Genomic DNA, 72089 nt, shown 5'->3' with positions numbered 1-72089 from the left:
GGAGGAAGACAGTCCAGCTTACCCACCCTGCCTAACACAGCACTTGAAGTTCTCACCAGCAAGGATGTACTAGTGGTAGTTATGCTTACATACACAGCTTCTCCCTCCTAGTCAGTGAGGGCTGGGGGGGGGGGGCAGTCTCTGCAACATGTGTGGCACCGGCGGTCTATGTGACATGTGTGGCAGTCTCTGTGACCTGGGGCAATCTCTGCATTGGGGGGTAGTCATGAATTCTCTGGGGCAGTTTGTGTGGGAGCACTGGTGTCTCTGTCAGGTAGTCTCTATGGGAGCACACTGGCAATCCCTGTGGGAGCCACAGTCTCTGTCAGGCAATCACTATCACTGGGAGCAGTGGAACACTGACAGCCTCTGTGGGAGGAACTTCCCAACAGAGATTGTTGCCTCCACATAAAATGCCAATGTACACCAACAGAGATTAGCAGTGCTCCCAGAGACATTTTCCAGAGTGTGATGGAGCTGGGAGGGGAAGGACCAGCAGCCTGAGCCTTGCCTGCATGGAAGTAGAATTGGAATTTTGTTTCCATTAAAAGGCCCACCAAAATCCTCATCACCAGGCCCACAATTCTCCTAATCCGGCCTTGTCCAGGGTGACTTTCATAACAGAGATGAACAGCTAGAGGGATCCAAATCCCAGGGCCACTCCACTGGATCAAGAATACTCTGATAGCAATTAGGGAGGTGTTCCCTACATTAACGGGGTCTTCAGGAGAAGCTGAATGCTATTAGGCTCTGATGATGGAGGAATGCCCACTTGGTTGCAGAGCACCCCTTCCTTATCAGGTGTGGCCTCTCTAAGCTGTTGTACTAGAGAAACATACCTTTCCTAGTCATGTCCAGAAACCGAGGAAGTTGTGGGAAAAGGAGTTAAAGGGGTCTGCCCCTGCACTTGAGCATGGTGAGTAAATAAGCACTCTGCTACAATGTAATCCTGTACTGTGCTAGGCAAAGTAACAGGATATCTTTAAAAGTAGAGATTGTACTTGCCTTTCCCTGTGCTCCTATGCTGCCCTGACTCCTGTGCACCAGAAAGCCTAACATTCTTCTGTTAGTTCTTTGCCTAGAGATATACATGGCTCCTCTGTGTGATGTGACAATGCCCAGATCTGGCAATTCGCTGCTCCAGTGACAAGCACTCCATTGTGGGAATACAGGGGCAATCGTCACGTGTTTTCCTTACTTATATGTATCAAATAATTCTCAAGTAGTTTAGTAGTGTATAAAAGTGATGCCAAGTTCAAGGTGCAGAAACTCCCTTTACTGAACCAAGGGCAGCATAAAATGGATTTTGATTTGCTGCTCCTACATTTTACACTTGATTTGCACCTTAGCCCTTGTACACACGGTCTGAGATTCCGACGGAATGTGTCCGATCGGACCGTATTGTCGGATAATCCGACTGTGTGTGGTCTCCATCGGACTGTTTCCGTCGGAATATCCGACAGACCAAGTTTTCCAACTTGTCTATAAAATTTTCCGACAACATGCTCCGATCGGACATACTCCGATCATGTGTAGCCTACTCCGACGGACAAAGTGCCACGCATGCTCAGATCAAATTCCTAGACCAAAGCTATTGGCTACTAGCCTGAACGTAGTCCCTTTGTAACGAAATAACGTCATCACGTTATGGACAATCGGATTTTGCGACAACTTTGTCCGACCGTGTGTATGCAACAGTTTTGGACAAAATCCGTCAGACAAAATCCAACGGATTTGTTTGTCAGAATGTCTGACCGTGTGTACAAGGGCTTACACAGCTTGGTTGAGCCTTCAAGAATCAGTTTCACAATGAAACAGCAAAGGACCCCTAAAAAGACTCAACATTATGTGTCGATGTATTAAAAATGAATGATAAAGGCTGGGGACCTCAAAATATATTTGTAAAGTAAAGATTCTTCTTGCACAGAACTTTTAACAACATTATGTACCCTGGTGATAGCTACATATGGAACTAGTGGCAGAAAAATAGAAGCCAACTGACTAAAAACAGCTATTTTTGTTATCAATAGACTGGCTTGTTGTTAAACTCACAGCAACCAAGGTTATATACTACAGCACATCAGCCCCTATTGTTTAAATTGCCATATGTTATAACAGCAATGAATAAAATGGCACAAGGAATACTAGTAGAAATGACAGGCATAACTATCTGTAACATTACCTCTTAACACTCAGCAGCATCCCACACACATGCTTTATGTTAGTGGCAACTCGGTGAAACCTCCGGCACTCTGTCTGCATAGATAAATTAATTAAAGTTAGATGGGATTAGAGCATAATGAGCATGAGGAAATAGTAATAGTTACCTTATTATTAACATGCTGAATGTCAGTCATACTTCTTGCCTGATCACCTCCCTGGGACAACACTGAGTTGCTAGCAAAGCACAATAGAGGAGGAGACATATCTCCCTACTTCACCGAGCGTATGGTATGTGTAGCCTGGGTGACACTGGTGACTTACATGAGAACTGTGTCCATTCATGCAGTATTTATTCAAATACAAATGAGCAAAAATAAAGAAGCTGTAGCTCATTACAATCAATTTGATCCCATGTTTAAAGAAACACTCCAGTCTAAGATGAGTGGTATTTGCTGAAACAAATTCAGGGAACACAATTTACCTCTTCATTCATCTTTATCAGCTGGATCTCCCACTACCTGAATTATTATTATTTATGGTATTTACACAGCGCTTTACATGACTGCTGAGAAGCATAGGCTCATTTATGACAAACTAGCTACCCTTTTTACTGATAGGCGAGAGTGCTACCCTCTACACCACTGTGCCGCCTGACGTCATTGGCACATGCACACTGAAGCAAACTGAAGCAATGCCATGTCCATGCCGTTGCTTCAGTTAGACTGTGCCATTACTGGCGACTCCCACGCGCATTCAACTACAGGAGATGACCAGACTGTGGATGCGTCTACATGAGATCACAAGAGACTGCGGATGCAACTACAGGAGATGACCAGACTGCAGATGCGACTACAGGAGATGATTAAGTAGCCATTTTTAAAATGCTAACTTTCAGCAATGCACAGCTATACACGGGAGTATACAACATTGTCAGGGAGGGTTTAGCGTAACAATCAGTCTACAGGCAGTGTATATTGCCAGAAAGACCTACCTGGCCAGCCAGGCTCACCTAAGTGGCTCGGGGTGGAGCTTTTGGCAGTAGGGGGTGGGGCTTTCGGAAGTAGGGGTGGGGTTTTCGCGGTCCAGTGCGGGGCTCTCAGAAGTCCAGGAGAGGCAATCTCAGTGCTCCCATTCTGCTCTGAGCACATAGACTACATGGGGTGGGGTGGAGCAGGGCAGGGTCAGAGCATCAGTGGAGCTCCCGGCCCTGCATCTCCCTGCTGACAGAGCCTCCCTCAGCCTAAGCCGAGCCCAACAGCCCAGGCCAGGTAGTGGCTATCTGACAGAACACCGGTGCCGCACTCCAGCAGGCTGGTCGCAGTGGCGGGGGCTTTATTAGTCAGCCGCAGGAGGATGGGTGGGGTTTTTTTGTGTGGAGGCAGCTTTTTTGCTGTCCCCCCAATGGCACCCATGGCACTTGCCATACCTTACATACGGCACTGCAACTTTATGCATTTACAATGCAGCATGAGAGGTAGGTTACATGGTGAAGAAGCATGTGAAAATGGGCTCCTTGTATTTCCATTAAGAAGAAACTATGTGAGAGGCTTGCTGAATGTGGCTTCCAGGTGTGATATAAAATTAAAGGCCCATTCACATAGCTCCCAACTGTCCCTGATTTTGAGGGACTGTCCCTGATTTGGAAAGTCCCTCCGTCCCTCTTTTGCCTCATTTATCCCTCATTTTGATCTATATAGTTGTATATAATGCACTATTTATCTTTCAAAAAGTGTTTCACAGTGCTAAACCTTTCATGCCTGGAGTTTGCATGTTCTCCCTGTGCCTGCATGAGTTTCCTCCGGGTACTCCAGTTTCCTCTCACACTCCAAAGACATGCTGGTAGGTTAATCAGATCTTGTGTACAAAATTGACCCTAGTATGTGTATATGTGTATATGTTTCTAAGCTCGTCGGGACCCTGCAGGGTAAAGGACCACGCTATACCAAGATGCAACTCAACTCAACTCAGTTGCATGATACTCCACTTGCCATTGAGGCTCTTGACAGGAGACCTCTACAGCCTGCCCATGTGACTCCTGAGACTGTTCCGTTGTCCATGTTCATTGCTTCTGGCTCCAGATCCTGCTTGCTGTTCTACTACGCTCATCTCTGGCTTCCTGACATTTTGGCTTGTCTGACTATCCATTCCGGGTTTCTGAAATCTGGCTATATTTTGACTACGTTTACTCTGTTTACCTTTTTTATTATTATTAAACAAGTGAGATTTAACTGTACTTCTGTCTCAGTCTGATTAATGGTTTCTGACACATCTCTTGTGCGTTGGAATGCACGCTGCGTCCTGGAGTGACAACGAGCATATTAACTTAAAGCGGAGTTCCACCCACATTTTTCACTTCTCACCATGCAGCACTAATGTGCATCCTTAAAATGAATTGCCATTTTTTTTTCTGTTCACTTACCTGATTTATGCCTATATCTAATTTCACTTCCTCCTCTAGGGGGCTGCAGCCACAGATGTAATTTCCAGTTTTGCATTGGCTCCTTGGAGATTTTGGTCAGCTTGGCATGGTGTCTATGCAAATTCATGGCCAGCTTGACATGGCATGGTTCCAGTAACATTTAACATTGGCGTCTATGGAAAATTTTGTCAGCTTGGTATGGCTTTGACATGCCAAGCTCACCAAAATTGCAATGCACTGCACATGTGTGGGATCGGCAGGTGCATGCTGGGTAGCCAACATGCACGGAATCCAGGAAGAAGGACACTGTGGCTTCTGATGACCACTGTGCAGAACCATCACAAAGTAAGAAAACAATGCTGCGCAGAAGAATGGGCATAGTTACAGCATACATGTTTTACATTGCACAAGGCATGAGTATTCTAGGGGTATGTTTATCTTAAAAGTCATATTTCGGTCAGAACTCCACTTTGAGCTGTACATGTTGGTGCTGACTTACAGCGCTCCTAAATGTAAGTGTAGCACCCTGATGTTTAGGCAGAGTTGCTCCTAAATTTAAAAAAAGTTATACATAACGTTGCGCTGCCCCAGGAGGATGTAAGTTTTTACGAAACATGTCGAGCTGTTTGTGCTGATACCACCACGCTTAGAATATTCCCTAGCATGGGTGTATATTTATTCTTAATTTTAACCGTTTTTTTATGCATATTTTTTATTTGTTTGAATCTGACCTTTTCGGTCATACCTTTGGTCGTTGTGTACTTATTTTACTTTAATAAATCTGTGGACTGCTTAACGGTACGTTCACGATCGGAGACTTTTGTTTTTCCCCTTTCCCTTGCTCGTGGCCGGGAGGCCTGAGCATTTTGTGTTTCACTGCAGGTTTGTGTATTGAAAAACCTTGGTATCTGACGATTCATTGGAGAGCTCTCGATAACTCCAGGAATTCAGAGTGATCGGATGGCCACCTTGCCTTTCTCTACGGTGACCGAGAGGAGAAGCAGGACGTACGACGGGTCCTGGAACTTTTCGATCTAGGCTGGTAACCTTCGAATGATCCGCATGTACTCACGCCCTCAGTAGTGTGTCAGAATGGAATACACACAAAAGAACCCTGCAGAGGGCTGTCTCCGTTGGTTTGGAGTCCACCCATTGCGGTAAGAGTCAAACCTTTTCAGATCTTGACGCGATAGTGGCAAAGTCAGGAAGGTCTCATCGAATTTGCGAAAAGGACTGATTTCCCTGTTCGTTATTTTTTAGTTGGAACTAGAAACTAGGATTTCTTAATTACAAGGACTCCCGTTTTCTTGATTGAATTTCTTACATGGTGCTTTTTTGATTCATTTGTTTTTTCTATATAATTTGTACTGAGTTTTATTGCTCTTTTCACTTTAGCTTTCACGTATATTCAGCGCAACTTTATGTATAACTTTTTTTTATTTGATCCATAGTTTGATATTTGATGGTTTTTAGTTGCAGCTCTTAGGTTTGCCCCAAGCGCGATATTTTTGTTTGTTGCTCCTAAATTTACCTGTCAGGTGTAGTTACCTTGGTTCATTGTTAGGGATCAATTGATTTCACCCTAAGTCTACAATTGCTGCACTTCTCTCTTCTGCCGCTAGGTGGCCGGGTATCTGGTGGCATTAGATAAGACAAGGGAAAAGCAAGGACAGATTATGTGTATATGGGGTATCTCAGTCATTGGGCAGGGGTTTTCTTAAATGCCTTGGCCTGCTGGGACAACCTATACAGTATATTTGGGTTGAGTCAGGTGACTCACTGGACGGCTCTGAGTGGATGTGTGTTATATAGCCAGGCTGCTAGGGCGGAGTTTGGGCTTATCGCCGGTTGCTAGGCTGTCTGAGGGCCTATCCAGAAGCAAGAGAGCAGCTTAGGGTTGGGACTGCGGCTTGCAGTCCAACCAGAAGTGGCGGTTCTGCCAGCTGGAGAACCTGTCATGGTTGGAGGTAGAAGGGAAGCTGTCACCACTAAGGGACCAATCACCTTATTACCATTGACCACAGTGAGTAGCTGAAGCAAGTACTGGAGCAGTATTCTCACCAACCATGGATGGTGAAAAATTAAGAAACTTCAGCAGGTGTCAAGCCAGGGACCCAGCCAACGGAGGTGACGCTTGCAGGGCAGCTTTGTGTGTGAAGCCAGGGACCGAGCAGGCCAGTGGGGGGAAGCTTGAGAAGTATCTGGAGTCGCAAGCTCGGGATCCAGCAGAGAAGTGGGGGTGACACTTGGGAAGGATACTAAAGTGAAGATTGGAAGAGCTCAAGGGATTTGGTGGTAGTGAATCAGCAAGTCTAGTAAGAGAGACTGGGAGCTCAGTGGGTTGAGAGCCTACAAGAAGTAACTGTAGAGAAAGTAAAAGAGTTTGTTACAACTCTTGTTAGGGACTGTTCTAAGACTGTTGCCATAGGAGACAGCATTCCTACACATGCAGATGTGGTGTCTTGCTGGATGCCTTTCCCTGCATTGCTTTCTACCTGTAGAAGTCTCGGAGTCTGCCAAATAACATTGCAACTACCTTAAAAGTGTCCTAGCCCTAAACCCTTTCTCCCACAGTTCTGTTCAAGAGAAATAAAATCTCTTTGCATTCAAGAAGTGTCTGGCTCCCATGAATCTACCTTAAACTACACCCACTATGCCTTACAACCCACTCTATACGGAAGAATATCAGCAGCTCTTGGCTCTGGAGGTTCTCATTAGACTAAAGGAGGCCCGACACCTTGCTACATTTGGTGCCTAACGTGGGGCAAAGGCATTATCCTTGCAGCAGTCACCCATAGCCACTGGCTACAGCTCCATCGGGATTTCGCTTGGCTCCATGGGAAGATGGCAAGTGACATCTGTACTTTTCATAGACTGTGTCATTGTGCATTCTGGCAATATGGGGAAGAACCAACAAGTCTCATTGCTCATGGGAGAGGATCAACCTGGTCTTTTGACACTTCCCGCTAGTGCTGTGAGGGTTAAAACAGACTCCATCCTGCAAGAGTGCTTTGAATCAACTGATTGGAATGTATTTGCACAAGATGCAGACTTAGAGGAATATGCTTCATCTGTTTTAGCTTATATTCGCTTTTGTATGTGTAGCACCCTCTACCTAAAAGTAGGTGCTAAAGTAGTATTTTTCTAGCTGCAGGGCCCAGGTGCAGGTAAATTGTGTGTTATTTTAGGCCTAGTTGTTTTGATCTGGGAGTGGGAGTGTCTAGTGTAGTGGGGAGTGTGGCTGCCTGTACTTTGGCTCAGAGTGTCTTCTCTGCTTCCAGAAGGATTGTTCTGGAAGAGAGGTGGGACTTGAGACCTGAGTGGCAGGCAGCTCATGTGGGGAGCCCTGACCAATTATCTTTCTGTATTGGCAGGGGGCAGGCCTCTCATATAAGCTGGGGTCCAGGGAGGAGTTCATGGAGCAGAAAGACAGCATGGAGTAGTGAGGTGCTGTCCTGGGCATCCCCACGTGGGGGGGAGGAACCGTGGGGAAGGAGCTAAAGTTAAGGATCTTTATCTCTATGGAGTACATCAATCTGCTGTGACAGGGGAACACAGGACTTGTATGTAAAGAGGATCAAGTAGCGTAAGTAGCAGTCAAGCAGAGTTAGAGTAGCATTCTGTGACTGGGGACACAGAACTGTTCTGGAGGAGAAGGTCAGTGCAACATGAGAAGAAAAACTGGTCAGAGCAGTGTAGAATGCTGTGTGGCCAGGGAACACAGAATTGTTAAGTATGGACTGGCTGAAAGTAGAAGTCCGTTTATTGCCATGTGTCAGGTCAATGGGGAGAGATGCTGTATCGTCTCTGGCCTGGTTAACACATTGGTAATAACTTCCAAAGACTGAGTGACTGTCCGATTCATAGAAGCTGGAGAAGGAAACAGTGTGCATCTCTGGTTCTTTGACTCGTAAGACAACATCGTTCCGGTTTATCAATGGGAATTATTCAGAGTAGTTCCTTTTTTTCTTTTGGAAGTCAGTAATTATGCAGTAAAGGATTTGTACAAAGGAAAGAAGCAACAGTCAGTAAGGAAGTTAATGCACAGAAATATAAAGATACAAGGCCAAGGCCACCAGTAATTTTAAGAATGTGCTGTATTAGGGGCATCATATTTCCCTTTTCTCCTATCCAAGTTATACCATACAATAAAAGCAACAAAACAGAGCAGAATGTCTGTTGTCTTTATCATGGTGAATGGGAGGTTGATAGCGTGTTGATTGGCGGATTGCTATAACCAACTCAGCAGCCCTTACGAGGGTACCGCTACATATGGGGATGTTCCTAGTTACAAAAACTATTAAGGTATTTCCAAACCAAAAGCTTTGGTTCGATGGTAAAGTAAGGGCTCAGCTTAGAGCAAGGGATGTGCCCTTAGATCGGGTGACCCTATGGCCTATAGGAAAGCCTATAGGAAAGCTCAGCATGAATTAAAGAAAGGCATTAAGGAGGCTAACCGTAGCTATAAACAGCGCATTGAATCGTATTTTGAAAATTAAAATTCTTGTAGCATGTGGAAGGGGATTAAAACAATGTTAGATTTTAAATCTAGGAATACACAGGTTTGTAAAGTGCTCCCTGACACCTTAAGCCAATTGTTTGCTCACTTTGAGGGTCAAAATATGAGATGTGAAATCCATAGTAAAGAACTAGTGGAGGACGACCATTTATTGGTATTAAAAATACATGAGGTCAGATCAAATTTCAGGAAGATTGACATCAGAAAGGCAGCAGGACCAGACGGGGTGTCAGGCCATATACTGAGCGGATGTCCAGAGTCCAGACCAGTAAGCAGGTGTTTTTACTGATATTTTTAATTTGTCATTGAAGCAGGCTGCAGTACCTTTTTGTTTTAAATCTACTACTATTGCACTCGAGAGCATCCGTGACCGCCGGGTCCACAGGACCCGGCGCATCACGGATCACGGTAAAAGGCCGCTCATCGCGGTCGTCTACCACGTGATCACTCCGTCAAATGATGGAGTGATCACTTGTAAACAAACCGGCGTCATGTTATGACGCCGGTTCCTCCCTCCCCCTCTCTGTACCGATCGGTACAGCGGAGGGGGAAGAGATCGGTGTCAGCAGCGCTGTGGGCTGCATCTGCAGTGCCCACATCGCTGCTCACCGAAATTTAACCCCTCAAATCCCTGCCATTACTCTGCATTACCCTGCAATACTCTGCATTACCCTGCATTACCCTGCAATACTCTGCAATACTCTGCAATACTCTACAATACCCTGCAATACTCTGCAATACCCTGCAATACTCTGCAATACCCTGCAATACTCTGCAATACTCTGCAATACCCTGCAACGCTCTGCATTGCTCTGCAACACCCGCCAATACCCTGCAACACTCTGCAACACCCGCCAATACCCTGCAACACTCTGCAATACCCTGCAATGCTCTGCAACACCCGCCAATACCCTGCAACACTCTGCAATCCTTTGCAACACCCACCAATACTCTGCAACACCCGCCAATACCCTGCAACACTCTGCAATGCTCTGCAACACCCGCCAATACCCTGCAACACTCTGCAATGCTCTGCAACACCCGCCAATACCCTGCAACACTCTGCAATGCTCTGCAACACCCGCCAATACCCTGCAACACTCTGCAACACCCGCCAATACCCTGCAACACTCTGCAATGCTCTGCAACACCCGCAAATACCCTGCAACACTCTGCAACACCCGCCAATACCCTGCAACACTCTGCAATGCTCTGCAACACTCTGCAGTGCTCTGCAACACCCGTCAATATCCTGCAATGCTCTGCAACGCAATACTCTGCAATGCCATACTCTGAGATGCTCAGCCATACTCGGAGATACCCAGCCATACCCAGCCATAGTCGGTGATACCCTGCAATACCCAGCCATAGACATCCCCCCCCCCCCGCCACCCTCCGGTGCTTCTACCGACTCGCCAATACGATCAAAGCCAGAATCTTTTTTTTTTTTTTTCAGGCTTCCCAGCTTAGAGGTGAGATGCGGGGTCTTATTGACCCCATATCTCACTGTAAAGAGGACCTGTCATGCCATATTCCTATTACAAAGGATGTTTACATTCCTTGTAATAGGAATAAAAGTGATCAAAAAATTTATTTTTGGGGAAAAAAATGTCAAACTAAAATAAATAAAGTAAAATGAACAATAAAATTTTTTTTTTTTTTAAAGCGCCCCTGTCCCCATGTGCTCGCATGCAGAAGCGAACGCATACGTAAGTCCCGCCCACATATGAAAACAGTGTTCAAACCACACATGTGAGGTATCGCTGTAAACGTTAGAGCGAGAGCAATAATTCTAGCCTTAGACCTCCTCTGTAACTCAAAACATATAACCAGTAAAAAAAAATTAAATCGGCGCCTATGGGGATTTTTAAGTAGCGACGTTTGGCGCCATTCCACGAGCGTGTGCAATTTTGAAGAGTGACATGTTAGGTATCTATTTACTCGGTGTAACTTCATCTTTCACATTATGCAAAAATTGGGCTAACTTTACAGTGTTTTTTTTTTTTTTAAGCACAAAACTGTTTTTTTTTCCAAAAAAAAGCATTTGAAAAATTGCTGCGCAAATACCGTGCGAGATCAAAAGAAGCAACGACCACCATTGTATTCTCCAGGGTGTTTGCTAAAAAAACATATATAATGTTTTGGGATTCTATGTAATTTTCTAGCAAATAAGTGATGATTTTTACATGTAGGAGAGAAATGTCAGAATTGTCCTGGGTGCTCCAGAACGCCTGATGGCGCTCCCTGCATGTTGGGCCTCTGTATGTGGCCACACTGTTTAAAAGTCTCACACATGTGGTATCGCCGTACTCGGGAGTAATAGCAGAATGTGTTTTGGGGTGTAATTTGTGGTATGCATATGCTGTGTGTGAGAAATAAACTGATAATATGACAATTTTGTGAAAAAAAAAAAAAGTTAAAAAAATCTTGATATTGCAAAGAATTGTGGGAAAAAATGACAACTTCAAAAAACTCATCATGCCTCTTACTAAATACCTTGGAATGTATTCTTTCCAAAAAGGGGTCATTTGGGGGGTATTTGTACTTTTCTGGCATGTTAGGGTCTCAAGAATTGAAATAGGCCGTCAGTACTTCAGGCGTGATCAATTTTCAGATATTGGCACCATAGCTTGTGGACTCTATAACTTTCACAAAGACCAAATAATATCCACCAATTTGTTCTTATTTTTACCAAAGATATGTAGTAGTATAAATTTTGGCCAAAATTTATGAAGAAAAAATTACTAATCTGCTAAATTTTATAACAGAAACAAAGAAAAATTCATTTTTTTACAGAATTTTCTGTATTTTTTCTTTTAAAGCACAAAAAATAAAAAACCGAGCGGTGATTAAATACCACCAAAAGAAAGCTCCATTTGTGTGAAAAAAAGGACAAAAAATTTCATATAGGTCCAGTGTTGCATGACTGAGTAATTGTCATTCAAAATGTGAGAGCAAATTGGTCAGGTTATTAAGGGTGTTTAAGTGCCCAGTGGTCAAGTGGTTAAACATAGTAGTCCCTGACAAATTTGTGAAAAAGTTAAATGCTTTGGGCCTTTTTCCATTGCTGCACTCATGGATTATGGATTTTCTAACAAACAGGCCACAAATGGTGAGAATAGGAGATCAGGTGTGTAACACTATTATTTTATATTTCCAATATTTTTATTCAAATTTTCCACAAGAGAAATTACAATTTCAGTATCTGACATCGTAGATACATAGAAGAACAAGAAAACAATAAAGAACAATTCAAGTAGAGAGAAGAAGGAAGAAAAAACTGGTAGTACATGTGCGATGCTGTGAGGGTACTTCAAAGAGTTATTGGATCACCCCATCCAGACAGTCATCCTGTGTCTTGCTTCATATAGGGGTCAGAGAGGCAAACAACTGGGCCCCTGTTATCCAACCCTCCATTTTGGCTTCAGTGCTATAATAAGTGTGACGGACTGGGGTTTATATGGTCACAAAACAGACACCCCAAAGCAAAGTACATATTCATTTTTTTTTTTATATTTCTAAACATGTCCCTTCTATTCTATTAATAACCAGTAGATGGCAGAGAAGGTACACAAACAGAGTCTATATAAGGCCACACACCATGTGACTGGAAATTAAACTACTTCCAGCCATAAAGTCAGTGGTCATATCTCATGCTGTTTGTGTGATTCTTTGCAGTCCACGCCAAGCTGATCACCTTATCTCATCGCGTCTACAATCATCGGCTGTCTTAATTCACATTTTGAGGCCGGTAACATTTTGGGGGCTCATCCGGGATTCGTTGTGTTACCAGTGAAAAGGAAGCGCGAGACAAGCGTGAGCCTGCTACAGAGCTACAAGGAGAGTCGTGAGTGTCGTCTGCCTCGTGAGTGCAAGTCTTCAGATTGCAACAGGGATGGCGTCTCCTCGTCGTGCGCTGATGTGGGATATCCGGAAACAAATTCATCTGCTTAATGAAGAACAGCTGCATAGCCTTGCTATTATGCTGGGAGATGAAAGAGAAGTGGACGTTCCATCAGTGACTGGTACCAACGAAATGGAACTTGTTGAATTTATTAAAGACTACTTGAGAAGTGATCAGCTGGAAAAGTTGGAAGATCAAGGTATGTCTTACCTACTCATCATCCAAGACAAGATCAATGAACTAAAACTTAACAAGGAAAGTACACCAACTGTGGACATTGCAACCGCTGCAAAAAAAATAAGTAGTGGAACTGCAAGGACTGAACAGGTATCGGAGGTGGTGAGATTAACTGATGTTGTTGCTTTATTGCCACGTAGAGAATTTAAAATGCATGGTGGTGTAATTTCAGATCATGGTTCGGACATGAGTTACAGTAGCGTGCGCAGACAAATTGACGAGGGTCTAACAGAAAAATTCCCTGAATCTGAAATTATACGCACAGTGTTGAGAATAATCAAACCTGGTCATTTTAAAGATATGTTGACTGACAAAGATGATCTTACTGTTGCTGAATTGAAAAGGTTTTTGAAGTCACATATGAGAGAACGAAGTGGTAATGAGTTATTTCAGGACCTTAGCAATGCTACCCAGCAAGAAAGAGAAACAGCACAACAATTTGTTTACAGGCTAGTGGGGTTAAAACAAAAAGTTCTGTCTACATCACAACATGATAGGCGAGAGTTTAACTATGACAAAAAACTGGTGCAAGGCATATTCCTTCATACACTTTATCAGGGACTAAATGAGAAAAATTCTAATGTTAGACGAGATATCAAGCCTTACGTGTCTGATTTGACAGTAACGGATGACTTTATCATAGAGCAGGTCACCAGATCAGTTGATGAGGAAACAGAAAGGCAGAGACGCTTAAACAGTGCTCCTAAACATAAACCTCTTACTGTTCATTCATCCCAGACACCAGGGAATAGCGAAAAAGACACCTTCCAAAAGGGAGTTGAGGGAGATGTTAGAGCAAATCACACGGCATTAATGGAACTAACAACACAGGTCTCTGCTCTCACAAAGAACCTGGAAAAGATGATGAAGCTAACTCCTATTGTTGGAAACCAAATGACTAAGCCACTAACCAATGTTCAAGTTCCAGATACAACTCACTGCAAGCCCAGGTGTGATGATTGCATTAAACGAGAGAGTCAGAACTGCTACCATTGTTTCTACTGTGGTTGGACAGGACACAGAGCGGTTGATTGCTTGAAGAAAAGAAGGCAGTCGGGAAACGACAGACGGTCACTGGGAAAGGGACAACCAGTGACCACCTCAAATGATCTGTCCCATGCTAAGGTAAACAGGGTATTCACCCACCGGTCAACTAGAACACTCTCAAAAGAGAATGGATTCTCCAAACAACACGTAGCACAATTAATTGGAGGAAAATGCCTACTGTCATGTCAGATGAATGGTGTACCGGTTGACATGTTGATGGATACAGGAGCTCAGGTCAGCATTGTCGGGAAGGCATGGTTAGAAAAGTTTCTACCCAGCGTCTCCATTAGGCACATACAAGATTTACTTTGTGATGACAACTTATCATTACAGCTGCAAATGGTTCTATCATTCCATTCATCGGGTGGATTGAAGTCTGCCTGGAATTCGAAAGTAGTGGACATGGAAACTCAGCCATTTATGTGCCAATGCTGGTGAGTGACTGCTGTAATGACAATCCAATTCTTGGGTTTAATGTTATTGAAGAATTGATCAGAGAAAACCGTGACCGACCAAACAGCACCCAAAACCTGACTATCTTGCTGAGTGAAGCTATGAAAGTAAGACAGAGTGTAGCGAATAACATTGTCAATGCTGTCAGTCAAGCAACTGACCCAGGAGAAATATTCGATAGTCGTATGGTCAAAGTGGGGAAGAAGGGACTCCAGATTAAAGGAGGCGAGCTCTGTGAAGTCAAATGCAGAATTAGAGCATGGCCGAAAGGAGGAATCATGTCATTTGAACCACTTCCCGAATATCCAGTTGTTTGTGTTCGAAAGAAGGACAGTAGCCTACGACTATGTGTTGACTTTAGGGAGTTAAACCGAAAGACTATCCCAGATAGACATCCACTACCCAGAATACAATATCTGCTGGATAGCTTAGGAGGATTTACGTGGTTCTCAATCCTGGACCAGGGTAGTGCGTATCATCAAGGCTTTGTGCATGAAGACTCCAGACATCTGACGGCTTTCAGCACCCCCTGGGGACTCCTGGAGTGGAACCGTATTCCATTTGGATTAACGAATGCCCCAGCAGCTTTTCAGAGATGCATGGAGAATGTATTAGAGGGCATCAGAGACAAATGTTGTTCTCCATACTTGGATGACGTACTTTGCTACTCCAAAACTTTTCAGGAGAATGTCAATGATATTAGGCAAGTGCTTAGTCGAATGCGTGAGCATGGTATCAAACTTAGACCGAAGAAGTGTGAACTCTTTAAACGACAGATTCGATACATTGGGCGAATGGTGTCAGAAGAAGGCATAAAAATTGACCCAAAAGATCTTGAAGCGGTATTACATTTGAAAAGGAAAGAACCAAAAACAGTGGGAGAAGTCAGATCTTTGTTAGGATTCCTGAGCTACTACAGGTCCTTCATTCAAGATTTCTCTCGACTTGCTAAACCACTGTATGAACTTTTGCAGAACACTGAGAAAGAATCTGCTACATCCATCCCCAAAAACAATCGGAGGGAATCTACAAAGAAAAACGGGAACAAAGCACAAGTGCCATCTAAAACACCGATTCAATGGACACCCAAACATCAAGCTGTAGTATCCAGACTGGTGGACATGCTAACCAATCCACCAATTCTAGCATACCCTGATTTTGACTTACCCTTCGTCTTACACACTGATGCTTCCAATGAAGGCCTAGGTGCTGTACTATACCAACGACAAGGAGAAAAACTTCGTGTTATTGGGTTTGGCTCCAGAACATTGACTCCAGCAGAGCGCAATTACCATCTTCACTCTGGTAAACTTGAGTTTTTAGCTCTCAAGTGGGCAGTCTGTGACAAATTCAGAGATTACTTGTACTACGCTCCAACATTCACCGTTTACACAGACAACAACCCATTGACATATGTATTGAGTACTGCCAGACTGAATGCGGTGGGTCATCGCTGGGTTGGCGAGTTGGCTGATTTCCACTTCGATATCAAGTACAGGCCAGGTAAACAGAATGCAGACGCAAATACACTGTCACGATTTCCAGTGGAACTCATGAAGAATCTGAGTGAGTACACAGAGCTTGTACCATCTGAGGTTGTGTCAGCTATGTGGCAAGGGAGCAAAGCTGTTGACGAAGAAGAGGCATTATGGGTGGCTTCATTGACTCTTCACTCGGAAAGTGATGTGGCCGAAGAATTGCTGAAAGGACAGACAATCTGCCCAATGACTCAGGAGAATATCAGAGCATTACAACAAGACGATACCAACATTAGAGAAGTGGTCTGGCTTAAGGAGAACGACTGGATTCCAAACCACAAAGAAAAGGAGAGTATGACCAGCAAAACAAGACGTTTGATACATGAATGGAATAAACTCAGAGTCGATGAAAGAATCCTCTACCGACACTCTGGAACTCGAAAACAGCTAGTTCTACCAGAAAAGTTAAAACCATTGGTCTTAAAAAAATCTTCATGATGACATGGGTCACATTGGTACTGACAAGGTGACCCACCTAGCACGTGAACGATTTTACTGGCCATTTATGCAAAAAGACATTGATGAATATGTGCTGAAGAAGTGCAGCTGCATCAAACAAAAGCGTCCAAATATCACCGAAAGAGCACCTATGGGTTCGATTACTACCAGTTCACCTTTGGAGTTAGTATCCATTGATTATCTTCACTTGGAGAAAAGCAAAGGAGGATATGAGTATATACTTGTAATAGTTGACCATTTCACACGCTTTGCACAAGCGTATCCAACTAAGAACAAATCTGGAAAAACGGCGGCAGAAAAGATCTTTCAAGATTTCATACCACGTTTTGGCTATCCAGAGAAACTCCACCATGACCAAGGAAGAGAATTTGAAAACAACTTATTTCAGACATTGCAACGATTGGCAGGGATTTCTCATTCAAGAACTACTCCATACCATCCACAGGGTAACCCAGTGGAGAGACTGAACCGTACTTTGTTACAGATGCTTCGCACCTTAGAGGAAGAGAAAAAGTCAGATTGGAAAGAACATCTTCCACATATGGTTCATGCATATAATTGCACCAGGCATGAAGCCACAGGATACTCGCCATTCTTTCTATTGTATGGAAGATCTCCTCGTTTGCCAATTGACCTAATGCTCAACCTAAATTTGGAAAAGGAATCAGAAAGTCAACCAACATTTACTCAGAAATGGGCATCTAGAATGCAAGAAGCTTACAAAATCGCATCCGAGAATAGCAAAAAATCATCTGCTAAAGGGAAGAAGTACTATGACAAAAAGATAAAAGGAGCACCTCTTCAACCGGGTGATCGGGTCTTAGTACGAAATCTCTCTGAAAGAGGAGGACCTGGTAAACTTCGTTCATACTGGAAAGAATCAGTACACAAAGTGGTAGAAAGAATCAAAGATGGGCCTGTGTACAAAATTCAGCCTGAAAGTGGTAAAAAGACTATTCGAGTACTGCACAGAAATATTTTACTACCAGTAAATGACCTACCAATTGAAGGACACATTCCAAGAGTACCGATGAAACAAAGACAATCAAGTAACAGAAAGGATACCAGAATGGATGTGGACCAGGAGGAGGAATGTTCAGATGAAGAAAGATGGTATTATCCTTATATACCAGAGACTACAGAAAGTCATGATTGTGTTGTGTCTCAACCAAACTCTCAAAACGTACAGAAAATCCCATTAAGAGTTTCTGCTGAAGAGTTCTATCCTACAACTACCACACCCAATCTTGAACAAGAACAAAATGATGGAACAGTAGTTGGCGACCAAATCTGGGCTACAGATATGGTGGGACTAGACACTGCAGAATTACCCTCATTAAGTCAAGACTTACCTGTGAACCAAGATATGCAAATGGATAACGATGTTGATGGAGAAGACTCAACTCCTTTCAGAAGATCTACCAGACAAGCTAAGCCTAAAGAGATCTTTACATATGACACACTAGGTCAGCCAAGATACATACCAAGTCAGATTCACACCATACAAACTCCTACAATGCTAGCTACTCCCATGACATGCCAGGTAGTTAACGTAGCTCCTTGGTGGCAACAAGTACCTATTTGGGTTACTTAAATCACTAAATAGTGTTCAGATACCAATTGAGTTTAATGTCGGGAGCCATTAACTGAAGGAGGGGAGAGTGTGACGGACTGGGGTTTATATGGTCACAAAACAGACACCCCAAAGCAAAGTACATATTCATTTTTTTTTTTATATTTCTAAACATGTCCCTTCTATTCTATTAATAACCAGTAGATGGCAGAGAAGGTACACAAACAGAGTCTATATAAGGCCACACACCATGTGACTGGTAATTAAACTACTTCCAGCCATAAAGTCAGTGGTCATATCTCATGCTGTTTGTGTGATTCTTTGCAGTCCACGCCAAGCTGATCGCCTTATCTCATCGCGTCTACAATCATCGGCTGTCTTAATTCACATTTTGAGGCCGGTAACATAAGCACTAAAGTAATGATAATGGAAGAGGTGCTGGCACATGTGTTTTCAAGAGCACTCAAATAAAGAAAGGAGAGAAGAAAAGTAACTATAATAGAATGAGGTAAAGAAATAAGGAATAGAAGGCAAGGGGAGAGAAAAGGAAGAAGGGGATGCACTCCAGCTCCGGGGGAACGCTCTCCAGCCTCGCACCAAATAAGCCCGTTACCCAGTTACGAGGTCTCTAATCCAAGGTTCCCACACTCTGTTGAACCAAGCCATTCTATCTGTAAGTATTGCCGATCAACGTTCATTCACCATTATCCAGGACAATTTTGTTTAAAGTAAGTAAAATGGTATAATTGGTGACCTCCACGATTTGGCTATGGAGATCCTCGCTGCCACAAATATAAAAGCTATACGTTTTCTCATTGGCTTTGATGCCCCCTCTACGGGGCGTCCCAGCAGCGCATGCAGAGGCGATTTGCGGAGGTTCACTCGGGTCAGAGAATATATAAAATTGTACGTGCGTATCCAAAACCGTCGTACCTTCGGGCAAGACCACCATATGTGATACATGGTGCCGTCCGCATTACAGCCCCTAAAGCACCGCGGGGACGCCCCAGGGGCGAAGGTGGCCAGTCGAGCTGGAACCATATACCACCTCATCAACACCTTATAGTTTGCTTCAATCAAAGAAGTGTTAATAAAAGATTTAGATGCACCTTGTATTATTTTATTCCACTCTTCCATTTTCAAGGTAGTGTGCATATCCCCTACCCATTTCTCCATATAAGGCAACTTCTGAGAGGGTGAGAATAAGATGCTGTATACCCTAGATATATTACCCGTGAGGTTGTCGTATGTCCTACAGATAGTTTCCATCGGGGTGCATGTGGTGAGTTCAGATGTGCGACTCAATGATGCCAAAAAGTGCGCTATTTGAGTGTAGCGGTAGAGTTCTGACCTCGGGAGCTGATACCTTTCTTGTAGGGACATTCGCGACAGAGCCCCTCTATGGTCACAGAGGTCAGCTATATGTAGCAAACCTTTGTTGGTCCACCATGAGAAATCTTGAGGGCGGAGACCCGTGGCAAACATGGGATTATTAAGCAAAGGGGCTAGTGGAACATGCCCAGATCTGAAGGTGTGGGTAGTAGCTAGCCTATCCCACAAATTTAGAGAGAAGGACAAAGTCGGGCACATCACTTTAGGCCTGTCTTTTGCCTTCATCCACATTAAGTGGCTAATCTCCTTTCCTGGAAATTGAGAAGATTCCAACAGCATCCAGAGCGGTCTGGCTTGACGTGTGTGGAACCGAATTAATTGGGAAATTTGTGCCGCCTGGTGGTATTTGAACAAATCCGGCATGCCCAGGCCACCCCTTGCCTTAGGTGTATACATCGTCTGTCTGTTCCTAACACTATTATTTTGAATACATGGGTACCACAGGGATGTGTCCGACCCTGTTTACATTGTTTATGCACGACTGTACTCCCATACATGCATCTAACACTATAGTGAAGTTTGCTGATGACACCACTTTAGTGGGACAAGATAATGACGAGACAGCTTATATGCAGGAAATTCAACATTTGGTTGAGTGATGTAGAGGAAATTATTTAATAATCAATACAGCAAAAACTAAAGACATAGTGGATTATAGGAAATTAAGAAAGATCAATCATTGCCCGGTTTATATAGTTGGTGAGGAGGTGGAAAGGGTGGACACTATTAAATTTTTGGGAGTGCATATTACAAGGGAGTCGTCATGGTCTCAAAATACTTCTTTTTTTTTTTTTTTGTGAAAAAAGCACAGCAGAGACTGTTTTTCCTTCGGAGACTGAAGCAGGCTGGATTGCCCTTAAGGCTTCTGGTCAATTTCTATCATTGTATCTGTAGCACCCACCACCTTCAGGTGGGTGCTAACAGGTTAGACGTTAGGAGAAATTGCCAGTGTCTTACTGTTTCTTTGTTTAGGCCTGGTGGGTTTGATCTGGGTTTGGGAGGAGTAGTAGAATAGAGGGGGGTGTGACCACCTGTTCTTCCCCCTGGAAGATCTCCCTTGCTTCTCCAGAGTAATGTTCTGGAAGGAGGGCAGGGCAGAGACTGGAGTGCAGGCAGTGTATATGGCCCTGGCCCAATCATTAATTTGTCTGGGCAGGGGCAGGACATATATATATATATATATATATATATATATACTGAGGTCCCATGCTTCCTGGGGAGATGGGAAGAGACTGGGTCCAGAGAAGCTTTACAATGTGACCATCAGGAGCAGGCTCAAAGGCCTGGGGTGTCAGAGGCCCCAGTGCTGGAGAGCACGAACCTAACTGGAAGGCCTGAGGATTCAGAGACCTCAGAGCTGGATGATTCAAGCCTACAATCTGCACCAGAAACCCTGGGAAAAGAAAACAGGCATCCCGGCTGGGATGGATCCTTGCACAATGATCGACAAGTAGCTGCCAAGTGGACGGAGTAGACCAGGGGGGCCTGGACTTTCCTGAACTGGCCTGGGGAGGATTTGCAGGAGGCAAGAGAGGCAGGGTAGGCCTGGGACTTCCAGCATTCCTATTTACCAAGGTGTCATTCAGAGGGGCATCGGCCAGCTCGCTAAGGGAAAGGGTCTTAACTAGAGGTCGACCGATATGGGTTTTTCTCTGGCCGATGCCGATGCCGATATTTAGAAATCATGGTGGCCGATAGCCGATATATAATGCCGATTTTTTTTGGGCCGATATGTTAGGCCGATTTTATTTTATTTTATTTATTTATTTTTAATCCCCCTTGATCTAACACACCTTTCCCACTGGGGCGTTTTTTAAGGCGCTTTTGGGCTAAAAATAGCGCCTGTAAAGTGCCTGCAAAACGGCTCCCCTGCAGTCTGTGTGAAACTTTCACACTGAGGCGATGCGCTGGCAGGATCTTAAAAAAAAAAGTCCTCCAAGCAGCACGTTTGGAGTGGTGTATACCGCTCCTCCACCACTCCTGCCCATTGATATGAATGGGCACCACTGCCGAAGCAGTGCTTCATGGGCGCATTTAACCTCTTCCTTGGCCGCTAGCTGGGTTATATGTGCCCCACTAGCAGCCAAATAGCACCGCTAAAATGATGGTAAAGCGCCGCTAAAACTTGCGTTTTACCATCAACGCCTGCCCGCTCCAGTGTGAAAGCAGCCTTCATTAGTGATACAGAAAATTTCTTACACTTAAACATTTATTAAACAAAACAAACCTCCAATCAGTTTACTTGTATGTATGATCTAGATTAAAAAAAAAAAAAAAAACCTATATATTAAATAAAAACGGGTAGTCAAAACTTTTGGACAAAAAAAAAAAAAAAATGGACTAACTTTACTGTTTTTATTTTATTTTTATTTTTTAAATGGTGTATTTTTTTCCCAAAAAAATGCATTTGAAAGACCTCTGTGCAAATGCCGTGTGACATAAAATATTGCAACAACCGCTATTTTATTCCCTAGGATCTCTGCTAAAAAAAAATATATATAATTTTTGGGGGTCTAAGTGATTTTCTGGCAGAAAATACAGGATTTTTACTTGTAAGCAACAAGTGTAAGAAAAGTATTTAAATGGTTAAACTGAGAACTTCTACACAGAGATGACTTCATTCATTCAGTGTAAACATTGTAACATTTAGTTCTTTTCTTGGCAGTCTGCCCAGAGAGGAGGAAAGTGTTGCTATGACAACTCAGCAACTCACACTGACTTCTTACAGAAGTCATTTCAAAGTCCCGCTGTAGAATCGGCTTTTTATCAGCAGAATCGGCCGATGCCGATTATTTAAAAAACGGTAAATATCGGCCGATATATCGGCCGGCCGATATATCGGTCGACCTCTAGTCTTAACTACTCATTATGGAACCAGAACGAGAGGCAGCTCATACTTCCATGTACCACTGATAAGATTATGGACCGCAGCAAGAAAATAATTGTTCAACCTTTCAAATGTGTCTGTTGTTACTCGTGTGGGGTGGAAGAGTGGGTGTTAAACCAGCAGTACTGTAATGAACTACACCAGCAGCTCCCAAGGGAGTGATGCACTACATACCATTGGGAGTATTCTTCTCTATTGTGCTGTAGTGTGGTATGCCAGCTGCAGGGCGGAGGATAAGGAGTGTCTGTTTCATGTGGTGAAAACAGCACAGCGGATCATAGGAACGGAGATACCGAATTTGGACACGGCATATGCCAGCTGATTAAAAAAGTGGACAAAAGCTATTAGTATTGATCCAACTCACCCAGGTTACACTGTGTTAGTCTCATTGCAATCAGGGAAAAGATGTAGAACACTTAAAATGCACACTAACCACTTAAAGCATAGTTTTTTCCCTAGGGCTGTATTGTCCATAATCCCATCAGGTACAGTGTTTAAGGAATTTTATGTGGAATTCTAATATTCTTTTATTTATTTTTAAATAACATTTTATATTTTGATATATTTAAATAGATATGTGGGCATATGCTAGGAGTATGTATGTGTGGTTTTGTTGAGAAGTGTTTTATTGCTGCTGTAAAGAGTTCCCGGAAAAATGTTGTTGTATGTATACAATGACAATAAAGTATATCTAGCTATGATGAAATGCCGCCACATGTGCCTGGCTGGGGGTTGGAGAGAAACCTTTAACCCTAATGAGTGGTCAGACTTAATGGCAATGGCATAAGGACCCTTGTAGCAATAATGACAGCAGTGTAACCATTGCAGGTCGGTTGGTCTTCACCGGCAAGTAATAGTATTTCTTGAAATGGGAGAAGCTAAAGCTGTCTATGCACAGTGTTCAAGATGGGTTCAGTAAAATATTCCCAAGGTAAAGATGTCTGTGCAAAGTGTCCCAATTAAACAGTGAGAAAAGAATATGTAAAGGTGGGCGACTGCCCTCTCACCAACGACCAGGCCGATTTAGCCCCTGTAGCGAAACGCATGCAGCGGATCCGCCATTTCGATCTCCCGATGCAAAGCTTGTGTAGCGCCGGCTTGGGTTTTAGGGCTAATTTTCTAAATTTATGGTTTCAGTACCAGTCCAGCTGGGTTGCACTGGGTTCTCCTTGACTGCAGGTGTCACTGTCACCACCGGCAAGAGTAAGAACGCAGTCTATCTGGGTGTATTGAATGCCACTGTTCTTTCGGAACCAGCCCAGTGGGAGTGTTCTCCTGCTGTGCATTCTGGGAGGTGGTATTTAAGGTATCGACATCACGTGCTTTGGGGTTCCGGAGATTATTTTCTGTCTGTTTGGTTCTGGTCCTCCCGACCAGCCCCATGGCCCTCCTGGCCTGGGGTACAGAACCATGCATTTCAAGTCTCGGGGCTGGCTAGCCCGAGGCAACGCAACTGCAGGGACAGGCCTGAATGGATTTCAGGGCCTATTGATCCAAAGGTGGTCCGGTGCCATCTCATCTAAGGGAGAGGCCCAGCAACTAGAGAAACCCCAGGGGAGGACTCTTCAGGAGAAGGCTCTGCACAAGGCTGGCTTCTCTGAAGGAGCCTGGAGGCTTAGTTGAAGGACACTACATGGATCTACACTCATACGGTGTCGCCGGATTGGCTGAGAGATACTGGTACCATATGATAGCTCTTTAAATTTGTCTATGTCCCTCAGTAATGCTCAAGTCTGTAGCAGAGACTTTCTCAAATATCCTACGCTCAAATCTGTGGCAGAGACTTTCTCAAATATTGTACGCTCAACTCTGTGGCAGAGACTTTGCTTAACACCCTACCGGCTGCTGAGCCTAGTGAGAGGAGGTCTATCCTGGGGTTGTAAAATCCAGTTGTAAAACGCTCTTTATTCTCTGTATTTTATATAAGGACTTCCTTTATTTTTTGCAATCTAAAGTACCTGAACTTACTCCTAACCCTCGATTCAGTGTCAGCTTCCACATTTCTTTGGGCCATCTACCACGGGAACCCCTAGATGGAGAAGCAGTCAAGAAGGTAACGGTAAGACCAATAAAACCAGCAGCCTCTTTCGGGGGTCAGTGCTACACTTGGAGCACAGGTTGGTAGGTGACCAAAGTGGTGCTGGATGGATGTCCGACGAACAGCATGTTAGGCCCCTCTCATCTCGGTTGGAATGTTATATACCGAGTGGTAGGCCACGACCTCTCTCTCCCATGAATAGATAGGTCCATCCTGCGTCAGGCCCAGGAGGAAGAGAATCGGGCAGGGCTTCTTATATAATTCCTCCCAGCAATCTCTCTGATGGCAGCAAAGATCTCTGGGATATGTAGTCCAGGTTCAGGGTCATGCAAAGAAATTATCAATCTGTGGAACTACTCATCCCACAATCCCTTTAGCTTGGCTCACAAGCATCATGTCAGTTGATAACACTGGGCACTAGAGGGACATGCGATGTATAAAAATACATGCAGTATGTTACAACATTTATGCAGACCAAGAGAGACCACAGTATCTGTATTAGATATATTTAGCATTTGTCATTGGATACAATATTTAACAAAGGGAACCTTTAGTATGTACTATAATGTATGTACTATATGTATGTTATATGTATCATTTTGCAAAAAAAAAAACACATTTGTCATTTAAAGGTTAAAAGTAATAATAATAATAACAATTTCTTTCTTTTCATTCATTTTTTTTTTTTGTTCTAGTCATGTTTCAAATAAATGAGTAACTAAAAGATGTTTCTTCTTTTCTGATGGTAGAATCATGCTGATTCGTGGACTGATGTGTACTGCCATCTACCGGTTCAACTAAGCACAGTTTAAATTTCCAATTGATCGTTGATTCATGGCTAAGCATAGAAAACAAACTCAAAGCTAACTGTTTCAGTATGGTTCTAGGCTTCATTAACTGAGACCATTTGAGATGCTCAGATACAATCTTTTTCAAATCCTCCCACTTTGTGATTACATATATCCAACTTTGCAAGACATGTGTGCTCCCAATTAAAGGCATCAGCTAACCCCCAGCTTAGAACAATTGATCAGTATGGAATATTATTCCTTATCTTTTCACTTTTCTTTCATATATCAGCCTAACAGTTTAAATAAACGTTACAACTATAATAATTGTAGATTATACTTTATTTATATATTATTTTGTAGCTAAAGAATCTCACATTTTGTAATCTAGGACAGTGGTCATCAACCTGTCCTCAGGGCCCACTGAGCAGCAAATTATATCACCGGCGATGTATTTCAGTTATCTTACAAACCTGGCCTGTTAGTGGGCCCTGAGGACAGGGTTGATGACCACTGATCTAGGACACAATTAAAAGGGGCGCCATAGTTGTCATCTTTAATTTCAGACATATCAATAGGTAAATATAAGACGTTGGATAGCATCTCCCATATGATCAGACTGGGCAAGGATTCAACGTCTATGGGGTATGGCATGAAATCACTGAACCAACATTGTCAGAGATCAAAAAAGGCAAGCAGGTTATAAACCCCTTCTTAATTGTTATATTTCCTAAATTGTTTGCCAAATGTCATCCTTCATTGCTTTAAACAAGAGCCCTTGGGACTAGATCAGCTCAGTAAATTGCCCAAGAGACATCATGGGACATTCCATTCATGGATGCTATGACCAGCTTAAAGTATTTGTAGAAGTCAATGCAAGCCGCTCTAAAGTTGCCCGAAAGTAGTACAGGGGCCTTTTTCTAAGTCGGAGTGACTTGAGTCTCTCCTATTAGAACGGTTCCATTGTACAGAATGGAGCGCGTCTTGTCAGGCGGCTAAGTCACCTGACAAGTCACCCCTGTGTGAACCGGGTCTAAATGTCTGTGTGCACACGATCAATATTCTAATTTCCAGGACACATGGCTTTCCTGGATATCCGTTATGAGAAACCAGTGGCGGAACTACCGCCATAGCAACCCACGTGGGCGTTATGTGGCCCCCAGCCGAGAGGGGCCCGTGGGGAGGATGAGGAATGCACCGCCCGCACAAGTCCCCCAGCCAGGGGAAGTGAGGAGAGGAAGAGGCAAGCTGTCCGTATGAGCAGAGAGCTGTAATAGCTTTCATTAGAATTTCCTGTGTTCCCAGGCTCATCGTCATATAGTCCCATCTCTTGGCCCGGCGCCTTTTATAGACAGAACACCCGTCCAATGTGGGACATGTGACATCATCAAAGGTGCCGGGCTCAGAGATAGAGCTATGTGACGGTGAGCCCCGAGAACACAGGAAATTCAAATGAAAGCTATTACAGCTCTCTGCTCGTAAGGGACAGTTTGCCTCTTCCTCTCCTCACTTCCCCTGGCTGGGGGACCATACGGACGCTGCTTGCCCCCCCCCCCCACTCTGGGGCAGCCCTACGCTCGCCAACAGCCATTTGAGGGCTGCAGTATGCATTCCTCATCCTCCCCAGTAGTTCCGCCACTGGCTTGCCTCTTCCTCTGCCCAGGTGAGGCAGTATTGGGCACAGGTGAGGCAGTATTGGGCACAGGTGAGGTTGTATTGGGCACAGGCAGGCCACATTTGGCACAGGTGAAGCTGTATTGGGCACAGGCAGGTCAAATTGGGCACAAGTGAGCCTGTATTGGGCACAGGCAGGCCACATTGGGCACAGGTGAAGCTGTATTGGGCACAGGCAGGTCAAATTGGGCACAAGTGAGCCTGTATTGGGCACAGGCAGGCCACATTGGGCACGGGTGAGGCTGCATTGGGCACAGGTCAGGCTGCATTGGGAACAGGCAAGTCACGCTGCATTGGGCACAGGCAGGTCACGCTGCATTGGGCACAGGTGAGGCTGCATTGGGCACAGGGGAAGCCGCATTGGGCACAGGTGAGGCCGTATTGGGCACAGGTGAGGCAGTATTGGGCACAGGCAGACCACATTGGGCACAGATGAGACTGCATTGGGCACAGGCAGGTCACACTGCATTTGGCACAGACAGGTCACGCTGCATTGGGCACAGGCAGGTCACGCTGCATTGGGTACAGGCAGGTAACGCTGCATTGGGCACAGGTGAGGCTGCATTGGGCACTGGACACACTGCATTGGGCACAGGTGAGGCTGAATTGGGCACTGGACACACTGCACTGGGCACAGGGAAGGCTGCATTGGGCACAGGTGAGGCTGTATTGGGCAATGGACATGCTGCATTGGGCACAGGCCATGCTGCATTTGGCACGAGTGGGCACAGGTGAGGCAGTATTGGGCACAGCAGGCCACACTGCATTGGGAACAGGAAGGCTACATTGGGCACAGGTGAGGCTGCATTGGGCCCAGGTGAAGCAGTATTGGGCACAGGTGAGGCTGCATGGGGGACAGGCAGGCCACATTGGGCACAGATGAGACTGTATTGGGCACAGGCAGGTCACACTGCATTTGGCACAAACAGGTCACGCTGCATTGGGCACAGGCAGGTCACGCTGCATTGGGTACAGGCAGGTAACGGTGCATTGGGCACAGGTGAGGCTGCATTGGGCACTGGACACACTGCATTGGGCACAGGTGAGGCTGAATTGGGCACTGGACACACTGCACTGGGCACAGGGGAGGCTGCATTGGGCACAGGTGAGGCTGTATTGGGCAATGGACATGCTGCATTGGGCACAGGCCATGCTGCATTTGGCACGAGTGGGCACAGGTGAGGCAGTATTGGGCACAGCAGGCCACGCTGCATTGGGAACAGGAAGGCTACATTGGGCACAGGTGAGGCTGAATTGGGCCCAGGTGAAGCAGTATTGGGCACAGGTGAGGCTGCATGGGGGACAGGCAGGCCACATTGGGCACAGGTGAGGCAGTATTGGGCACAGGTGAGGCTGTATTGGGCACAGGCAGGCCACGCTGCATTGGGAACAGGCAGGCTACATTGGGCACTGGTCACGCTGCATTGGGCACAGGTGAGGATGATTGCACTGCAGTCTCTGACAATCTCCTGTACTATGTCTGCAGTCTCTGACCATCTCCTGTACTATGTCTGCAGTCTCTCGCCATCTCCTGTACTATGTGTGCAGTATGTCTGGGGGCTTTTTCTAACAGACTTTCTAACAGAAGCACTCTCTGTATCCATCAGAGAGGCCCCCTCCTGGTCCCAATAGAGTACTCTGCTTCTCTTCTTGTTTTTTGTTTATTGTTAAGAGATCATGGGAGGATCCCAAGGTAATGAAGACTCCTTAGGGGAGTATCACTGTGTTTGAGTTATTGCAATAGAAACATTTGTAAAGGGGAGGGGTTAGTAAGATGACCATGCCCATGTGGCGGCACCAGAAAGATTTTTGCACCCAGGCACCTGTGACCCTAGGATCGGCCCTGCTTATCTCTTTATATAGTATCGGACATCTTGTCGACAGGCCCATGTTGACTTTCCCCCCTTTTATGTTTTTCTTCTTTTTTTGTTCTTTCTTTGTCTTTCTCCACATTAGCCTTGTTTTTTTCTTTTTAAATCAGGAAACATTTTATTGAGATGTAACATGAAAATACATTCAAATAGTACAGGTAATATTAGTACAAATTCCACCAATCAATGCAAACATCATAGAATGGCATTTAACTTTACCAATATACTAAAGTCACTCCCCCTCCCACCAGCTATGAACCCTCGAGAGTATCACATACAGCCTCAGGCCGCGTACACACGGGCGGACTGTTCGCCCAACTTTGTCCGCTGAACAGTGTTTGGGCGGACAGTCCGCTCGTGTGTGGGCTTTCAGCGGACAGTTTCAGCGGACAGTTTGACGGACAAGGTTTTTCGGAATTTCCGAAAAACTGTCCGCTGAAACCTTGTTTCAGCGAACAGTCCGCTCGTGTGTAGGCTTGTTCGTCAAACAAAGTTGCGCGCATGCTCAGAAAGGATTTTCACGCCGAAAGTTATAATGCAGTGTATAGGACGTCGTATTTTTCGTCCCGTCGTACGTGCCGTTCACGTCATCGCGCACGGTTTCAGCAAACTGTTCGTCCGTCGTGTGTGGCCATGTCCGTCCATGCTAAGTTTGAGCGGACTGTTTGCCGAAACTGTTTGACGGACAAAGTTGGGCGAACAGTCCGCGCGTGTGTACGCGGCCTCAGATGTCCTAGTCCTGAAAATAAAAGGATCTGTAATCTACATCGCAGAGGAGAACCCTCCTTCTCCTCCTTAGTTGATAACAATGAAGTATTCTTCTAATTCAGAAAATAGAGTATTTCATCCATAATTAGGTCAGTTGGAGATAAACCTGGAGTAGCTAACCAGGATGACATAACAACCATGACATCAATATCATTTTAATCAAAATTAGTTCTCCCTGCCACAGAGTCATAACTTTTTCCATAGCTTGACCTTATATCTGAATTTCACCAACAATGGTAGGATATTGAGTTGACAAAAGTCCAATGGTTGTGAGGATATCTCTATAACCAAATACTTAAATGATGCTACTACAGGCACTGGGCAGCATACTCCTAAATGGGGGTTGACCCCTTGATCCAACGGCAGAAGAGCTGATTCAGACCAGTTAATTGTAAGCCCAGAGAAGCGTCCAAAGTCCGTTATGGTGGACATGACATTTTTTAGTGAGGTGTCTGTGTCCGCTAATAGCAGAAACATGTCACCAGCAAATTTTCTCCTGTAAGCTACCATATCTGAACCCCTGAATTTTGTTAACCCTGATGCATGCTGCAAGTGGCTCTATCAGTAGAGCAAATAGAAGAGGCGAAGGGGGCAGCCCTGCCTGATACCACCTCATAAATAAAAGCAATCAGATCTTTTGCCTACCTCTCTGATGGACGCCTGGGATTGGCTGTATAATAGGCGCACCCAGGGTATTAAGGTGGCCCCAAATCCAAACTTTTTCCAATACACCCAATAAATATCCCCATTCAACGCTGTAGAATGCCTTATCGGCATCTAGTGGTAGACAAAGGCCCTATTGACCTCATTGTCTGCTGTTTGATGTTAATGTGCAACCTTCAAAGGTTACTAGGCGTGGATTTATTAGGTATGAATCCTGCCTGGTCATCATGGATAATATCAGTTATTACAAGTTATTACAGTGTTTAATCTCTTTGCACGGACATGCACTAATATTTTAATGTCTGCCTGGAGAAGTGAAATGGGTCTATAGGAATTTGGTTCTATGGCCAGTTTTTTGGTTTCAATAAGATTATACTGGCTCTTGTCATAGAGGGAGGCAGTTGCTGTCTGGAGTTAGCTTCATTAAAAACCTCTAAAAACCTGGGTAGTAATAAGTTGGGGTCCGTTTAATAGATTTCTATCAGCAGACCATCATCCCAAGAAGCTTTAGACATGAGGAACAGACCGACCTCCTCTCATAACCCATCCAGAGTAAGGGGAGCGTCCAAGTTAAGCTGTTGAGAATCCGAAAGTTGGGGTAACGATAGCTACTACAGATAATAGTCGAGGTCTTTTTGTGTGTATGACACCTAATGCCGCGTACACACAATCAAACAATCGGGTGGAAAAGTCCGACAAACTCAAGTCCACCGGACAATCCCCCCGTGTGTAGACTCCGGCGGACTTTTTTTACCCAAAAGTACGGCGGACTTAGAAAGTAGTTTTGCACTCCAATCTTCCCGCCGGACTTGCATTTCAGCGTACAATCCGGCCGTGCGTATACCAGTCCGCCGTACTTTTGAAATGAGCGTTTCGCGCCTGGAGAAAAGTCTGCTCATTTTGAGCACGTCTCCAGGTAGGCGGGGGCCTGCGAAGGATGCGTCGCTAGCCCCGTCACCTGGTATGGACTTAAAGGGGAACCCCAACGCTGAAAAAAATCGGCGTGGGGGTCACCCCAGGTCCACATCAGACCCTTGTCCGAGCACGCTACCCGCCCGGCCAGGAAAGGGGCCCCCCCCTCCTGAGCCGTACCAGGCCGCGTGCCCTCAACATGGGGGGTGCCTTGGGGAAGGGGGGCCGTGCAGCCCCCCACCCCAAAGCACCTTGTCCCCATGTTGATGAGGACAAGGGCCTATTCCCGACAACCCTTGCCGTTGGTTGTCGGGGTCTGCGGGCGGGGGGCTTATCGGAATCCGGGAGTCCCCTTTAATAAGGGGGCCTCCGGATCCCGGCCCCCCACCCTATATGAATGAGTATGGAGTACAATGTACCCATACCCATTCACCTGTAAAAAAAAGGAAAAAAAACACAACACACAAGGGTTAAATAGTTTATTGCACTGCTCCGGGGGTCTTCCGTCTTTGGGGGTCTTCTCGCCGGACTCCTCCGCTATCTTCTTCTAGCTCTTTTACTAGCGGAGGAGCCCGGCTTTCTTCCTCGCCGCCGCCCTCTTCTTCCGACTTCGGGGGTTTTGTCCCCCTCTTCGGTTCTTTTTGCCGGTCTTTTGTCGCCGCTGTCGTCGCCGCCTTCTGTTCTTCTCTTCTTCTCGTCTTCTCTTCAGATGTTGCCTCGTCGCATCCTCCGCTCACAATGGCACCGACGCAACGCGCGTCGACTTATATAGGGACATCACCGGATGATGTCCCCGCCCATTATGGTGTCACAGTCCCAGAGGAGGTTGTGCCTCGTTGTCTGTGCAGCCAAGAATTCCTCAGGGGAGATCGGTTGTGAAAGTTTCTCCACTTCTTCCTCTGAAAGGGAGGGTAGGCTCGCTGACACAAGGTAGGATTCAATGGCTTCAGAGTGGGTTTGGGGGCGGTCTCCCGATGGTTGAGGGTGCAGATTGTACAGGTCCTCATAGAAGGAGTGGAAGTTCTCTGCGATACCCTTTGAGTCATGGATTTTGGATCCGTAGCGGAAGAGATGGCCGGGATATAAGACGCATTACGCTGTGCCCGTAAAGCGTTTGCTAGACACCTACTACACTTGTCTCCGAATTCATAATACGCTCTACGGGTCCACAAGAGTTTGGTTTTAGCTTGAAAGAGGGAGTATTCCCTAATTTTTTCTCTAAGTTCCCCTACCTCTGCCTCTAGGGCGCTGTTGGGGTGGGACTTGTGTCGTTGCTCGCATACATGTAACTTGGAGATAAGCTCCGAGAGGGCCTTAGACCTGGCTGCTTTGAGTCTATGTCCATGTTTAATAAAAATACCCCTTACGTAGCATTTGTGGGCAGCCCATACTGTGAGGGGATTGGGGACCGAGTCTTTATTATTCTCAAAGAAGCGCTCTATTTCCCGGGTTATATCCGCATGTATCTCCAGTTCCTTCAGGAGGGACTCATTGAGCCTCCAATAGGTCGAACCCCGCGGCTCAGGTAGCAGATTCAGCACCATGGAAATCGGGGCATGATCCGACAAGGCTATATGACCTATCCGAGCATCAGAGACTAGAGGTATCGTGCCGTTGGCGACCAGAAACATGTCTATTCTTGAGTACGACCCATGGACTGCGGAGAAGAACGTGTAATCCCTCTCGTGTGGATAAGGGGGGCGTGAAGCAGCTCTCTAATTTGAGTGCGTGTTCTCGCAGACAGGGCGGAGGTCCCCGTCAACGAATCCTTGTGGGGATCAATGGTGAGGTTAAAGTCCCCACCCACAATCAAGGTTCCTTCTGTGAAAGAGGCCAGGGCATCCAGACAAGCGTCCAGGGCCGGGAGCTGATCTATATTCGGCATGTATAGGTTCGCGAGGGTAAAGGTTTTCCTGTGGAGTGTACCTTTAACAAAGAGGTACCTCCCTTCACTATCAGTCTGGAGGTCTATCAGCCTCCACGGAACGGTTTTAGCAAGGAGGATACATGTGCCCTTCGACTTGGAGGTAGATGAAGTACTATGGTATGCCAGGGGGAAGTGTTTGCTGTAGAGTTTTGGGATCTGGTCTGACCGGAAGTGGGTCTCCTGGAGGAAAACCACCTGAGACCTCATCCGCCATAACTCCGCCAAGCAGCTAGACCTATTTTCAGGAATATTCAGTCCCTTAACGTTCCAGGAAACCAACTTCAAGGCCATGCAGTCAATGTGCGACTTGAATTCCTGGAAGTCAAGGGATTTGTGCACCAGTAAATTCCCCCCCACCCCTGAAGTAGGAGGTGTGAGTAGAATGATACTCCTGGGCTACCCAGGAATAGCCTAAGCAGCAGACCGATTCCCAGTGAGAAGAGATGTGTTTCTTGCAGGTCAATCAGTGCGGGATGGTATTTGCGAACGGACTGAAGATACCATTGCCCTTTTAAGGGGATTGCCAAGGCCTCTAACATTCAAAGAGACCAGAGTAACATCTTCCATAGTAAGGCATGTAGGTATATATCACCAAAGTGACCAAAGCTTGGTGGCCTTGTAAGTTCTAGTAAGAGTCCACCAGTGAGTCTCCAGTGGCAGACAACTTTAGTGAAATGTATCTTTTCAGCAGAAAATGAGTGTATGAGATCTCCAAACAAAAAAGAACAAAAAACACTCATACTGTAAGGGCACAATGATGCCCCCAAACTATCAAACAGACTATAATTCATAGAGTCTCGTCCAAACATTAGTGCACAAAAAGATTGGCAGGCATGCCTTAATACTCTCCATGAGTGGCGCACCCTGCCGACTGCAGTCATTGACAACAAACATTTGGAGGAGCATTGTAAAATATGAAACATAGGTACCTGGTCCCTGGCCGGGGAAAACTTATGGAATCGTAACTGCTGCTAACTGTAAGCTTCCAGTGTGTACCAGAAAGTGAGAGAGCCACTCTCAGATGTCAAGCTCCTCGTGTGGCCGATGCGGGCCTCTGGATATCCAGCCAATCTGTTGCATCTGTAACTGTTGCAGAAAAATGAATCCAATCCTCAGGAGTGAGTCTCAGGCAGAGCATGGCATAGGGTAACCCTAGGTATCGCAGCCGCTGCTAAACATGCTGGAATTTGAAGCGTTGTCATTGTACTTTGACTGAAAAGTTGGGATACAATGATGTCTTTACTCCATTGAATTGAATGTTGGGCCTTTCTTTTGCCAGATGGAGTACTTTTTCTCTATCATGGTAATGAAGAATGTGTGCCAACATTGGTCTGGGTGGGTTACCCGATAGAGCTCTGGTTGGGACTCGAACAGAAGCGTCTCAGGAATCGCGAATAGAAAGTATCTTTGCCGAAGGTATCCAAAAGCCAATTTTCAATTAATTCTGTAGTATCTGTACCTTCTACTTTCTCCAGCAGGCCCGATATGTACACCTTATTGCGTCACAATCTATTTTCAATATCGTCAGCTTTTTTCTTGTTTTCATGTGCTAACTGGGCTGTGGAACGGGATTCAGTAATTCAGTAAGGCAGTAATTGATCCTCCAAGTTGCTGATGCGACTTTCCGCCGTTGTGGTTCTCTCACAGATTTTTTGTAAATCCTGTCTGGGGAGGGCGATCTTTCCCTGTATTGACTGAAGCAGTGCATTTATGTACTGCCTGTAACATCTGACTCAGTGTGGGTTGTTCCTCTCCTTCAGTACGATCCGCAGGGCATAATGGCTGGTCAGAGGCATAATGTGATAATGACGTCTGCTCCATCCCTCTGCACTGTATCAGAGTCAGCATGTGGAAACACTGGATCAGTATCCACTCCTTCCTACTCCTGCTCCTGCAATTATGACAGCTTTTTGGTATAATATAAAGTGTCCCCAGGATTATCTTTACCTGCAGAATGATTCAGCCTACTCTTTGCTGCCAGGTCCTTGGTCTTGTCTGCTCCCCTTGTAGTCCACTTTGGCAAGGCTGCAGCCACGCCATGTTGGCTTTCCTGGGCCGCCACATCTTACTTGCTCTTTTCTCCCCGGGTCATGGCAATGGGGAAACAGGTATCCCATGGAACCGCTGGAATCCTGAGAGCTCACTGCAACAAACGGTGGTGGTTACAGAGCCGGTGGTGGCCAGGGAAAGGATTACTGGCAGGATAATTTATGGAGACCTCTCTGAGCCCGATCCAATCACATTCCCTGCTTGGCCACGCCCCCCCAGCCATGTTTTCTAATGCTTACTTTCTTAATATACTTTATATTTTCAATGCTATTTCAATATGTCTTATGGCAATTTATGTTAAGATCCATAAGTATATAATTAAATATACTTAAGGCTCCTATGAGCTCTACTACAAATATTTCCATGTTGCGAATTGTATTGTTTGTTTGTTTTTCTGTAAATTTCTAAAAATTTCTATGATGAAAATTTCAATAAAGATACAGTATATTATTGAAAAAAATGTCTGTGTGCATAAGTACACTTCTTTACACATAATTAAGGCCCCTCTTCTTAGTGTCTATGACTCTGAAAGAAGCACAACACTCCCCACCTGTGTCTTCAAATGGACTGCAATGTACAGGCAAAAGCCCTGCAGGGAAGAAATAAGTGGGCAACGCATCTAAAGCAACACACAATTATAACAAGAGAGACAATATACAAATCTGGTATAAAAAACAGCAAACTATCTAGGTGACCTGTCTGATGCCACGTGCACACGGTCGGAGAATCCGTCGGAATGCGTCTTATCGGACCGTGTCGTCAGATAATCCGACTGTGTGTGGTATGCATCGGACTGATTCCGTCCGAATCTCCGTCGGACCCAATTTTCCAACATGTTGGAAATATTTCCCGACCAACTGGGCTGGTCGGACCTAATCCGATCATGTGTAGCGAATTTTGATCGGACCAAGTGCCATGCATGCTCAGATCAAATTCCTACATCAAAGCTATTGGCTACTAGCCTGAATGTAGTCCCATCGTAACGAAATTACGTCACCGCGTTCTTGGCAACCGCTAAATCAGACAACTTGGCCCGACCGTGTGTATGCAACAGTTTCAGACACAATCCATCGGACTAAATCCAACAGACAAAATCCGACGGATTTGGTTGGCAAAATCTCCGACCGTGTGTACGTGGGCTAAGAGTTAAGGAAAGCACAATCTAAACCATTGGTCAGTGGGCCTAAGTACAGGTAGCTGGTGCTGGGGCCCTGGATCTCTCTCCAGGGCCCTGGAGCACTCATTCTCTCACAAAAGGGTGTTTATAGTCTGATGGAAAATTGTAAAGGGTGCTAGATTGACTCTTTAAGCAGCAATAACAGCATAAGGACCAGTATGAAACAAGTGGCCAAAGGGATTCTCACCAATCCCAATGGTACTCTTGGAACCCAGTGAGGGATCCAGCTGCTTGCACAGGGTTTTGCCTTTTAATCTTTGTGAGTTAAAACTGTAACCCTCTCTCTCCCTGGAGTCTGTAGCAGTATCACTGCACAGTACCTTCACTCAGAGTTCACAGCAGTCTTTCTGCATACAAGTCCTGGTGGCCAGCAATCCCAGACAATAACAGCAGCTCCTTACCGGTCTCAGTACTCATGGTTTCCCCTCTCTGGTTCTTGTAACAGGAACCAGCAGACAAGCTGGAAAGCTGGTCTCCCTGTAGCAGTTTAGTTCACACAAGAGTGCGGCCTATGCCTCTGTTCAGTGATCTTTCACTCCAGTAGCAGCTAGCCAGAGGTGCTTTTCTTCTTCTTGCTTCACTCTGCAGCACATTCTACAACCTGTGCCTACAAAGTTCTGTCTCTCCACATCTCTCTCTCCACCTGGGCTCCCAGTGCTTTCCCCTCCTCCTTGCTCTGCCAGCTCTCCCTAGACCTTGGGAAAAGTAGCTCCTGCTGCTCCTTCGTTAGGGCTGTGTTGCAGTATGGAGACTACAATTCCCATCAGTTCCAGTTCCTCCCAGCAGGCTTTTGTCTTTCCACAGAGGCACAGTAATCAATACTCTCATCCTTTTCCTTTTTCTCTGTGTGTTGGGTGGTGGACAGGGCCTACTTGGGAAACACACAGTCCAGCAGTAGGAGTGGCAGTTATAATAACCCTGCTACAAATGTGTGTCACAATCATCAAGAGTATGATATCCTCAATATACATAGAAACCTAGACTTTCAGCCACCTATCACTGTTATCTGTGAATATATCCAGCATTATAATTGGCAATACTGTGAGAAAGTTCTGCTCTCCTAACTACTCATTGCCCATCTGTCAAACTGCCATAGCTTATATATTGCTGCTTCCGGTGCTACTTGTGACTTAAAATCGCCTTACACCATTTTCTGTTTATTTATAGATCCAAAGGTTTGCAGGTGTAGTCATCTTGGATGTGATGTCAGCAGCTCTAGCAGACTTGCAGCTATGAGTGACACTTTAAACTATTCTACTTTACTCCTCCCCCAGCAGCTACATAAAAGGTTATATAAGGAGGGTCACTGGAGTTGGGCTTGAACAAACAGTAATTAGACACTCCCAGCAGAGTAGAGGTCTATGACATGGTACAAGTGAGGACATCTGGAGAACTGACTCTTCCTGAAGTGTTCAATATCTCTAGCAAGTTGAAAAGCACGTGGCACGTGACTAGAAAACACTGATAGTAAGGATTTTGTGCTTTTCCATAAAACATTTTAAAGTTGGTAACAGAGCTTCTTTAAAGCCAATTAAAGCCACTTTTAGGCGAGATCAGCAGTAAGTAGCGAATTTTTCTTTGTAAAATTGATTTTGGCTCTTGCTCGTGCCAATCAGAGGTTGATCAGGGTGGAAGGGACCTAATATTGTTCACATATCTCTACTTATGACCATCATCTACACTTTTGGCAGGAAAAGTAGGAAAATAAAAGTGTTTTATGTCTGGCAGACACAACTGATCACAGAAAGCGATGTGTCTTACAAAGTGGCTTGGCTCCATAGACGTCTTTACTGCGCACCTCTACTAAGAATACAACAGGACCATTATATATAAATATAGTTTAGTAATGGGATGTGAGAGAAATACACGCTCTTGTGCTTAATGAATATTATCATGGTCCATTAAATATACACTAGCAGCATGTATTAATGGAGAAAGCTTTACTTAGCTAAGCTGTGGGACAGTATCGTAAATAACTCCACACTCATAAAGTGCTACTTCCCAGAAAAACGTGTTTAATAAACCAGAACTAGTATAACAACATAGAATATTTATGTCTTTGTAAATATTAAACAAAAAGATAGTTTATGGTGCAAATGTTACACTTAAAGTGGAAATCCAGGCAAATAAATCCACAGCTAAAATATCAATGTTTTTACTGTTTTACCTGCCAATGTATTTGTATTCAGATTTATACACATCTGCTACACTACACAGCCAGTAAGATCACTCCCTGGATCACTTCCCTACCAATTGGACAGCAGTAGTGGTGCTGATAATTGTCCAATGAGCAAGCCGAGGCTGGGGAGGTGACATAGGAAGCGGCATTACCAAATCATTGTTGTTCCCCATGAGAAAACTTCACTTTCTGGCTTGAATAGTACATTTTTAGTTTAATTGATGGCTGAAATATGTATTACCATAGATAATCAAAGATTTGCAAGCAATTATATCAGAGGATGAAAGGCTGAAATAGTCCTACAACCTCCAATGATGGCTTTCAAGCAACCACCCAACCTTGACAGAAACTAATCAGCAGGAAACTTCATTTCTCACAACCAGACCACACTATGGAAGAAATTAATGTTTTTTGTTTTTTTTTAAAGGAAACTTCAAAGCTACTCAGGAAAGGAAAACTACAAATGATAATTCTATGTGACAGAAAAGATAATGGATTAGTACTGCTTGAACTTTGAAGTAGGGGAACACCCTGAACGTTTCCCCTGAAAATGTGGATGTTAATTTAAAAAGTATCATGCTCAGTACTCAATTGTTTAGGTAGGACACAAAAAGCAGAATGCACACTATTGTTTCTGGGGAATACTTCAGGTACACAAAAAGCAATATCAACTTGACAGGGATTCTATTCCTTTCCTTCTGTATACAAATTCAAAAAGGTTGTGTGTAGACATACACTTTAAAAAAAATCACCTCAGTTGGAATGGCCCCTTTGAGCCCTTTATCTGTGACACCCAAAGAACCCTTCAATCCAGCCCATTTGGTTACAGAGCAGGCACTCTCGTGCAAGCCCTATTTTAAGTTCCAGCTGACATAATAACATATAGCTTATAAAAAAAAAGATTTCACAAATATTCAAATTTTTTAATAAAGGGGCTATACATTTGGTCAAAAATGCTTCTTAAAATGTTTCCTATGTTTCTTGATTAGATGACAGTCTGTAACCTTTGATGACCAGAGAACTCTGGAGAAACATGGCCATTACATTTTGGTATGGCCATTTTTGGGAAATCAGTCTAGACCAATGAGGGAAGATAAATAGCAGCAGTTGTGAAATTTAGGCATATAAAGAAAAAGTGCACTGATTTGTGCTCCGTTAATGTGAATTGATTAAGAGAGTGACTTTTAATAAATAACTCTTGGCCCCTGTACAAGGCACTGACGAATATAAATGAATACAGCTCTCTTTTCATGAAGTGGAGCTCTTAGCGATAATGCAGGGGGGATGCTGCATGGTTTTAGAAAGTGGTTTTGAACTGGGAATTGTCTGGCTCCTTTTTCTAAGGCAACGCCATGGGTATAGACTTGTGGGAAGCGTTAAGTGTTCAGCACTAGAACAGAGAGGCCGTGCCTTCACTTGCTACTTGTAATAATAGTCTTAATGGAAGAGGAGCTCAATCAATACATCAGGACAGCTGTTAACAGATTATTATAATCGAGCCTAAACATCTTTTCTTTTCTTTCATTTTCAAATTTACAAAAACTCTTTAAATGACAATAACATTACTGCTGTGCATCTCTAACGTGAGAATATGAGTACCTGTACAAACGCTTAGAGCTCCAGGGATTCCAGAAAATCAGTACGGAGGATATAACAAGTCTTGTGTGAGCTGTGCTGCGAAGACTTGCAGAGGTGGATAAGGCGCTCATCTGTTACTTAAGGGCCTAAGAAGTAACTCGCAGAAAGGACACACAGAAGATCTCCCATCTGTATGTGGATGACATTCATCTACAAAGATTGTGGACATGTCGTCACTGTTAAAGGAAGACATGGAGAAGAAACTTTTTAAGCCTCAAGGACACACTTTATATGAGTTCATTGAAACAAGGTCGAAACACAAGGAGAGGTTTTACTTGTGCACATCAGGTAATGAACATTTCATAAATAGTGTACATCATGTAATATATGATTCCATTTTTTTTATGTAGGATAATATTTCTATTTTACAATTGTATTACTATTGTTGTGTAAAGAGGTGGAATATTGATGCTGTTGACTAAAACAGTGAGAATTTGCAGTAGGTTTAGTGCACTAACATCTTCCAATTTGTGTGCCATGGCACATGTATGCTTTACAGTACTCCGTCAGTCGAACATATTTCCTATTTCTGTGTAATTCACAAACTGTGAGAGCTACCACGAGAAGAGGCAAAGCTGACGAAAGATCACTCAAATCTTTTTTCCTACTCTTGTTAATCAGATTGTTCTGAAGTTTTATATTCAGCTATATCAGCCTAGCAGGTTTCAATAAGCTAAGTTGGTTGATTTTAATTTCAAGCCCCTAAAACACAGTCATTTTTTAAAATAGTATTGGCTGTTTTGAAATGGTATTTTAACTCAATGCTAAATTTAAGTAACAAGGTAGAGGTAATGTGTAAAGAGCAGGGACAGGGGAAAAGTTTAATGAGAGATTAAAAAAGTATTTGCTAAATGTAGAAAACCACTACAGTTTCTTAGTTATATTTACGGTTGTTGTTCTATAGACCGGCCACCCTCTAGTATAGGCATGACCACCCAGTCTTGTTTAAGAGGTGGGATTAGTTATCCATGTTAGCCATGTTACATGGAAGCATGGCTATTAATGTGTGTATATTCAATATAGTATTGGTGAGCATAAAAGCTGCAGCACATTAACATCTACACTTTATCCTGAAAGATACATTGGGGTTCATGAAAGATTGAAACAGTAGGCACAAGCAAAATATTATGAAAGAGAATTACCGATTTCTCAGTCTGCAGAATTTCACTTTTCAATTTTACCCCTTGTTCTTAAGCTGCTTGGGTGAAATTTGTGTGAAAAAAAATATCTACTATTTTTTTTTTCTTTATTTAGAGGCTATGTTTTTTGGCAAAGTTTATTTGATTTCATTTACAGTTCTTTGAATTGTTCCTATTGTTTTTGTGTATTTCATTATTTATGTAGCATCACTTAATTTTCTTTTAATGTATTATTTTATTTACTTTGTTGTGTTTTCTCTCCATGAAATAAAGTAAACAAAAAAATAGGATGATGAGGGACTCCTCTTTGGCACATGAACAGGTGGCAAGTCTGAGTTAGTTGAAAGAAGCTTAGATATCCCCCAGGAGCTATTTAAAGCCAATTGAACCCCGAAAAAAACATCAAAATCATTCAACTCTGCTTTCCCAATTGACTCCACTGCATTTCACCAAAATGTGAGGAAATTATTTTTTCTTCAGTCATCCCTAATAAACAGTCTTTGGCACGTTACTGTGATGAGAGATCACAGTAACGTGCCATGTAATCACTGTGAAACCTGACTCTATAGCATTTGCCTATAGTCATTGAGACAATATAGAATCCTTTGTATGGCACAAATGTGTTTACCAACGTCAATGCCAACTGCTAGGCAGATAACCACTGCAGTGAAGATTTCAAACTGTGTATGTAGTAGGTGCAGTTGGTTCTGACTCCTCAACGCAAGCTACAGGTAATTAGAGTGTTTTAGATAAAGAAGTCCCAGTCTATTTTGTAAACTTTTGTGATTTCCAGATATTTTTTAATAGAAATTTAAAGTCACATTTGTGATCACATAACTCAACAAGCATTTTAAAAAATACAAAAAGTTTTATTTATGTAGACAGCAAAATAATGTTAATATTTTTAACTTTATATTTCTAGTGATTTCAAGCTTTGTAAAAATCAGATTTTTTTATATTTATATATTTGAAATTGGAACTAAAGGCAAAATGTTCTTTTTTTTAACTTGGATAGAGTCCGAGTTTTGTTTGTTTGTTTCTTTTTTCCATCTGTGTTCCCTCCACTTCCTGTCCCATAGCCTAAACAGGAAATGAGAGGAAATGTTCTTCCAAAGACAAGAAATCCCGGTGTGTCACCAGGGTCACCAGAAACTAGTGTTCTGTATATTTCCCTTCTATGAATGTTCCAATGTCAACCTAAAATTTGTGATTTTTTAATTTTCACTTTCCATGATGAAGGTACATGGGACAAAAGAAAGAGTGAATCTCCCTAACGGGGGTACAGACAGCAATAAAACCTGACAGCTGTACTCAAAACTAAAAAAAGTTTGCTTTTAGTTACACTTTAAGTATTTTCCTTTTAGTTCACATAATTATAAATCATCATAACATAAATATAAGATAATAATATGAATCCAGTTTTCACTGCAAGTTCCAATAAATGAATTCTTGTATGCCAAGAATGAATTCAGTAAGGGTTTCTCAAGTAGAGTTGAAGAACGCATAACACATTATCTAAGTCAGGATTAAAAGATCAGTACCAAAATATGTATTTATATTTTTCTATAGAAGCCAGGAAATTGGTTAACATACCAACTTAGATTGTAAGCTCTAATGAGCAGGACCCTCTGATTCCTACCGTATTAAATGTAATTGTAATTGCACTATCTGCATTATGTAGTAAAGTGCTGCATAAACTGTTGGCACTATATAAATCCGTTATAATAATAATAACTTATTATATGTCTGTAGGAATGCTGACATGGTAAGATCTCTGTATTTACAACCCTAAGATCATTAACCTGCTAATGCCAAGTGAATGCCACTATCCCTGCTGAACTAAAAATGTCATCTATTTTACATTACATATAAGTTAACATACTAATTATTATTTGTAGTCTAGTCTGCGAAAACAGCCATTGCTTTTGTTTACCATATAGTCATATAATGCACAATTAAAAAAAAAAAAAATTAATACATTTTCATGACCACAGTAAATATGACAAATTTTAAGAAGAAACTCATTTTTAAATGCATAAGAGTGAGGTAAAGTGCAGCCTGGGGTGTGGTGTGTATAAAATTAGTGAAATCGGAAAGACACTGTCTTTTAATAACACTCTCTTATGGTATCTTTTATGAGATATGGAGCTCCAGTTATACTTGTTGTTTGTAGTGGTTGTCATTGTGTTACTCTTTGCTCTATACCCACAGGTATATCCAGTACAATCTTGACTGACCATTGTAAAAGCCTTGAATATTGATGTGCCACCTATAAACTTTTGCAACAAATTACATCTTGAAAGAAAAATTTAACAAGTGAGCTGGAAATTTTTGACAAAGTAAAAGCTATACTAGGTCTCAAATGTAAACCTGAAGTTGTAGTTTTATAGACCAAAAGATGTAAGATAAAAACAAAATAAAGAATGAATTGGTCTTTGAAATTTATGAAAAAATTTAATTTATGGAAAAGAGGAAAACATAACCTCGAGAACCAAACTAACCTGGTAAACTTAAGTTAAAGATGAGGAGCTTCTACTAATGTTCACTAATTGCACAGGTGATCTGTGGGGATAGATTAAAGTATATCTTTTTGGGCAGAGAGGTGAGGGCTTATTTCTGTGCCTGTTTGGTGATTCATTCTTTCTATTGGTTGTGGTGATCATGGTCACAAGGACTAAAAGTGAAGAAAATCTGACATTTTGAATTGTCACCAGTCACCACAGCAGAAATAGAGGGGAGATTTTCCAATGGGGCACTTGTTCTAGTGACAATTGTCTAAGAGGTGGTTTACTGCACTTTGGAGAGATTTCTGTTGTATTTACAGGAAAGGAAAAGAAGACACATTTTTGAATGGAACACAAATGGCACTATTCTCTGCATGTAAAATAAAAAAAGTATTTAGTTATACTCTAAAGAAGTATGGCCAAAGCTCTTTTGGCTATACTTCTCCTATGGGTCACAGGAGTGCACTTAGTTCTGCACTCCTGTGACCTATATTTAGCCAAAAACCTGCTGTCGGTTGACGTCACTGAGCCGGTCCCGGCTCTGGATCGATCCTGATTTTACAGTCGGGATCCACCCACATGCCTGGACTGGCTCAGCCTCTCATTAAACCGCACCTGCCCCCTCCACAGCCCAGCACTCAGTGATCATTGGAGGAGCAGAGCAGAGAAGTGGTGACTTACAGTCACCACCTCTCTGCAGACTATTTACTGAGAACTGAACAATCAGTGGTCTTTGATCACAAATTCTTGGTATAGAGAAGGTGGGGGCCCTGCTGCAGCCGGTGACTGGTGATACAGATAGATAGGTGGCTATAATTATTTGTTATTTGTGATTGCCAAACTTGTTTTTTAAGGTTAGGAGAGGATTTTTGATCCTATGGCCATGTTACATGTTAAAGAGGATCTTCAGTCCCCCCACCCCTAAAAAAATTTAAGTCAGCAGCTACACATACTATAGCTGCAATTTTTTAATAAAAGGACATTTACTCACTGGGCTGGTTCTTCTGCAGTCTCCGTGTCCCCAGCGTCAGCATGTTTAGTGTGAAAAGTCGGCTGTGATTCCTTGTGGCTTCACAGTTGGCTTCCCACTGTGCATGCAGGACCTACACTGTGCTTTAAGAATGGTCCTGCAGCCTTTTGGGACCTATGATGTGTCCCAGATGGCTGCAGGCAAAGGTGGGGGGGGGCAGCTTCCATTCAGATTGCCTTTTAAAACCAGGCTCCTGCTTCCCCCACCAATAAAAATGTGTCCAAAGGTAGTAGAGGAGGGAGGAGGAGGTGAAAAAGAAGACCTACACTTTTTGGGAGAAGTTACTTGCTAAGGATTCATTTTAAGGGTTGGGTTAAGGGACAGGGTTAAAGAATGACGTAAAATGATGTAAAACAGTTCAAACACAAAAAGTTTAGATACTATATGACAAGTCTCGTAAAGTAAACAAAAAACTTCCTTTACCTTCCCTGACAAAGCCATATAATTTGTGTCTCACATACTCTATTCCTTGTAGACACTGCAATTCATAATTTTTGGCAACAGGGGCAATGCTATTAATTCCAAAAGCAATGGGCAGGAAGAGGTGTGATCAGGTGTTGATTGACAATTACAAGCTTGTGAATCAGCAGTGACAAAGCTGATAGCCACACCTCCTGCAACACTTTTGCATCCACTCCTCAATTCAGAGCAACTCTGTTTTAAATTCAGGAGGAGTGCTTCATTGTTGACATACCAAGAAGCTGCATTAGGCACACTTCATTGGTAGTCTTGACAGTTATTTGTGTAGGTAAAGAAACAATTGTAAATGCAGATGAACTTATAATTAGGTGCTACAGCACATTTTTTTTCTTAATGGGAGGCCATAGTTCTGCTTTAACTACTTCAGCCCCGGAAGGTTGTATCCCCTTCCTGACCAGAGCACTTTTTACAAATTGGCACTGCAATGCTTTAACTGGTAATTGCACGGTCATGCAATGCTGTACCCAAACTAAATTTTTTTCTCACAAATAGAGCTTTCTTTAGGCGGTATTTGAACACCTCTGTGGTTTTTATATCTTGCTATATAAATGAACACCCCAAATTTTGAAGAAAAAAAAAATTCTAACTTTTGCTATAAAAAAAATACAATAAACTAAATTTTTGTCAAACATTTAGGCCAGAAAGCATTCAAACACATGTATCAGGTAAAAAAAATTCAATAAGCGTATATTTACTGGTTTGCACAAAAGGTATAATGTCTACAAACTAGGGCACATTTCGTAATTTACGCAGCTTTTATTTTGACTGCCTATCTTATTTCTTGAGGCGCTAAAATGGTAGGACAGTACAAAACTCCCCCCCCCCCTCCCCCAAATTACCCTATTTTGGAAAGTAGACACACCAAGGTATTTACTGAAAGGCTTGATAAGCACATTAAATATTTTATTTTTTGTCACAAGTGATTGAAATATTACAAAAAAAAAATGTACACAAAGCTGGCTTTCCAAGGGTGTAAATTTTTGATTTCACTCCTCCCTATCACAGTTTCGGAGGCCATGAAATGCCCAGATAGCACAACCCCCCCCCCCATGACCCCATTTTGAAAAGTAGACACCCCAAAATATTTGCTGAGAGTCATGTTGAGTCCATAGAAAATTTTATATTTTGGCACAATTTTCGAGAATATTACAATACATTTTTTTTTTCACAAAGTTGTTACTAAATGATATATTGCTCAAACATGCCATGGGAATATATAAAATTGCACCCCAAAATACATTCTGCTGCTTCTCATGAGTACAGGGATACCACATGTGTGGGACTTTTTGGCAGTCTAGCTATGTACAGGACCCCGAAAACCAAGCACCGCCTTTACGCTTTCTAAGGGTGTAAATTCCTGATTTCACTCCACACTACCTATCACAGTTTCGGAGGGCCATGAAATGCCCAGATAGCACAACCCCCCCCCCCCCAAATTACCCCATTTTGGAAAGTAGACACCCCAAGCTATTTGCTGAGAGGTATGTTGAGTATTCAGATCTAATTTTTTGACACAAAGTTTTTAAAATTAAAAAAAAAATGTCCTTTTCTTTGTTCATTTTCTAAAACAAATGAGAGCTGCAAAATAATCAAATAATCACCATGCCTCTTAGCAAATACCTTGAGGTGTCTATTTTCCAAAATGGGGTCATGGGGGGGGGGGGTTGTTATCTGGACATTTCAGGGCCTCCATAACTGTGATAGGTAGTGAGGAGTGAAATCACCATTTTACGCCAATAGAAAGCCTGAAGGCGTACTTGGTTTTTAATGTCCTGTACACGGCTGGGCTCCCAAAAAGTCCTACACATGTTGTATCCCCTTACTCAGGAAAAGCAGCAGGATGTACTTTGGGGTATAATTTCACATATGCCCATGGCATGTTTGAGCAATATATCATTTTGTGACAACTTTGTGAATTTGGCAAGTAAACCTGGACATGAGAACGAACTGTTTGTAGTGAGAGGATGCATGGGGAAAGGAAGAAAAAGGGTTGACCAGAGGAATAATTGCAGAGAAGGTCATATACTTTAATCCAGGAAGTTGTAAGAGTAGTAAAAGGGAACTACCTAAAACACTAACAGGGATCTGTGCCAAGGGTAGGAGACAGGAAGTCTTAAACACCACAAAAACGTGGCCGGTAACCGGTAGCCGTGCCAAAAGAGAATATCCCTGACTTTTCTGAATACCCCTTAACATGGCTTAGAGAGGGTGAGCTGCAAAAATGGACAGATTGTCCAGAGTTTGTAGGGGCCTGAAATGCTGCTCACGTGATAGATACTTGATAGCGTTGGCAAATGAGGCCAAATCGCAGAGGCAATATGCAGCGAAAGCCAGAGGCATGAACCTACGAAACCTTCCAACCCTTGGAAGAAGCCCTCGGAATATTCTGGATAAAGAACCATGGCCAGATCGATCACCTGTGACCAGGATGTGCCTGATCCATGACCAACAGTGCACAAGGAGGAACCGGCTTTCCCCCCAGTTCAACTTGATTTTAAGTCGAGCATCTCTGGCTGCGCCATTGTAATACCTAGTGATGAAACTGACCCAGGAATTGAAACTTGAAAGACAGGCCTGGCCATGTCCACCTGCATGAAGAACACGATAAAGGGCCCGATATATCTTAATAGGCTGTGGCCAACCATCTTAAAAAAAATACAGTTGCTGCCAATATTGGGCCAATAACAAACAATGCCAAAGTATGCACAAACTTACCAGAGGGCAGGACTGATAGGAAGTAGTTTGAATGCATTGTAATATCAGCTTGGATAGCCAAGAACCCCTGCCTAACTGTAGAATGTGCTGGACAGCCAGTCCCCGATGAATACTCCAACGAACGTTCTACCGAGGGAATGAGGAATTGAGGCCAGGAGTAATATGTAGATGAAAGAGACGCAGTCAAAGCACAAAACGACCGATATTGGTTGAAACTGACCACCCCCAATAGGTCTGACCCTCCATGCAGAAAGGTGGAGGAAGAACCAGACAAATCACAAACCCCTTGGAAACTTCTGGCCTACAGCAACTAGAAGCATGATTGACAACTGAAGCCCAGTAACTCCATCCAAAAGACTGACCGGAGAGAGATGAGGCCTGTGTGAAAGCCTACTGAAAATCCAAGTCGGGCTGATGACTTCCATTTGGTACACACAGGGGATTCCCTGTCCCGATGGTAAACGTGGAAAATGAACCCGCCGTGCTTGTGCACCAAGTCCACCACCTAATATAAGTATGGATCTAGCTCTACCATCCTATCACGGCTGACAGAACAGACAAAAACTACCAAATGCCAGAATGAATTCCGCCACGCCAAGTTTGTAGCTACGCCTGGGATCCTTGTTTTGAGCACCACCAAGACCTCCCTGCAAGCAAAGCTTTGATCTCTGGAATGTCCCGAGATGCTATTGGAAGTGAGGCCTGGTTAACATCTTGCCTACCAGAATGCCCTACCTGATATAGGCAGAGATGGAAAGGGTCGGGGACACTGAAGGTGACCCTCTAAAGGTGAAGGAGCTGCCACTGTAAAGAAAATCCCAACATCAACTGCAGGTGTTCTGAGAAGAGCAGGAGCCGAGGATGCAGCTGACACCTCAGTTCTAGCGGGCTATAATCCCTTCCATGCTGTCATTGACGTTATGAGCATATTAACTACCGCATGAATCTGAGTTAAAGAATCATGCATGGAAACATGCTCAGTGCTGATGGATGGAAGAGGTTGGGACGGAGTTGGAAATAACCTTAAGAGTACTGCCCCCCTAGCTGAGGCCAGAAAAGGGTTACCCCAGCGATAAAACTCAGCTATGAGTTTGGTATGGTCCGACCCCTTAAAGATGGGGTGCTACCGTGCACTGAACCCCCATGCGGCGTTGGAGAGATGATTGTGAATCCGTTGCTTCTGAAACGCGCAACATGCCCTGATCTGAGGAAACACAAACTAGAGAAAATAAGAACAGACAAACAGCTCATGAAACAACACCACTTCGTACCTGACAAATATGAGGATGTAGGTGCAGAAATGACAAGACCAACAGTGGATGAATGTGAACCTAATGACAAATGCTCATGGCAAATATAAACTCATAAAAGTGTTCAAAGTCCTAAAAGGTGCATCCCATAATATATATCTGAGCAATAATGCAATGAAATCCAGTAAAGTGTATCACATAAAACTAAACTAAAAGTAAATAGTTTCCCAGGAGTAATCAGCATCCAAAAAAAAAATCAGATGACTCCGAGAGATGATCAGTTCCAAAGTGAAAAATATAAATAAGAGTAGATAAGGAGGATAAGGACAGGTGAAAGAGTCCAAATTAAAGATGTAAGATGGTAAACACGTCTTTCTGAAATCCTCCCCCTAGCCTCTCACCTTATAGATAGACCCTAACTGGTCTAATGGGGCAACAGTGAACAACCAGTCTGTTGTTGAAGCTTTCCTCACAGCTTTCAAGGGATCACTGCAGCTTTTGTCCGGTCTCCACAGTCTTTTCCTAGAAGAAAGTTTTCTCCCATTCCTATAGATGAGGCAATAATAAACGACCAGTCTGTTTTTGAAGCTTTCCCCACAAGGTCCAAGATATCGCTGTAACTTTTTCTCCGGTCTCCAAGGTCCTTTCCTAGAAAATAGTTTCTCCCAATCCGCAAGATGAAAGATAAAAAAGAAGGCTCTCCATAGTGTAGTAGGTTTAAAGGTTTAAAAGTAATTTATTAAAAAAAAATCTAAAAACTCCTTTACAATAAAAATGGCAACAGCAGGCCAGACAGCAAAAAAAGTGTCAAACAAATGAAAAGACTTCCGGTCACGGCCGTAACCGAAAGTGACGTCACCAAGATCCTCCCGACTAGTTGCGTCACAACACACATGACTTCATCAAGGGTACAGAGAGGAAGCAGTAAAGTTATTTCTCTTAGCAAATCCGAATCTCGATGGATATTTGAAATGCAATCGGGCATACGGGCGAGAAGATTGTGGGACGACAATCAATTAAAAACGAAACCTCAGCCCATATGGATCTGTAAATGCTCTGACATGACATGCTACAACAGGACAGAAAATACTACGAATGTAATGCTACGTCAGGAAATGCTATGGACAAAATGCTACGACAGGAAATGATGCGAACGAAAAACTATGACAGAAATGCTACGATCAAAATGCTGTGACAGGAAATGCTATGATCAAAATACTGTGACAGGAAATGCTAAGTTAGTTGGGACCATTCCATTCTTGCAACGGATGAAGATGTTTGAATGTATAATATTGTACATTCTAGCAAAGTGCTCCCTTGTGCAATAGAGAAAGAAGTGTTCTCTAAGCTAATGCAACAATTGTAAAATTAGCCTTCATATTCATTTAGTTTTCATACCATGGACTATTTGTATGACATTAGGTTAATTATGCCAAAAAACACTAAACATTCAGATAAGTTTTGGATTGGAAGCCAGAGCAATTTGAGGAAATCCACAAGTTCAAAAGGGCATGCAAATTCCGTGACCAAAAATAAATTAGCATTGAAGGTGGTTTGTGGGCTTACATGGTTTAACTACAGTGCATTCATTTCTACAGGCACATCATCTACATGATTTGCTTTATATAGTATAAAGTAGTTTTCCTCTTTGCTTTTTGACTTTTCAATTCTGTTTATAAAGTTGATCTCAATGTGGATATATTCCGATACCGAACACTTTCACTCCCTTCCTGCCCAGACCAATTTTCAGATTTCACCACTGTCACATTTTGATTGCTAATTACTTAGTCACGCAACACTGTACCCAGTGTTACATTTTTTAGCACATTTTTTTTATGACAGATAGAGCTTTCTTTTGGTGGCATTTAATCAGCACTGGGATTTAAATTTTTTGCTATATAAATGAAAGAATACTGAAAATATTTTAAAAAAATCAGTTTTTAATTGTTTCAGTCAAAAGAATTTGCAAATAAATAATCTTTCTTTATAAATTCAGGACAAAATTTATTTTGTTACATTTCATTGGTACAAAAAGTAACCTAAATCAGTATATATTTTTTAGTCTGTGTGAAACTTCTAGAGTCTACATGGGATATATATATATATATATATATATATATATATATATATATATATATATATATATTGTAGGGGATCAGAGGGGTAAAGAGCTGACTCAGAGGCAGTCCAGTAAAATAAAAGTGCCTTTTATTCAGCAAAACAGAAAAAAAAAGCATAAGACCAGACAGACTTGTCTTATCATACGGATGTGCACACAGGTACAGCTCAAAGTTCATCAGCTCACAGGCTTAGAGGTAACAGTTCATGGCTTGAAACAGAGCTACAGTCTTTTTGTGGTTTAAGCTCACCCAGCAGGTACACCATTCTGCAATGGACATTTCCACACAGCGTGCTGCTGTGTCTCTCTCTCTCTCCTACTCAAACAGCTCCCCACTGACACTTTCAGCACACCTGATAATAAGCAGGTCTGAAGGGGAAGTACCTGCCTTCTTCGATTAACCCCCTCTTAACCCTGCCCCAGGCTGACCCTCTACAATATATATATATATATATATATATATATATATATATAATTTTTTTTTGTGTCAGCAGGCAGGTAAAATCACCTGGTTGCATCCAATGTTGCATCCAAAAATATGTATGCCCTAGATTCAGGCTTTATGCTGACTTATACCACTAGGGGGAGTGCTGGGAGTCCTGCAGGGGAAGAGTTAATGAGCCCAGCTGAAGTAAGTGGGCTCATTAAGACCTCTATAAAAAAACCTCAGGGTGCTTAGGGAGATGCTCCACCCTGGAACCAGTTCTCTGTTTGTGTAGACTGGGGAATATGGTAACTGTCCATGTGCGGTGAGTGAACACCTGTGTGGCAAACGGCTAAAACAGGGAAATAGGGACTGAGGCAGCACAAGGCTGCACCTAGTTGTTAGATGGGGAATCTACGTGTGTAGTAAGCGGTCAAGCTGAACAGGATTTATTTTCATGTTTCTTTTTGTTTTGCTGTTATATTAACACTGCATATAGTATAAATAAACAGCACCTTTGTTTTTTTCACCTACAACACTGTCTGCTGTGCCTGATTTTGTGTGGTGAACTCATCCAGGGGATCACACACACCCGCTGCCGAGCTAACCCCCTCACAGTTGGTGGAGAATGCGGGCAGTTTTTTTTTTTTTAAGGCCAGCATGGAGGAGATCCTGAGATAGCTGGCTCTAGCAAATGCAAATCAGTAGCAGACAAATGCGGGTTTGCAAAAGAGCCTTGCAGCTCAACAGCAAACAAATGCAACTTTGCAAAAGAGCCTTGCAGCTCAGCAGAAAGCTCACCAGCAGAGCCTGAAAGCTAAGTAACAAGCCCAAGAGCAAACTGAGGCCCGCTTCATAGACCTGTTGCAGAAGCAAGAGCAGAGTCTTCAACAACAAATAGAGACATTAATGCAGCAATGTCCGCAGACCAGTAAGGCAAGTGGTTCCACTAATACCTCACCCTTTGGTTTGAGCCGTTTACTGACAAAAATGACTGGAGAGGATGATCAAGAGGTATTTTTGACCACATTTGAAAGGACTACTGAAAGGGACAAGTGGCCTAAGGAGCAGTGGGCTGGACTGGTGGCCCCTCTGTTAACTGGGGAGCTGCAGAAAGCTTATTATAACCTAGAACTTGACCAAGCAAAAGACTATGTGTTACAGCTTCTAACTTCACCTTATTCAATTAAGCTTTGACAATAAAACCTGGAAGCTGATTGGTTTCTATGCAGAGCTGCACTAGATTTTTCACTCTCCAGTTTTACTAAATTAACCCCTGTACTACTCTGGGGAGGTGAGAAAAAAATCATTTTTATTACACTATGATTGCTTATAACAGTGATTATCACTGTTATAAGCAATCATTTTTATGAATGGCATCCATTCATTCACAGGGTGTACTATTGTGAAAGCTGTGATTGGCCAGAGCTATCACATGGTACAGATGTGCCTGTGATTGGTCTTATCTGTACCATGTCATCACTGTGACCAATTGCAGAGATTATCACAATAGTACTCAATGAATGGCTATGAATGAAAGGCGTTCATTGGGAATAACTGTCATGTGATCGCTAGGTTGGTCACAGCGATCACATGGTACCAGGACCGGCCCAGTACAATGACCTGTGAACTACTGTGTCCCACAGGTGGCATATCGAGCCACAGAGTGCCCGCTAGTGTGCGGGCAAGGCATGTGACTTGGAGGAAATCATATGAAGTCCACCCAAAAGCAAAAAGCTCCTACTGGCCGTCATTTGTGTATAGGCTGGGCGGAAAGTGGTTAAAAAATGTAATTTAATTCAGTTATGCAATCATTTAAAAAATGAATCAAAGTTGTACTCCAGGAAAGCAGTTATACCTAAATTTGTAGTTACAGTGCTTTGAAAAGTATTCATACCCATTTAACCACCTCAATACAGTGCACTTACACCCCCTTCCTGCCCAGACCAATTTTCAGCTTTCAGCGCTCTTACAGTTTTAATGACAATTACTCAATCATGCAACACTGTACCCATATCAAACTTGTGTCCTTTTTTTCACACAAATAGAGCTTTCTTTTTGTGGTATTTAATCACTAGTGGGTTTTTTATTTTTTGTGCTATAAATAAAAAAAGACTGTAAATTTTGTGAAAAAAAAGCTTTTTTCTTTGTTTCTGTCATAAAATGTTGCTAATTAGTCATCTTTCTTCATAAATTTTGCACAAAATGTATACTGCTACATATCTTTGGTAAAAATAACCCAGATTAGTGTATATTATTTGGTCTTTGTGAAAGTTATAGAGTCTACAAACTATGGTGCCAATCACTGAAAATTGATCACATCTGATCAGGCTTTCAGTACATCAGGTGTATCTCATTTCTTGAGACACTAACAAGTCAGGAAAGTAAAAATACCACCCAAATGACCCCTTTTTAGACATTCCAAGGTATTAAGTAAGTAGCATGGTGAGTTTTTTTAAGTTGTAATTTTTTTCCCACAATCCTTTGCAAAATGAAATATTTCTTTTCTTTTTTTTTTCTTTTTTTTACAAAATTGTCATATTATCAGGTTATTTCTTACACACAGCATATGCATACAACAAATTACAAATACCACATGTGTGAGACTTTTACACAGCCTGGCCACATACAAAGGCCCAACATTGAAGTGACACTTTCAGGCGTTCTACGAGCATAAATGACATATCTCATTTCTCAACCACCTATTACACTTTTGAAGGCCCTGAAGCACCAGGACAATGGAATTGCCCACAAAATTACCCCATTTTGGAAAGCAAAAGCCTATAATCTATGAGGCAAAATGAGTCTTTTGAACGGTGCATTTTTTTCCAGAAGTTTTTGGAAAACGTGGAAAAAAAATTAAAACACATTTTTTTTTACACAAAGTTGTCAATTTATAAGATATTTCCAACAAATAGCATGTATATAGCAAAACAAATTCTGCTACTCTTCCTGAGTATGGCGATACCACATGTGTGAGACTTTTACACAGCCTGGTCACATACAGAGGACCAAAATTGAAGTAGTACCTTCAGGCATTCTAGGAGCATAAATTACATATATCATTTCATGCCTACCTATCACACTTTTGAAGGTCCTTGAGCACCAGCTCAGTGGAATTACCCACAAAAGGACCCCATTTTGGAAAGCAAACACCCCAACGTATATTCTATGAGGCATGGGCTGCAGATAGGTACTCGGGTACTGTGATGGGCTGGTGACAGGTATTCGCTTACGCTGATGGGCTGGTGACAGGTACTCGGGTATTCTGATGGGCTGGTAACAGGTACTCGGCTACTCCGATGGGCTGATTACAAGTACTCGAGTACTTTGATGGGCTGGTGACAGGTACTCAGTTACTCTGATGGGCTGGTGACAGGTACTCTGGTACTCTGATGGCCTGGTGACAGGTACTCGGGTACTCTGATGGCTTGGTGACAGGTATTTGGGTATTCTGATGAGCTGGTGACAGGAACTCGGGTACTCTGATGGGCTGATTACAGGTACTCGGGTACTTTGATGGGCTGGTGACAGGTACTCAGTTACTCTGATGGGCTGGTGACAGGTACTCGGTTACTCTGCTGGCCTGGTGACAGGTACCCTGGTACTCTGATGGCCTGGGGACAGGTACTCGGGTACTATGATGGCCTGGTGACAGGTATTTGGGTACTCTGATGGGCTACAGATAGGTACTCGGGTACTCTGATGGGCTGCTGACTGGGATTCAGGTACTATGAAGGACAGTGACAGGTACTGAGGTACTCAGTACTCATATGGACTGTGACAGGTACTCAGGTACTCGGGTACTCAGATGAACTGTGACAAGTACTTAGGTACTCATATGGACTGTAACAGGTACTCGGGTACTCTGAAGGACTGTGACAGGTACTCGGTTACTCTGATGGGCTGTGAAAGGTACATGGGTATTCTGATGGACTGTGACAGGTACTCGGGTACTCTGATGGACTGTGACAGGTACTCGGGTACTCTGATGGATTGTGACAGGTACACGGGTACTCTGATGGATTGTGACAGGTACGTGCGTACTTTGATGGCTTTTTACAGGTACTCGGGTACTCTGATGGATTGACAGGTAGTCAGGTACTCTGATGGACTGTGACAGGTACTCGGGTACTCTGAGGGGCTGATATAGGTACTCGGGTACTCTGATGGGCTGTGGCAGGTACTCGGGTACTCGGATGGCCTGGTGACAGGTACTCAGGTACTCTGATGGCCTGGTGACAGGTATTTGGGTACTCTGATGGGCTACAGATAGGTACTGGGGTACTCTGATGGGCTGCAACAGGTACTCGGTTACTCTGATGGGCTGTGACAGGTACTCTGGTATTCTGATGGACTGTGACAGGTACTTTGATGGGTGGTGACAGGTCCTCTTTAATGGGGGGGCAATCAGTGTGTGTTGGTGTACACTGTAGGCGGTAACAAGATGTTATCACAATCTCCTCCTCACACACGATCGATTTGCTTTTAGACCAAAAAGTTAAATTTTCTCATATGACCAGAGTACCTTCTTCCATATGTTTGCTGTGTGCCCCACATGACTTCTTGCAAACTGCAAATGGGACTTCTTATGGCTTACTTTCAACAATGGCTTTTTCCTTCCCATTCTTCCATAAAGGCCAGGTTTGTGGAGTGCATGACTAACGAGACACACAAGCAGAATTTCCATCGGAAAAATCTTGAATGCTTTTTCTGACGGAACTCCACTCAAGCTTGGCTTGCATACGCACGGTCACACAAAAGTTCTCTGAACTTTTGACCGTCAAGAATGCAGTGACGTACAACACTACGATGAGCCAAGGAAATTAAGTTCAATGCTTCAGAGCATGCGTTGAATTGTTTCCGAGCATGCATAGGAATTGTGTGATTGGTACAGACGGTTGGAATTTCCGATCAGAGCTTTTTCCAACCGAAAAATTGAGAACCTGCTCTCATTCTTTTGCTGGCGGGAATTTCTGACCGAAAGCTCACATCGGACTTTTGCTGGCGAAATTTCTGATCGTGTGTACGGGGCATAATAGCTGTCCTGTTGACAGATTCTCCCACCTGAGCTGTGGATTTCTGCAGCTCCTCCAGAGTTACCATGGGCCTCTTGACTGCTTCTCTGACTAATGCTCTCCTTGCCCAGCCTGTCAGTTTAGGTGGATGACCATGTCTTGGTAGGTTTGCAGTTGTGCCACACTCTTTCCATTTTCTGATGCTGGATTGAACAGTGCTCCGTGAGATGTTCAAAGCTTGGTATATTTTTTTTTATAACCTAACCTTGCTTTAAACTTCTCCACAACTTTATCCCTGACCTGTTGGGTGTGTTCCTCGGCCTTCATGATGCTGTTCGTTCACTAAGGTTCTCTAACAAACCTCAACAGAGGGAGAGGGCTCCACAGAACAACTGTATTTATACTGAGATTAAATTACACACAGGTGAACTCTATTTACTAATTAGGTGACTTCTGAAGGCAATTGGTTCCACTAGATTTTAGACTTTTCACATAATTATTTGTAAAAAAAATTGGAAAACTATTTATCATTTTGCTTCCACTTCACAATTATATGCCACTTTGTGTTGGTCTATCAAATAAAATCCCAATAAAATACATTTACATTTTTGGTTGTAACATGACAAAATGTGGAAATTTTCAAGGAATATGAATAACTTTTCAATTCATTTTTAAATTAGCACAAGAGACAATACATACATTGAATGAGAAGTGTGACTTGTGTTGGTGGCTGTTCTGTTAGTTGAATTCTTCAGTCCATAGTGAACCACCTTCCCTCATGTATACCACCAGAGTGGTCATTTTCTGGTGCTGCGGGGCTTAATATGAGCTGCTGGACCTGTCACAGGCACTCATCAAGAGTGCCGACTATCACCGCCCTTTACATCCCTCTTCTCCGGTCACAAAAGCTATACTAGAACTTCCATAATTGTAAAACTCTCTATGAATAGATGAGGAGTGGTGAATGAAAGGTCCGTCTCCTCCATTTATAGATTGCTTTTAATTCATAGAAGCTATTAATCCATTCATAGATCGCTTTTCATTCATGGAAGCCATAGTTCGGCTTCTACGCTTGGGGGGGGGGCATAGTCGGTACTCTTGATGAGTTCATATGATGGGTTCCTAGGCTCTTATTAACCCCTATAGCACCACATTATTACAACTGTGGGAATAGGGAGAAGCAGAAAACTGAAGATTGACTGCTTGTTCTGCTTCTTGCCTCTCCCAGCCTGAGTTTTGCTGTACGAGGAATTTAAAGAGACTTATATCAGGTCAAATTCAGAAATGGACACGTTTGATTTAAAAAATATAAACATATATATTGATTTATTATTGAATACAAAGTTGCATTATTTTGTGTCTTTTACATCTGCATTTTTTTTTACAGAAAACCAGTATAAATAATTCAGTGTTTTTTTTATATCTGTTCTATTATCCACAACACCATTCAAAGAGACAGCATTCTGTGTCAATGTGTGCAGTTCTGTCTGTGTACATATTTACAGAAGGGAAGAACAGTGGAATAACTTCAGAATTATCCTGCTTTCTTTCAATGTCCACTCCCTAAATGGTGTAGGTTCTGTACCAGACAGAATTGCTGAACTGCAGAGTAGCATGATTAGAGGTCTGGGACAGGGTTCTGCTATCTAACAATAGGATCTGACTCACAAACCTAGCTAAAAAGTATTGCATATCCTCAGCCTATAAAATAATTCATAGATGTACATTTTAAAGTGGAAGTAAACCCATCGATTTAAACAGTTAAAAAAAAAAAGCATGCCAGGAATGCCAGGAATGCCAGGAATGCTAACTGCACAACTGCTGTGCTCTCAGCCAAACTATCAAACCATCCAATGGCTGGTGTCATAACGAATCACATGTGCAGCACCATAGCAGTTGAAGATTAAACAGAGGCAAAGATGGCAGCTGAAAACTATAGGGGAGTTTACTTACACTTTAATTATGTAATTGCTTTTTGTCTGCAGTTTAGCATTTAGCTAGTAATACAAAACAAATATTAACAGCACAAGTCAGAAAAACAACAGTACTTAGCTAAATTGCTAATGCCCCAGGACCAGTCAGCTAAGAATATCTCACGTTGTCTGCTGGCATCCGCAAGTAACAGGACTGATTTCTAAACTGGCTCTAATCTATAGTATTGGGCTACAATCATCTTACACCTGTAGATACTTTTTCTTTACCTGGTGTCTATTTTGAAATGTATTTTGGCATGCAAGGTGGCCTTTTTGGTCATGACTATATTCCCTTGGTGGTGACTAGCAAATAGACTGAAAAATTAAGCCATTGTTTCAATATGTCTGCTGTGTGCAGGTGTGTATGTGGGCCAAAACCACTATTTAAAGAAATATGTTTTAGCAGAGGGAGTTTAGAGCAATGGTGAATGGCTAAAGATGATGACCAAATTGGAATTTGCTTTGATTTTATTTTATTTTTTTTATTTTAGTGGCTGTGACATAAAATTAATTTTACTGAAGAATATCTATATCACAGATCTAGTTTTTCAGGTGAATTATTTTATTTTCTTTAGTGGAGAAAAGGTTGACTAAAACTTTTGATTTCCATATACTCTTTCTGTAGTTAGAAAGTTTAGAAAAATTGAAAAGAAGCCTCTGCTTATTTTCCTTTACCATGTCAAAGTTTTAGACGAGAGAGATGCTAGAGCACACATAGAAGAAGGACCTTTACAGAACTTGGCTCTAGCTTCTGCTCCATTTGTTGTCAGTGATATGGACCTGTAGGCACAGCAAGAAGTTGGCAGTTTGATGGAAATGTGGCAGTGATGTGTTAAAACTGCTTTACTGAAGTATTGGTGACTAGGGATCTTTCACCAAGGCATGGTACATGATATTATCAGAGGGAGCTAGATTTCACTAACTTATAGAACATGAATTACAGCTCTATCCTAGCAAGAGTGTTTTTGCCTCCTGCCCTGCCCATACATTCCTTAACAGAGGTGGGGTGAAAATTGAATTGAGAGATATAAATAGAAGTATACAGCCTTGCACCTAGCATTTGCTGAGGATAAGTCATACTCTGTACACCAGATGGACTATTGTGGCCTGCCGGTCTTGTTGGTCAGTATGGCTTTATCTCTACTGGAGGACATCGTAGCAGACTAATGGGAAGTACCAGGAGGATACTACCACTAATAATGTGGTTTTTGCTATAGGGAATGCTTATGCCGCTGCATGTTGGATAAAGGTCCCCTTCAGTTATGCATGTTACAGAAGGCAAAGAAGCTGTTTTCTGGCAACATTAAATAACATTCTGTACCAGAGAACTATACATATCAACTTGATAATAGCTGGGAACTTGTTTTGAAATAACTCTGCTGGCCCAGATTCACTCATTATAGAGGGATTAAAAAAGAATATTTGCACTAAATGAACCCAGAAGTGCTTGGTTCTGGGCACTTATGAGTTGAGATCTTCAGTGTACTAGTGGCTACAGCCAGCTGACATGCACACCAGGGACTTTGTGTCCCTTATGTGTATGGCCTGGGCGCAGAGGAACCATCTCCATAAAGTCAAACTGGCAGAAGTAGAAGAATCATTTTCATCACATGGTACCACAATGCCTGCTAACACATGAATCATGGTATTATGGTTGTAAAAGCTGCTGTAACGCATCAAGCTATAAAACACAATGGAAAAATGTTCTTCAGTTATTATCAGTTTACTGTGATTACAAGTCAATATCACTACCAACAAATGCAGTAGCGGCTACAGCCAAGTTCAGTAGCAGGTCATGTCCACTATTTTATGTGTTGTTGTGAGCTACCAGTCCATGTAAAATTAATGGCCTGCTGTAATGCATCACCCCATGACACACAATAACATAATTCCTTTCAAGCTATTTCATGAACAATTTATTTCATAAGAATTTACATAGTAACAAAGAAGTATAGAGATATTTCAGTTATTACATACACCAGAATTACAAGAACACAGTGTAACATCAAAGTAATCATGTTTTTTAGTAGGTAAAGAGGAAGAAGTCCATATATCCTTGGTTAAACACTACCGAGCGTGTCTTGATGAGAAGTATGAAGTGGCTGAGATGTGGCTTCTCAGAGATCTCAAGTTCATTGATGGGAAGGAAGCAGAAACAGTAAGCAGTTTTAATTTTGCATTTTTTTAAAATACTACAGGGTAAAAAATAAAATACAAATTGAAAACAGAAGCTTTGCCTATGAACTGTACAAGGACCCTCACACTTAACCTAAGGGGGGCATCTTTTAAAAATGAATCTTTCAGGCTGCTGCACCAGGTTATGCATTGTGAGTAATTGTTATGTGTCTGCGTCAGAATTTCCCAAACAGAATGCACCCTTGGGTTCCTCCAAAGATCACTAGGGGTTAATTGAGAAGAGAGCAGAGATGAATAGATGTTTCACCTGACGGTGTCAACATAGTTCCTGTTTTAACATCACTCTGGCCACCAATGTAAGTGGGCACCTCCCCAACTGACCACGAATGTAAGGGAGGCCTCCTCTACTGACTACCAATGTAAGAAGAAACTTTTCTCCGATTTTCCCTTTAAGGAGGAACTTTTATACTGGACTTTAAACTGGTGTAGAATTCACTGCAGATAAACAGGTGCAAGATGATTGGTTTCATCTCTGTGTATTAACTGAATCTAGTCACTTCACTGGGTATATGTAAGGGTTTACAACAACTTTACAAGTGCAACTACACTGGATATGCAGACACAATCTGACCACCCTGAGCCATGTGTGCCATCCTGCGCTTTTCATAAACGCTTGGCGCTATTGGTTCATCTAAGGGAAGCAGCAACAATCTGACAAAGTTTTCTTACACCGCTGACACCAGAGGTGGAGGAGGTGCAGCTATCTCAAGTGTAGACAAAGAAATTGAATGCAGAAATATACATGTTTTTTTTCTGGCATATCATGAATATTTTTTATAACAATAGGGAAACATAGAGCAGTGCTACTAGAATATGTGAAAATTAAATCCCATTGTATTATTTGGATACAGGGGATAGATTAATATAACGTCCTATTTAGACAGGATGAAATACTTATGGTTGGAACGCTCAATATCCATGCTTATGCAGTAACCTACATTGAGTGATGTTACAAGGCTTTGGCCTTGGGCCGCTTTGAACTCATTGATGTTGGGATCCCCCTTCTTGTTGAGTTTCAAATGCTTTCCGCCCAGAGAGAAGATTTTGGTAAGGTGGAGGCATCCAACCCTTGGTTGATTCACATTTCTATATGAAGCTATTGCAATTGTCTTATGCTAGACCAGCTTCACACCTCTGCATTGCAGTAACCCGTGGTACCAAAGCATGCTACACCCCCAGCTGACCCCCCCCCCAGCATTTCTAGCTGTGGCCATCTTTAGTAAGTGCAGTTGATTCACGTAGACAGCAGACTGCATGCAATCGACCAGCTTTGTCTGCTTAATGCTCCCCACACTGCTATTAGCGCTAGTTACTGATAATAGATAATAAACCTGAACCGGTGAACAAAACCATACTGGACTTCGCACTGCAACCTGCAGCAGGTCATATGTGAAACAGTGATTACTTTATACTGATCTAGCATCTTGGCCATTGTGTTTTTTGTAAGGATTAAAAAGCTCACGTTGATTGAGAGAGTTTAGTTCCGCTTTAAGACAGTCAATTTCACCTGTGCCACTTGTGCTTATTGTGGCATGATGCCATTTTGTCTAAATTATGAAAAAAAAAGAGTATGGTTTTACATTTGCTGGAACATTTATATAAATGTCCCCTGTTTCACAAACAGTTCTGCACTACATTGTAGTGTCAGTGCTCTGCGTCTACCTCTAAAGCTGCACAACTTAACAGTTATGTCTGCTACACCATCTGTGGAAAATTTCAGGGGACTGTAAATGTAGGGACTGTAGACTGAGTAAAAAAAATGCAATTTGAACATATGTTTGTTTATTAGATAAAGTTATGTTCATTCAATGAAATGTATATTGGTTATGTAAAAATCTTTTTTTATTTCTATATTTTGGTCAGGACTAAAAATGTAAAAAAAATATATATTTTTTTAATTAATCAAGTAAATAGGAAATTTTGCATACAATTATTATGTAGTATTTTATTTAACCAGTAGGTTAAGCTCTCAGACCCACTCTACATATGGTTACCTGCAGTTAGGATGGTTGTCCAAGCCTGCGTCCAGGCTCATAAATTTGTTGTTAAAGCGGGAGTCCACCGGGACTCCGCGTTTTTTTTTTTTTTTTTAAAAGCCAGCAGCTACAAATACTGCAGCTGCTGACTTTTAAATAGTGACACTTACCTGTCCAGCGCGCCCGCGATGTCGGCACCCGAAGCCGATCGCTCGCTCGTCTGACGGGTCCTGCCGCCATCTTGGGTATGGGAATCAGGAAATGGAGCCTTTCGGCTTCATTTCCCGGTTCCCTACTGCGCATGCGCGAGCCGCGCGGCGCAATCCGGACGGTCCCCGCTGCCTCTGGGAGCTGTGTGTTTCCCAGCAGGCAGCGGGGCACTTGCTGAAGGGGGCGGGCGCTTGCGGAAAGGGGCGTAACGTACGCCCCTTTCCGCAGAGAGCTAGCCCGGAAGTGGGTGCAGTTACCTGGATTATCCAGGTAACTGCACCCCCCTCCCCCCTGAAAGGTGCCGATCGTGGCACCGGAGGGGGGGGGTATTCCGATGAGCGGAGGTCCATTTTAGGGTGGACCTCCGCTTTATTAACCACAGGTAACTGTTTTGCTATGTGACTATGTGCAAACAGCGGCAGCCGCTGTCAGCCTGTCGATAGTTTATATAGGCTATTGGCATGCACCTGTGATTCAGAAGAATCTGCTGGTTCTTGCAACTGGAATCCAGTGCATGCAGCTAAATGGCTATTTGAAGGAGGCCTTATAGTTTTTGCTTTTTTTAATCATCCAATCATGAAAAAATGTATGTTTCCTAATCATACTTTACAGGACAGAGGATGAATATTCAGGTACATTGGGTTAAGTGGCTGTCTTCAGGAGATTGGACACAAATTAAAGCGGAGCTCCAGCCCCCCTAACCAAACATTAAAAGTCAGCAGCTACAAATACTATAGCTGCTGACTTTTAATATTAGAACACTTGTCCAGGAAACCCACAATGTCAACACCCCAGCCAATTTTTCTAGGGTGCTGCCATTCCTTGTAACGGAAACCAGCAGTGAAGCCTTTGCGGCTTCACAGCCAGTTCACTACTGTGCACTACTGCAAAGCACGCTGTGCTTTGTGAATGGCTCGGCACCAGGGGAAGGAAGAGGGGGCAGAACTTCTGGAGGACCTCACCACAACCAAACTTCTGGGATACCTTGCTCCGACCACAATGAAAAACCCGCTCCCCCTGAAAGGTGCCAAATGTGGCAGCAGAGGGAGAAGGAAGCAAACAATTGGAGGTTCCCCTTTTGCAGCTGTAAGGCCTGCCCAGTAAAACCCCCTCCACTCCCAGTGTTCATCCTAGGGGAATGGGTTCTAGAACATTTCTTCAAATGCTGTAGTGCCAGAATGGTTTCATTTTGCAGCTTTGCAGATCAGCTGATCTGTGGTATTGTAAAAAAAAAATTGTAAAAACAAAAATTCCCTCTCATTCAAGTACAAATTGGCACTGGCCCTGGACTGAGGTGTCACAAAAGATCCTGCATTCCTAAACCAGGAATTAGGCTGAAAGTGTAATGTTATATATTGTATCTTTTACATTTAATTGACTATGTATAAATATGGGAAATCACACCTAATCTTTGGCTTTTTTGTGCTCCAGCTGATGGAAGAATTATTTCAATAACATGTCTTATTTTTGTAAAACTTTAGGACAACCCATATTTTGACATGATGTTCGATGAAGTCTGCAATGTAGAAGCTTACAGCTGTGCCTCGAAATATGCCTTTGCTCGAAGTATAATTAAACTGAACACTCAGCACACCAAGAAGGACATCAAAGTTATTAATTTTGACTCCCCCTATATAGAAGATGGAGTGATCTGGTCTTCAAACAATGGGGACTGCTTGGTGCTTATGAGAATATGCTTTTATGCTTCCAATCTTCTTTGTCTATCTTTATGTCCTATTCCATAGACGGTAGAGTTGTAAAATAATGAAGTTGTATTTCTAAACACATGTCAAGTATCATGGGTATAGCTAAGTCTGTTAACTGATTAACTTTGGTAGAGTTCAGCATGTACCATCAAGGTTCAAGATTTAGTGAGTTTATTTTGAATGGTAACTGCTACTGACCTTGTTTGAGGTACTAAAATATGTTGTGGAAATTGTACAAAGACAACAATACACATCCTGGCTGCATGGATGAATGAATAAATGGACGGGTAGACTGATTGTTGTGATATAAATGAGAAACATTTAACAAGGTAATCTATTATTCATAATTTCAACAATCTAAGTATGCAAAAGTGGCATACATACATAGTGGGTTTGACATGTTATGAAATTTAAAGTGATACAAAATGTACACTTTTTAATTTACATTATCCCTTCTCTTTCTATAAACGGATGATGGCACTGTGATTATTAAAAAAAAAAATAATTGAAATACCTTTTTTCCTAAGTGATATACAGCTGTCACATGACCCAGCAAAAAAATAAATAAAAAATAGACCTTTTTTTTTAAATCATATCAATAAACTGTGTTAAATTGTTGTACAAATATGTATTTGAAATCAAATATTTATTAATTTTACAATAACATGGTGTTGGTGGATTTCTGCCAATTACATGCCATGTCGTGCCCCTCCAGTCTGTGCCCATTGTGTGTATGTGCTTAGACTAAGAGGGAGTCGAAGCCTCCATAGAGCTTCATGTAATATCTCACCCCCATTGTAGTTAGCTGATTAGTGGGCATGGAGGAGGAGGGAGGGAGGGAAGTGTATACACCCTCATGTGTGGCTCTATAGTCACATGGGCTGCTCAGATGTGATCAGGGAAGGAATGCTTAGCATTGAAACTCACTGAAAACTAAGAATTTGCTCTAGCTGCCAACACTGCTCAGCAGAATCCCTAGCTGCAGTGGGGACATGGACAGAAGAGAGGGATAGAGAACAGCAGGATTAACCGGGTTTTTTGCAGAACACAGAAAACAAATGCCATTATGTCTGCGTGAGAATGGTGAGCATGTAATACAGCATATATTGATAGTTTTTAATAATGTGGGTCTAATTACACTTTATTTGATATAACAGGGAAAATGTGTTATGGCTAAACAGGACTACTGCAGTTCTTTATTTGATGTTAAAGTGACAGGTCTCTTTACAGCAAGGAAAGTAAGGAATACACACATACCTAGCACTTGGTTCTTCAAAACCCTGTTTACATGCTGGAGAAATACCCAGTACTATTAGGTATGGAGGCGCATGTGACTTGTTCCCTGCCTTCCCATAGGCAGAAAATAGCATGAATCCCAAAACCTACTTGTCAAGTTACACTCTGATTGATGCCATCCAAAATTCCTTATTCTAAGTCCATGCATTTATAATATACCTGTTTGAAAAGATATTATCACTGGATATCCAGATCTGTCAATGAAGTTCTTTTAACCACTCTGGAAGCTTTATATCCCTTCATGACCAGGCCATTTTTTGCAATATGGCACTGCGTTACTTTAACTGACAATTGCGACACTGTACCCAAATAAAATGTTTGTCTCTTTTTTTTCCCCCACAAATAGAGCTTTCTTTGATCACCTCTGCATTTTATATTTTTTGCACTATAAACAAAAAAAGGCCGACAATTTTGAAAAAAAAAGAAACAATATTTTTTACTTTCTGCTATAGAACATATCCAATAAAAAATTGAAAAAAAATCAACATTTCTTCATGAATTTAGGCCAATATGTATTCTGCTACATATTTTTGGCAAAAAAAAATCCCAAGATGTGTATATTGATAAAAGTTTTAGTGTCTACTATGTGATATTTTTATTTATTAAATTATTATTTTTTAGTAGAAATGGTAAAGATCAGCCACTTATAGCAGGACTGTGATATTGCACGGACATTCTTACACTAACTGAGACTTTGGACACTTTTTGGGAACCAGTGACACGAATACAGTGATCAGTGCTAAAAATATGCACTGGCTGGGAAGGGGTTAACATCGGGGGCGATTAAAGGGTTAATTGTGTACCTAACCAGTGTTTTACTATTCTATAGGAAGTGCTTTTACAGGTACACAAACTCCACCCCACCCCCCCATCAGAATGGCGATCTGCCTTGTTTACATGGGCAGATTGCAGTTCTGTGTCTCTGCCTGACGATTAACAGGTGCGGGAGGACATTGAGTACCTGGCCCCCACCCATCGGCTCCCGCTGTGTGTAATCACAGCAGCAGCGAGTCACCTGTGGTACCCATGCATTCTTTCTACCCTGATGTGCGGGATCACATATATATTTGTGATCCGGAACATAGCTGCCATCTTGTAGTAGTAAAACTGCTATAGGGTGGATGGGAATCAGTTAAGTCCAACTGCAAAGACAATAAGTCTCAGCCACACCAAACCATTACTAAATATAACAAATTATTTTCATGCACTGTATGAGACAATGCCATGCATTGTCTCAAATGCTACTTGAGAAAAGTTCAGGCAAACAGGTCTCTTCTAAAATTTTTGAAAATTCAGTACTATGCCCTTTAAGAACTAAACTGCAACTAGAGATAAACTGCTGAACTTTTTTTTTAAATATGCAAATCTCAAACCAAAAGTACCATTGATATAAATGGAACTTTAAACCAAATACCAAAAAAGTGTAAATTACAGAGCAGCAAGGGGGGCACAATTGTGCAGAATAGTTTGGGATGAGCAACATACCCATTCCCTATTCCATCCAAATTGAAAATATTACGTTTTGACTTTAGAATTACTTTAATCTGATCCTGTAACATTATCTGCAAAAGCCAAGTAATGGCATGGATTGTATATTAGTTGGCACCCTCCAGTGCCACATTTCACCATACCAAAGCTTGCACTGCTTCTGGATGCCTTGCTGCAGCCCCTCAAAGGCCCTACACAAATGTTCACTTTTCATGCCCCCCATCCTTATGACACCGTGCAGATCAGATGACAAGTCACTCAGGTACTGAGCCCTGCATTGCGAGAACAAGGAGTGATTGTAAAAAATTTTGTTTTTTTTTTCAATTTTTGTATAAAGAAAGAATGATCGCATGTGCAACACTATAAGAGAACTGTTTAGATCACAGCTGTCCTTCTCAACTGATTAAAAAAATTAAAAATAACCCACATTTAATGCCAGCATTACTTACAGGTCTAACTTTCTTGACAATCACTGCAGATTTTAAAGTTTAATATTTCCACAACTAAATTGCCTAAACATATTTACCTGTGTATAAAGTGACCACTAAAATATCTAAGCATTTTTCTTCAAATATCATGTACCATTGTTGAATTACTTATGCTAGGGAGAAATAGATGATAGCTATTGATATTATTATATCGGTTCATAGAGAGCATAGTATATTGAATATTGGAAAAAGTAATACTCAGAACAAATCATTGTTAATCATATTTTATTCTATAGAAACATATATATTGTTACATTTATTTAACAGTGGAAAAGCAATGTTTGTCAGTCATAGCAAACAGTCAGAAATTAGCATTCATTACTTCAATGGTTTTAGCACTTTGAAATAAAAACATATTAAGCTGTAGTTAAACCCCATACTGAAAGGTATCTTTTCTAATGTAAATATGTGTAAACTTCAAGATGATGTTATGTAATACAGAAAGATTTTGTATAAAAATGTAAGCATATAACATTTATTAACAAACGGGTCATGTTTATGTATTCATTATTATAAATATTTCTGTGCAATTTTCTTGTTAAGTACAAATACTGTGAGCGACTTTTTCTTTTTCTTTTTTTTACATAATCTGTGAGAATAAACAAATTTCAGTTAACAAAATAAAGATTTGAGATAACTTGCAAAACTTGGACTTTCAGAAGATTTTTTTACACATTACTTGTCAATATTCCTATCGCACATGTTCCTGGCAAAAAAAAATGATTATCAGTTGGGTCCTGGAAACATCAAACAAGTGTACATATTCTCCAGCACATCATGGATCAAAAACTTCTGTCCAATGGTTTCTTTTATTGAAAGAGATCAAATCACAAAGATAAGTGCAACGTTTCGGAGCCGCTCAAGGTCCCTTCGTCAGGCATGTGAATCACATGCCTGATGAAGGGGCCCTGTGCAGCTCCAAAACGTTGCACTTATCTTTGTGATTTGTGTAAGATAGCTTATCAAGATGGGAGTACTAAAAAATCCAGCTAAATAAAAATGTGTTGTCTATATGGTCGCTAAGAAGGCAATACTGCATAAATGTATTTACTGTGAACCTCCATCCATAATATTATTCTAGGATAAACAAATATTTGTGTTTAGCATGGAGTGGATAGATGCATCTTTACAAAAAGAAATTTAAAGCAAAACTAAAAGCAAACATTTTTCTCATTTTGGATTTTTTTTCCCCACAATCTCCCATTGTGGAGATTTCTCTTCATTTCCTGTCCCATAGCCAAAACAAGAAGTGTGAGGAAATACCACCAAAGTGAGGGACTTCCTGGTTGTCCCTATGGCCACTGAAACTAGGGTCCCCATTGGAATATTTCCCATCTATTCCCGTTCTGGTGACAACAAAAATATGGGATATTCTTTTACTTTTGGTGATAAAGTTAAACAGGATTAATAGAGAGGGTGAATTTCACCAACAGAGGCACCGACATTAATGGAAACCAGATAAATTCTAATCCCTCTAATCTTTGAAGTTTCAGAATTCTCAATTCACACCTTATCGACTCCAACAAGACAAAAAATAGCCAAAGGTTTAAACCAAAAACATTGGTACCTAACTAGAACAGCAATTAAGTATCAATTAAGATCCACTAAGTATCATCCTATAGATCCGCAAAATCATTAAACTCTGTTGTTGGCATAAGGCACCTTGCACTCCTTGAGAAGTTAGAAATATAACCGGGAGCACTTAATCCCTTTTTTTCCATGCAATATTATCACACTTACCTTATTTACTGTTCATTTATCAACTTTAATGCATAACATGCTAAATGTTATCCACCTTCCTCTATGAAAATGTTGGAAAGCAACAGAAAAAAAAGATATTGTGGACTTTCCTTTGCAGATTTAGTAGTAGAATCATGTATAGTAAATGTTCTTATTTTCTTCCACACATGATGGTTCCTATTGCATTCAGACTTTATGGTTAGGTTGTCACTAAATCATTCTTTCTATGCTTCATGTGCTGCATACTAGGTCTAGGGCAGAGACTCAGTGAATAAACTCACATCTACTACCACACAAGCCACCTAGAAGCAGCTACTTCCATTGTAATCTAATCCCATAGGTGTCTTCATCTGTGACAGATTCTCTTGAATCTACATTTTATATAATACATTGCTAGTGGATTATTTTAGCCTTTCACATAAACTTTGGGTAGGAAGGTGTGTTCTGAGCTTAATTGTTAGAATTTGAAAGGTTGCTGATATACTAAAAGAATGATGGATGGTGTTCAGCCATTTGTAATTTCCAAGAGTCGGTATACCGAATTTAAGTGTTTTTTGAAAAGCAGCAAATGTAATTTGGAGCCTGTGACGGATCGCGTGGCAGCCTGGGTGCCTCCATCAAGATACATATTCCTCCACTCAGGAACCAGTAACCAGGTATTATTGCTGAATATTGCACCCAAGAACTAGACGACACTAGCTTAGGTGCAAACTGGAACTGATTTTATTGTAAATTCACACAAAATTTATACCACGTAAAATCAGGTAAGATCTTGAGCACAATTTTCTACACAATGCAACCTGTAAACAGTAATGTCATCAGTACATCTAATGAACACTTAACATAAATACATAAACATCCCACAATGGTTTTGTAACAAGGTAAAATGGACACAATGCCAGTCACATCTCCAAGAGGATTAGCAGGCAGACAGAAACAATAGGTCACTCAATAAACAATGGGAATTCACACATAGGAGGCACAAATGGGAGAAAGATACCTTAGTAAACAGATTATAGCAGGAGACCCCAGCATCAGGCTGTTTATGTTAACATCTGCTCTGAGTCTGGGGTGGGCATAGAGGCCCCAAATCTGTATTCGGGTCCTAGGTTCCCAGTGTCTGTGTGTTTTGGTTGGGGGGGGCATGGACCCTAATCCAAAGGAAAACCACTCCAAAGGCCCCCCAGGCACACACCTCCCAAAGAGTAAAGCCCCTTCAAAAGCGAGGGCCCATAGTCAGTAGACAAGACACTACCCTGCAGTCCCTCCAAAAGCCCCTGTTCCGGTTGGGTCTGTCACAGGGCCCTATGTGGATTACTGAGTGCCCTCTCTAAGTGCATGAATGTACATAGTACATAAAGAAATAAAAAGATATAACTTACTTGGAAAATGAAATGATGTATCTAGTGTTATTATTTGTTTATGTACACTTTACAATGCTGCATATATTTTTACTTACTGGTTATAGTCTCCTAAACAAGATGAACTGTTAAGAGTTAATTGAGTGCAGCAATATAACAAATTGTCAGTAAATTAGACAAGATGATTTATCTGTTCATATATTCAGTACTTCACCATGTCTCTCACTTCATGAATTTTAAATCATAATGCATTTTAAAAGCGCTAACAGACAAGACCAGCGTAGATCTGAAATGGCTTCCAACAGCTGTGAGTTGTCAGCAGTCTCTAAATATACCAAGTAAAGAGCATGTGTATTCAACATAGGGGTTACAGTGTGTGCTGTTAATTGCAAAGAAAGATTAACGTGTATGTCAATAGGAAATAGAAAATCCATTTGTGCAAATAAACATTCGTAGGGAGTCTGAGCAGTTTGCTCCAAGCAGGGGTTTGACAAGAAGCGGCAGTATGCTTCACCGGCAAACTCAATTTTTTCAATGAACTGGTAAAGTGGTCCAAATTAAAATTACATACATATCACTTCTGGCACTAGCACCACACCTCTTCCTCACAGATACTATGCACTCCCCATCTGCTGGGTTATTTCCGGGCACCTTTCAGGATCAGAATGGGAATCCCACTTTTTTTTTTTAAACTCCGTTTT

At 42.3% G+C, this 72089-nt stretch overlaps 2 protein-coding genes across 2 annotated transcripts in view; one reads left to right on the top strand and one right to left on the bottom strand.

Annotated features, from left to right (window-relative positions):
* Window positions 1-2466, bottom strand: part of LOC143975254 (cyclic nucleotide-binding domain-containing protein 2-like) — a 142525-nt gene extending 140059 nt beyond the window's left edge. Inside the window, exons 1-2 of the mRNA XM_077477463.1 lie at window positions 2328-2466; window positions 2183-2256 (exon numbers count right to left, since the gene is read on the bottom strand). Of these exons, the coding sequence (XP_077333589.1) occupies window positions 2183-2256; window positions 2328-2426 (173 nt within the window). The 5' untranslated portion in view covers window positions 2427-2466. The remainder of the gene's footprint in view (window positions 1-2182; window positions 2257-2327) is intronic.
* Window positions 2467-39991: 37525 nt separating this feature from the next.
* Window positions 39992-68878, top strand: EXOC1L (exocyst complex component 1 like). Its single transcript, XM_077477462.1, has 3 exons — window positions 39992-40563; window positions 60955-61085; window positions 64791-68878. The coding sequence occupies exons 1-3, from the start codon at window positions 40443-40445 to the stop codon at window positions 65052-65054; spliced, it is 516 nt and encodes a 171-aa protein (XP_077333588.1). The 5' UTR covers window positions 39992-40442; the 3' UTR covers window positions 65055-68878.
* The last annotated feature ends 3211 nt before the right edge of the window (window positions 68879-72089 follow it).

Source organism: Lithobates pipiens, unplaced genomic scaffold (genome assembly GCF_037356315.1).
Source record: "Lithobates pipiens isolate NorthernLeopardFrog02 unplaced genomic scaffold, aLitPip1_a1.2 Scaffold_13, whole genome shotgun sequence".
NCBI lineage: Eukaryota > Metazoa > Chordata > Amphibia > Anura > Ranidae > Lithobates > Lithobates pipiens.
The sequence above is the reverse complement of the archived record's forward strand: the minus strand, read 5'-3'. Positions and strand labels throughout refer to the sequence as shown.

What these genes read in the sequence shown, in the direction of transcription:
- EXOC1L (XM_077477462.1), top strand. Translation starts at nt 40,443, where the DNA reads ATGTCGTCACTGTTAAAGGAAGACATGGAGAAGAAACTTTTTAAGCCT. An exon ending in GTTTTACTTGTGCACATCAG is followed by an intron (nt 40,564 to 60,954) that starts GTAATGAACATT and finishes CATGTTTTTTAG; the next exon opens with TAGGTAAAGAGGAAGAAGTC. An exon ending in ATGGGAAGGAAGCAGAAACA is followed by an intron (nt 61,086 to 64,790) that starts GTAAGCAGTTTT and finishes GTAAAACTTTAG; the next exon opens with GACAACCCATATTTTGACAT.